At 32.8% G+C, this 60948-nt stretch overlaps 1 protein-coding gene, 1 long non-coding RNA gene and 1 pseudogene across 7 annotated transcripts; 2 read left to right on the top strand and 1 right to left on the bottom strand.

Annotated features, from left to right (window-relative positions):
* Positions 1-16136: 16136 nt before the first annotated feature.
* LOC146907982 (uncharacterized) lies at positions 16137-25292 on the top strand. 3 transcript variants are annotated; one of them, XM_085723071.1, is made up of 6 exons: positions 16137-16381; positions 16574-16706; positions 16795-16906; positions 18002-18116; positions 18438-19382; positions 24791-25292. In XM_085723071.1, exons 2-6 carry the CDS (start codon positions 16586-16588, stop codon positions 25004-25006), a joined length of 1509 nt encoding a protein of 502 aa, XP_085579197.1. In that variant the 5' UTR covers positions 16137-16381; positions 16574-16585; the 3' UTR covers positions 25007-25292. The 3 variants fall into 3 exon arrangements, with proteins under 3 accessions (XP_085579197.1, XP_085579194.1, XP_085579196.1); XM_085723068.1 differs by having other exon boundaries at positions 16567-16706; XM_085723070.1 differs by having other exon boundaries at positions 16521-16706.
* Positions 25293-26635: 1343 nt separating this feature from the next.
* LOC146907981 (serine carboxypeptidase-like 42) lies at positions 26636-30987 on the bottom strand (annotated as a pseudogene). Its single transcript, XR_015018196.1, has 8 exons — positions 30928-30987; positions 30455-30568; positions 30214-30270; positions 29559-29652; positions 29384-29455; positions 27781-27873; positions 27379-27496; positions 26636-27078 (listed from the first exon to the last, which is right to left on the bottom strand). The product of XR_015018196.1 is annotated as a serine carboxypeptidase-like 42 (transcript).
* A 3104-nt stretch (positions 30988-34091) lies between these two features.
* On the top strand, positions 34092-39843 carry LOC146907980 (uncharacterized). Of its 3 annotated transcripts, XR_015019551.1 has the most exons (7): positions 34092-34535; positions 35858-36135; positions 36865-37073; positions 37460-37512; positions 38084-38176; positions 38461-38759; positions 39602-39843. It is a non-coding gene; the product is annotated as an uncharacterized LOC146907980 (long non-coding RNA). The 3 variants fall into 3 exon arrangements; XR_015019550.1 differs by lacking the exon at positions 39602-39843 and having other exon boundaries at positions 38461-39451; XR_015019552.1 differs by lacking the exons at positions 37460-37512; positions 39602-39843 and having other exon boundaries at positions 38461-39451.
* The last annotated feature ends 21105 nt before the right edge of the window (positions 39844-60948 follow it).

Genomic DNA, 60948 nt, shown 5'->3' with positions numbered 1-60948 from the left:
TCCCCTAGCTTTCTTCAATTTTTGTAAAGGAATAAAATCAAACTATGATGTAAAATTGACTTTGTCAACGTAAAAGAAAAATGTTACTCCCTCCGTCCCTCAATAGATGACCTAATTGACACCGATACACGTACCAATGCATATGTTTTATCTTTGATATCTTCAATTATCTACTAAAAAAAATTATGAAAATTTAATATTTTAAAAATATTCATCGAGACAAATCCAACAACATCTTACATGATATTATTTATCTTTGTGAATTAGTAGAAAAATATGGTCAAAGTATATCAAGTCAATAATGCATATTATCAACTAGGTCATTTATTGAGGGACGGAGGGAGTATCAAGCATTTACCGCACTCCATCCGTTTTGACATACTCCCTCCGGTTACATTTATAAGTAAAAAGTACTCCCTCTGTTTCAAAATACATGTCCAATTTTTGCAATGTGCACTATACACTTGACTTACTTTGACCATACTTTTTAACTAATGCATAAATACAAATATTAGCATGTAAGATGTTGTCTGATTTGTCTCGACAAATATTTTCAAAATATTAAATTTTTATAATTTTTTACTTTAGATAATTAAATATATTAACGGTCAAAATTGTGCATTGGCATATGTGAAGTGGTTGACTTAGACATGTATTTTGAAACGGAGAGAGTAACTTTTTAGGTTCATTCAATAACTAATGTATCTGGTCTATATATAGGTCAGATACATTAGTTATTGAATGAACCTAAAAAATTACATTTTACTTATAAATATGACCGAATTGAGTAATATTTTAGTGCGAATCTATGAGATATAAAGTTGGATTGGTGGTTGGGATGGGATGTTTAAAGACCAGGGTGATAAAGAGGTCGATGGTTCACTCCATATTCTTTACAAAAATACTAACGTAGAAAATGGATTCTATAGAAGACCACAACTTGTGAGAGTAATGAGTATAATCTAATTTTTTTTACTATAAGAAATGATATGCATATAAAAAAGGAACGCAAAATCAATATCACTAAAATTGAAAAAGATGAATATACGAACAAGTTCACAATATCAAATATAATAGTATGAAACGGAAAAATGACTACAAATAAGTGTGACCAAAATACACATGTATCTAGATCTGCGACAATCTAGCCATTGACTGAGCATGTAATTGATTGAAGCTAATATGTCAGTGTGAGTCAAAGAACACCGCAACAAGATAAAAAATCAAACAAAACTGCACCAAGACGATGAACAAAACATCGTCATCCTGAGATCACAAAATCACGAAGTAGAAAGAAAAAAAAATATCTAATCGTGGTAGAAACCACTTAGTTAAATTAAAAGATGAAAAGGAGAAGCAAAAAGTGATTCCAAGTAAAAATGACCTAAAACCAGCCTATTTCCGGTAAATAAAGAAGAAGGAAGAAAAACTTAGACAAAAGGTGAAACATATCTCTCTAAAAAATTAGTCTATATTCATGATAAGTTGATTTAAATTTATAAACAATTGATATATTTTATACCCCGTAACATATTTTCTCAATCAACATATATTTAATTTTTTAAACATTGTTGTTCTACAAAATACATTAAACTTTGTCCCCTAAGGTAAAAATCATATAAGAGACCCCAAAGAAAATCATATAAACATATACAAATAATGTAAAATCATATAACATTCATAAATGAATAGAAATTGATACCAATTCTCTCACCCATAAATCATGTCGATTTAATCGTTGTGATATGATTCATTCAGCTAATGATCTTAATCTTAACATTATCCAACACTTCTTTTGACACAAATATAGAAGATGGTAACATTGTCTTGTTTAACACCCTTCAAAAAAAAAAAAATTGTCTTGTTTAACACTCTACCCATTGATCGATCGTCTCTCCCCCGAAGGTGTTGTAATGAACAACAAAATGTTCACATTGCACAAGTTTGTCATTGCAAGGTCACTTTCAATTTGACCTATAATAAACCCGAGACCTCCATTGTGTGTCCCTCCATACCTTTCTAGCTATTTAGAACGAAAGTAATTTAGACAGGAAGTTTATTGAGAGTAAACTAGTGCACTGAATCAATATTTATAGCCTTAAATATGTTTGAGGTCCATATAAATATGCGACCTTTTAACATTAGTCTCTATTTAAATTTTATTATATTTGGATTTGAGCCACCCAAAAAGCGGAAACTTAATTTTGTCAAGTAAATTTTAACCGTGATTGCTCATTTTGTTAAAAAAAAAAAGTCAATTGTTTCTTTCCTTCCCAATTATCCAAACACAAGAAAGCCATAAGAGATTAAAAAAAACTAATTGAAAATTCTTTGAAGCTCCACAAAGATGACCAAATTAAAGAAAATGGTCCAAAAGACACACCGAATAAACTCTGTCAAAACCTATCCATTGTGAAACCAAAATCCAAATTGTACAAAAAAAATCACAACGTAGAAACAATTGATCCACATCCTCGTACCTCCCACACAAAGTTAAGCATTATTTTGAAGCACACCTTGTATGATTAAGTTATATGTTGTATGAAGATGATTCCGAAGCAAATGATGACAAGCAAAGAGATTTATTTTCAAAGGAACCATCTTATATCAAATCATGTTAGTAGTCGCATAAGTAATTTTGTTATCCAATAAGGACAAGTAATTATAAACGTCGCTTAATGTATATTTTTGTGACAGATGAAGATGCCATAACTACATGTCTTCCTACCGTCCATCAAAACAAAAACAAAAATCAACAAAGCACAACACTCCCCCACCTGCTCTTCCTTCCAGACTAATAGCGTCATACGTCAATGGCGCTCCCTCTCCCCATCCTAACAACACACATCTCAACCACCATCAACATTTTATTCTCAGTCAACTCAAACAACCGTTTATAACTTGTCCTTCAAAGGGTCTCCTTCCAACCATTGATCCCACCAAAATAAAGAGGTTAACCCGTCACCTACATCACATCCTATGTCATCCTTAAACCAACATCCGACCCCTAAACCGATACTCTCACCAATATTAGTATGATTTTCCACCATCACCAATCCAACTCCCTAACGAACCTTCAACACCCTATACCATAACCTACCTCGTTCATTCTTCAACCTCCAACACCATTTACCAAGTAAAGCTACATTAAACTCCCTTATTCTCCTTAAAAACGAATTGTCGTTCACCTAGTTTAAACAAATAGTATCCCATTTTATCCCCAACCCACACACACACACACACACACACACACACACACAAAAAAAAAATTAAAAATAGATTCAATAAAGGAAATGATGCATGTAGGAGTCTTGAAGAAGGAAAAAAGTAGAGCGGTAAAGAGGACTAAGCGACCCTCTTTTTTTAATGTAGTCAATCAATAGGTACAAAAAATTCAATTTTTAAGAGTCTCCTCCAATAAGCAACCTCATATATATATATATATATATGACTTAAAAAGGATAAGCACTGCTTTCAACACCCGCACATTTGCTCAACTCCTCTCACCCAACAACAATGTATCATTCGTAAATTGTAAATGAGTAAATGAAATGGTGTCAGACCGGCCAACCTTATATCTTGGAAATAGCCATGCCTCTATTGTAGCATTCATCATTACGTTCAACCCTTCTGATGCTATTAAAAATAGAAACGAATAAAGTGGGCCTCCTGGTTACAATCCTCTTTCAAAGTTAAACTCTCCAGTCAAACTTCCATTGAAAGGATAGATATCGTAGTTGTACTTACACATTCCATAATCCATTTTCTCCATAATGTTGGAAAATTCATTCTACCCATAATTGCGTCAAGATACTTCCGATCCATCGAATCGTAAGCCTTCTCAAAATCAACTTTAAATAATTATTATTATTTAAGTATATGTGTCTCATCAACCACCTCATTAGCAATAACATTCCTTAAACGATTTGCTAATACTTTTGCCAAAACCTTATAGAAACATCCAACCAATGAAATAGGTATGAAATCCGCCAAACATTGAGAACTCTCCACACCTTAAGGATAATAGCTACGAAAGTACAATTAATTCATTTCATCAACATATTGTTTTGGAAAAATTCTGCCAAAAAGTGTAACATGTCATCCTTTAATCCTTCTAAAAGTCTCTGATGAAATCAAAATTTATGCCATAAGGTCATGGAGTCTTGAAACTTGTAGAAGTTATTCAGAGGTGGAGTCCACAATTGTTAATCCGAGTTATTTCTCCTGTTCTGATTTTCTCGGTTCAAATTTATGTGAACTTGTTCCTATTTTATATTTGCTTTGTTGTAGTTGTTTACCGATTCACATTTTGGTAGTTGGAAGTGTGTAACTCGTTGTCACATATTGGTTCATAAATGTATTAAAATTGCAAAAACATTATCTTTTTTATTAATCATTTTAATCATCATATTTGTTTTTAGATAATTAATTCAATCCTCAAATGTACTTTTCGTTGATCAATTCAATCCATAAAATTATTAAAAAAGAAACATAGAAATGTGTTTGCAATTTTAAAATATTTAGGAACTGAAGTGGTTGTTGCATGAAAATGATGCATTGTTCATAACAAAATATTAAAACGACATCAATTACTATGCGAACCTATCTAAAATTTTGCATATTGATATAGTAGTAAGTATTGATTAGAAAAGTTTTAATTCAAAAATATATTTAGAACTCAAACTTTTTTTTTATAAGAAATTTAGAATTTAATTGAAAAAACATTTTCAACAGGACACTTGGAATCAAAACATATAAATTTTGTCTTAAAATGTAATTTAATTTTTTTATGGGAAAGTAATTTGATTTTTTTAATACATATTTTTCAATACAATAATTCATTATTTTTTTTACTTAGAAAATAAAAATTAACAATTTTTTCTATAGGAATATATATATATATATATATATATATATATATATATATATATATATATATATATATTAGATAGATATATTTTCGACAAATTTTCTATAGGAATATTATTTGCAACTAAATGTTGATGATGGTGGAGCAACCTGGCAGGTTTGGGGGGACAGTGATTCAATGATGGAGCAGCAGTTCAGAACCAATCATAAATTACCATTCGAATAACTAAATGGGGCCCTCTCACAATCAGAGAGGAGCGTGTTTCCTCAATCCAAATTTTGAACCGCACGATTTACGAGGTTCCATCTTCTTTCTTAAATCACAACCATTGGATCATACTCCCTCCGTCTCGGAATAACTGACCCATTTTCTAAAAAAAAGTGTCCCAAAGTAACTGACCCATTTCAATTTTCAATACAACTTTCATCATTCCCAATATAATATAACACTAAATAATACTACTTTTATCATTCCCAATACAATATATTCCACTTTCCCCTTTATTTATACATTTTTCTTAATCTGTGTGAAATGAGCCAAGGGGTCAAATAAATTGGGACGGAGGGAGTAGTACTTTCCTACATCTCGAGGGAATCTAATCTTAACTCCCATGTTTCATGTTTGACCCATATTACAGCTTTTGAATTGTGCCATTCCGATCAAGTGATTATGTTGTCTAAGATTGATTTTGAATGATTTACTTACTTTCATAAAAGTGATTACGTCTAAGGGCCTGTTTGGTTTGGCTTCTGAGAAGCAATTCTAGCCCAAAATCAATTCTCTACAGTGCCAAAAGCAATTCTAGCAAAAAACAACGTGTTTGGTTCAGCTTTTCAGAATTGCTTTTGTCCTCCAAAAGCAATTCTCCATGAAGCTACAAATCCTAGCTTCTAGCTTTTCTAGAATCAATTCTCCTTGAACAACGTGTATAGGTTTGTATATTTTATTATTACAACACGTTATTTTACTTTATTGCCCTTTATCAATTCTCATTCTTTATCAATTCTCCTTTAGCTATGTCTATTTTAGTAATTATACATTCAAAAGCAATTCTACATAATTGCATCCAAACATAAATCATTTTGTTTAATCAATTCTACATAATTGTATTCAAACATAAATCAATTCTCTCAGAATCAATTCTGTCAGAATCAATTCTATCAGAATCAATTCTCTCAGAATCAATTCTATCAGAATCAATTCTCTCAGAATCAATTATATTCAAAGCTGAACCAAACGGGCACTAATATTGACTTTGCTAACAAGTGTTTCTAACCACATTATTTAATTGAAAATGTATAATACTTCAATTCTCAATGCGTTGAATGTATAAATTTTTATAAAATCTTACTCGTTGAATTAAAACTTTTCTAATCAATGCGTTGAATGTATAAATTTTTATAAAATCTTACTTGTTGAATTAAAATCTTAAACAATTTGTCAAAAAAAAAAAGTTCTTAAAGAGTGTCATTAGACACTCGTTGGCATTTTCTTTGACTTAAATGCAAACTCTATGTTCTTAAATACATATTGTAATTTGACAATGTACACTACACATACAAATTCTAAGATTTTTTTTTTTTTTTTTACTTTAAACTTCTTATCAAATATCTTAAGAGCACTTGTTAATATTTTCCATATATTTTTACTCATATATAAAAACAAATTTGGAATATCATGTTATACGATTGGTTTTCAATGAATGTTTTTAAAATAAATATTTTTATAATTTTTTATTATAGATAATTAAAGATATTAAAGATCAATTTTTTTATAAGAGATAAAATATGTGTATTAACATGTATGAAGTGGTCAACTGTGACATATATTTAAGAATGAATGAAGTAGTTTATGTTTGAATAATACATTCACATAAAAGCAAGTTGAAAAAAATAAATTTCAAGGTTAAAATCATGTTTAGAATTAATTCTTCGGACAAAATTAATTTTACTCGAAATTATCTAAACATACCAAAATCAATTCTAGACGTTCATAGTCAATTTTACATCCTTCAAAAGTGGAACCAACCATACTTATTTTATTTATAGAGATTCTCTATTAAAGCTAGAATTTAGAACTTTTGCTTCTATAAATGATTTTTAGCTTTACCTTCTTCTTCAACTCACTTTTACATCAATGATTTCTTTTTGTAACAAAAAAAAATTCAAACATAAATCACCATTTATTTAAAGGAATGCTAGCAACACATATTTTAACACACATTATTCAACTCTCTCTTTGATTGATTATAACTCACATGGATCCCACTAAATTATTTGGGACCCATTTAAATTTGGTGGGACCCATGTGAATTTTAACCAATCAAAGAGAATGTGTTGAAAAGTACACCCTCCGGTCACTATTATAAGCAAAAATTCACATTTTACATTCATTCATTAAATGATGTATATGGTCTACAATAAAGACCGTATACATCATTTAATGAATGAATCTAAAATGTTGATTTTTGCTTATAATAGTGACCGGAGGGTGTATGTATTAAAATATGTGTTGCTAGCATTTCTCTTTATTCAACTCAATTTTACTCTTAATCATTTTTCTAAAATCAATTCATTCAAAAATTAGTTTTTTCATAATAGAACCTACACAAAGTTTAAACAAAAACAAACTTAATTATTGATGCGATATTTGTTTATATCAAATGTGTAGTCTTATCATAGGTTCGTGCTATACATGTTGTTATTATGATGTATTGAAGGGAATGTCATGGTCCATTTTATATGCCATATTGTATACAAGGCTGTTATTATCATATTCTAACAATATGATTGACTTTGTTATTTTTTTTATTGTAGGAGTTGGAGACCTCTCCCATCCAACTTTCTTGTTCTTGCTGCATTGACAAAGCTCATTACAAACACAAAAAATGGAACTACTATGTATTCTTTTTTACATAAGGACCTAAAAATATGGACCTATCATACTATTAACCTTGTGTGCATTTGATTTGAACTTTGAAGTGGTACATGTTTTTATATTAAGCAACATGAGGCGTGTTTTGTGTGACCCGTGAACACATTTATAGCCATGTACATCATCAACCGATTGTCTAATGCATGCCTAGTGAAGAAATGGCAATTTATACGTCCAAAATTAATTGTGATTGAGACTTTTTTATACTGATACTAACAAGACAATGCATATCGAGTCATTGATTTTTTTCTTGTATTTCTCAGGTACAGTATATGTCCCAAAATTAAAAGGTTCACCACTATAAAAAAAAAATTAAAATAAAATGAAAGGTTCACGAGTTTACTGTGGTTTGGAAGGTTCTGCCAATAACTAGAAAACACACACAAAAAGGAATAAGAGTAAGACACTTAAACTAATTAATCTGACACATACTAATAAGGGTTAATTATGTTTCTAGTCCCTATAAAATAGCGACCTTGTAAGTATAGTCCTTACTTAATTTTAATAACATTTTTAGTCCCTAATTTTGTTTTTCTGCACTGAGTATTAGTCCCTACTCAATTCAAATTTGTTTAATTTATGCTTAAACTCTTAAATTTTTGAACAATTTTTTGCAGACATGTTTAGAACATTACTAAAAGTTCGTCCGCAAAAAATTATCGCAAAATTTGATTTCTACATCCAGATTTTATTACTTTTTATCTTTAACTTTTGTCGTTTTAAAAAATTCATATTTAATTCATTTCATGTCAGAAAATTCTAAATTTTGGTAAACGAACATTTCATAGTGTTCTAATCTTGTCTCAAAAAAATCGTTCAAAAATTTAAGAGTTTAAGGATAATTAATCAAACTTTGTTTTAGCAGGGACTAAAATTATAAGTAATTTTTTTTTATAGGGACTAAAAATGCTATTAAAATTAAGTAGGGACTAAACTTACAAGGTCGCTATTTTATAGGGACTAGAAACATAATTAACCCTACTATTAAATATCAATTTTGAAATAATTTGAAATTGTACTTCATTATTATTAAATTTTGTAACTTCTAGAATTGAAGAACATTAATGCATGTCAGTGGTACTTTTTTTTTTTTCTTTTCTGAATAAATATATGTCTGTACTTAGAGATATACTATTAAATGTTGTTATTTACTGTCATTTTCTATAAGAAAAAAATACTATTTTTTATATATATAAAAAAATATATATGTTGTTTTACCACTCCTTCCAAACCATATCTTAGTGGTTTAAGTTTTCTGTATATATATCAAAAAATATATATTCACTTGATACATATATTTGTACTAAATTGTATTTATATTATCATTAATTGTTATACAAATTTTTAATTTTGAAAATAAAGAATATGATTTTTAATGAATAATAATTTTTTTAAGAAAAATGAATAATATTTTACTACAAAGAATCTTGTAATAACAAATCATTTTAATTTAATGGTATTATTGGAAAACAAAGTTAAATCTTGAAATTTAATGCATTCATTGTGTTGAAACGAATTATTTTTTTTTTGTTGCTAAAACTACCAAAGTTTTCTTTCCAAAAAAACTACCAAAGTTTGTACCAGAGAGAGGTCCCCCTCTGTCTCATTAGACTATTGTTTGATTGAGTATTCCTTAACAAAATGAAAGTCGTTGAGTATATTAATTTTTAAAATAAAATGATCTTCATTAATAAAATATTCCCTTTTTTGTCAAATTCATTTAATAAAATATTCTTAATTAATAAAATAATTAGTAATGAAAAAAGTTTATGCTTAATTCTTACGACATATGGTAATAATAATCTTATAACTTCTAATCTAACTCTATGAACAAAAATTTCAGTGAAATCAATACATTCTTGCTCGCTATAGCCTTGAGTTACAAATCTAGTCTTATTTCTTACCACTTCTCTTCAACTTGTTTATGAAAACCTATTTGGTTCCATTGATGTGATCTTCTTATATGGTTTAGGCACTAGGTCTCATACATCATTTCTTTGAAATTGATTTATCTTATCTTACATTGCAACAATTCATCCATCGTTTGATAGAGCTTCATCAACTGATGTTGGGTCGATCGACGATCGTTGATAGAGGTCCCAACATGGAGTGTTCATTTCTGAAAGCTGATCTTGTCTTTAGAGGACTATTCTTGTTTCCAATGTTAGATCTTTTGGATGTGAGGATTTGTACTTGAAAGTTTTCCTAGATTGTGCAACATCTTCTGAGGTATCAGAGGGTGCTACAAGGTCAGAAGCAATAGAGGATTCAACTGGCACAAAAGAAGCTTATGTTTTTGCATATATCTTAATATCTGCAAAACTACCCACTAGCTTTGATATTTGATTGTCAAGCTTTTTGTCATCAAATTTATTGTGTATTGATTTTTCAACTATATTAGTTTCAGAAATATACACTATGTATGTCTTTGAGCGTTAATAGTATCCAAATATGGTACATTTTTTAGCTTTGGTATCAAGTTTTTTTTTAGATGAACTTTGTTTATTAAGATATAACATGTACATCTAGACTCGTGAAAATATGATATTTTTGGTCTTCTTTCTATGAAGAATTCATATGGTGTTTTGTTCAAGATATGTCTGATATAGATTCTATTTTGAACACAACATGATGTGTTTACAACTTCTACCCCATAAGTACTTAGCCATATTAGTTTCATGAATCATGTTGCGTGCCATTTCTTGTGAAGATACGTTCTTTCGTTCTACAACCCGATTTTGTTGTGGAGTTTTAGGACAATAGAAAGCATGGGGGAATTCCATGGTTTTCATAAAAAATTCAAATGTCTTAATTACAAATTCACAATGATCACTTCTGATTTTCAAAATTCTTAAATCCTTTCCATTTTGTACTTGGGCACAGAAGATGCTAAGCATATGATATTTTTTGTCTTTAGACTTGAGGAATTTTACCCAAGTCCATCTGCAGTAATCATCCACTATGACTAATCCATATTTCTTCCCACTAATAAAGGTAGTAGTGACTGGCCCAAACAAATCAATGTGAAGAATTTCCAAAGGTCTAGAGGTTGAGACATTGTTTTAAGGTTTAAAAGAGGTTTTAAATATCAATTTTTGACATGCTTTACAAAGAGTATCTAAATGATACTTCAAATCTAATAGGCCTTTGACAAGTTATAACTTGTTGAGTTTAGATATTAATCTCCAACTAATATGTTCTAATCGTCTGTGTCGTAACCATTTTTTATCATTCATTGACAAGAGACATAAAACATCTTGTTTAGCCAAATATTTTTTTCTTCTTATAAACATTGCATTTCCTCTTGCATGTGAAGAATATGGATCCTTCAAAAGGATTGACAACTCTGCAGTTGGTCTTGTCAAACACTACCTCATAAACACTATCACATGATTAACTTATGCTAAACAGGTTATGTTGAAGTCCATCAACTAACCAAACATTATGAATAGAGGAAAAAGAAGAGTTATCAATAATACACATACCAACAATCTTCCCTATCGAGTTTCCTCCAAATCCCACATTTCCTCCCTTTTTAGAGTTAAGGTTTGGAACATATGTTTTTGTCCCATCATGTGTCATGAGCAACCACTATTCAAGTACCATGACCGATGTTTTAATTCTGTTATGAAGTATATATGAAAGATAAATAATTTGAGACTTAGGTACCCATATTTTCATGGATCATTTAGGGTTAGTTATGGATGACTTAGTCTTCATCATTGTTTTAAGTTTAGAGGTTTTTAACATTGAACAAGTTCTTTTTATCATGTCGCCTCTTTATACATTGTGGGCAAACTACACACTTTGGCTTATCCAGAGTAGGAGCCTTTGGTTTGGATTCATCTTCTATCCCAACGCCTCTTTGTTTGTTCCTACTTACACCATCAATCATTGAGGCTATCTTGTTTCTATCAATGTCATTAGAGAAAAACTCTTGAAAAGAAATTTACCAGAAGTCTCTTAGATAGAAATGCCAATAATGTCAAAGTTTACCAGAAGAAACAATAATGTCAAAGTTTCCAAATTGTTCAAGAAAACTTAAGATGGACAAGAAAATTTATATAAGAAAACTTGCTTAGCTTCCTATTGAATAGTTCATATTGTTGGACAAGAAAATCAACTACTCAATATCTTCATCATCCTTCATTTTGAATAGTTCATATTGTTGGACAAGAGAATTTGCTTAGCTTCCTTTACGTGTTGATTTCCCTCATATATAAGTGGCACAAAGGGAATCAAATATACTATTAGTAGTTGATTTGTCAACAATCTTGGTAAACTCAAGGAAAGGAAGAGTGTTCACCATAACACTTTTATCTTTAAGATGTTTCTTGTAAAGCTTTTTCTGCTTTCCTATGTGACCTTTTCTATTTATAGAAACTTCATCTGCATTAACTTGAATGGTGATGCCATCTATACTGAGGAGGAGGAACATTTCTCATTGTTTTTCTCAGGATATTTGTGTTACACGATTAAGGGTTAAATCAAAAAGACCAGGCGCTCTCGTACCAACTGAATGTGAGAAAAGCACAAGAAGGAGGGGTTGAATTGTGTTGAATTTTTCGAAAAATATTTTTCAAGTTTGAAAACAAAGCAGAGTAATGAAAAGATAAATTGACAAGAGAGAAGAGAGCAACACAGAGAGTTATCATGGTTCACCCCATAATTTGAAGCTAGTCCAATCCCCATGCACTTTCAAGAGATTTTTCACTATAGTCACACAAGATTACAACTTACTTAAAGACACAAGTCTATATTTTATGGCTCTTCTTGAGATCTTCTACAATCAGAGTTTACAAATAAATTTGATCTGTGTTTATATTTCAGACTCAAAGAGTGGTAAACAAAGTTAAGCTTAGAGTGGTTTCTAAACACTTCAGAAATTATAAGATTGAAAGTTTGTAAGAATTTTTCTAAGTGATTATGGGTGCTTGAAATTTAAAGAGAGTTTTTGCATAGTTTATAAGCGTGCAATCTCTTAATTCTTCAAATGAACAAATGTCATTTTATAGGAGAAGTGGATAAAACCGTTGTTGAAGAGTTTATACATGCGCATCGATAGCTAGCTATCAACATATTTGAAATCTTTGTCTTCAATGGATAATTCCGTTGTGTAGTACTTCGGAGACAAAAAGTATTACATAACTTATAAGCGACGTTCCATTAGAAAAAGACAATCTGGTCAGATAATCATCAGCGTTGACTGTCGACGTCGTCCATTAGAGCTTGTCTTCATGACATGGTGCATTCTGATCGGAGTTTTGACTTATAGTTGACCATTAGAGTCTTTTCATCATAACTTATCTTCTATATTGAGAGCATGTTCCATCAAAGTCAGAATATATTCTATAAACCTTCACACTTAAACAAACATTAGAGTAACCAATTGTTCTTTTATACATAGTTATCATCATTGTTCTAAAACTCACTCCGGTTCAACACAAACCCCTATCCCTACAAATAATATCCGGATAGCTATCAACTAACTATTCTTATGGGATTAGAGACAAGAGTTAATGTTAACAACACTTTCTCTAACACTCACTCTCTTATTGGTTTACATAATTGTGAGTCTACACTTTAAAAATTGAACCTACGCAAAGTGGTAAGACATCCATTGATTTCATCTAATAAAAGAGTGAATACTAAAGAGAGCGTTGCTATCATTCTTCTTATAGGCTTAGAGACAGAGAATATGGATCCTTCAAAAGGATTGACAACTCTGCAGTTGGTCTTGTCAAACACTACCTCAAAAACACTATCACATGATTAACTTATGCTAAACAGGTTATGTTGAAGTCCATCAACTAACCAAACATTATGAATAGAGGAAAAAGAAGAGTTATCAATAATACACATACCAACAATCTTCCCTATCGAGTTTCCTCCAAATCCCACATTTCCTCCCTTTTTAGAGTTAAGGTTTGGAACATATGTTTATGTCCCATCATGTGTCATGAGCAACCACTATCCAAGTACCATGACCGATGTTTTAATTCTGTTATGAAGTATATATGAAAGATAAATAATTTGAGACTTAGGTACCCATATTTTCATGGATCATTTAGGGTTAGTTATGGATGACTTAGTCTTCATCATTGTTTTAAGTTTAGAGGTTTTTAACATTGAACAAGTTTTTTATCATGTCGCCTCTTTATACATTGTGGGCAAACTACACACTTTGGCTTATCCAGAGTAGGAGCCTTTGGTTTGGATTCATCTTCTATCCCAACGCCTCTTTGTTTGTTCCTACTTACACCATCAATCATTGAGGCTATCTTGCTTCTATCAATGTCATTAGAGAAAAACTCTTGAAAAGAAATTTACCAGAAGTCTCTTAGATAGAAATGCCAATAATGTCAAAGTTTACCAGAAGATTACCAGAAGAAACAATAATGTCAAAGTTTCCAAATTGTTTAAGAAAATTTAAGATGGACAAGAAAATTTATATAAGAAAACTTGCTTAGCTTCCTATTGAATAGTTCATATTGTTGGACAAGAAAATCAACTACTCAATATCTTCATCATCCTTCATTTTAAATAGTTCATATTGTTGGACAAGAAAATTTGCTTAGCTTCCTTTACGTGTTGATTTCCCTCATATATAAGTGGCACAAAGGGAATCAAATATACTATTAGTAGTTGATTTGTCAACAATCTTGGTAAACTCAAGGAAAGGAAGAGTGTTCACCATAACACTTTTATCTTTAAGATGTTTCTTGTAAAGCTTTTTCTGCTCTCCTATGTGACCTTTTCTATTTATAGAAACTTCATCTGCATTAACTTGAATGGTGATGCCATCTATACTGAGGAGGAGGAACAATTCTCATTGTTTTTCTCAGGATATTTGTGTTACACGATTAAGGGTTAAATCAAACAGACCAGGCGCTCTCGTACCAACTGAATGTGAGAAAAGCACAAGAAGGAGGGGTTGAATTGTGTTGAATTTTTCGAAAAATATTTTTCAAGTTTGAAAACAAAACAGAGTAATGAAAAGATAAATTGACAAGAGAGAAGAGAGCAACACAGAGAGTTATCATGGTTCACCCCATAATTTGAAGCTAGTCCAATCCCCATGCACTTTCAAGAGATTTTTCACTATAGTCACACAAGATTACAACTTACTTAAAGACACAAGTCTATATTTTATGGCTCTTCTTGAGATCTTCTACAATCAGAGTTTACAAATAAATTTGATCTGTGTTTATATTTCAGACTCAAAGAGTGGTAAACAAAGTTAAGCTTAGAGTGGTTTCTAAACACTTCAGAAATTCTAAGATTGAAAGTTTGTAAGAATTTTTCTAAGTGATTATGGGTGCTTGAAATTTAAAGAGAGTTTTTGCATAGTTTATAAGCGTGCAATCTCTTAATTCTTCAAATGAACAAATGTCCTTTTATAGGAGAAGTGGATAAAACCGTTGTTGAAGAGTTTATACATGCACATCGATAGCTAGCTATCAACATATTTGAAATCTTTGTCTTCAATGGATAATTCTGTTGTGTAGTACTTCAGAGACAAAAAGTATTACATAGCATATAAGCGACGTTCCATTAGAAAAAGACAATCTGGTCAGATAATCATCAGCGTTGACTGTCGACGTCGTCCATTAGAGCTTGTCTTCATGACATGGTGCATTCTGATCGGAGTTTTGACTTTTAGTTGACCATTAGAGTCTTTTCATCATAACTTATCTTCTATATTGAGAGCATGTTCCATCAAAGTCAAAATTTATTCTAAAAACCTTCACACTTAAACAAACATTAGAGTAACCAATTGTTCTTTTATACATAGTTATCATCAAAACCTTAAAAATATTGTTCTAAAACTCACTCTGGTTCAACACAGACCCCTATCCCTACAAATAATATCCGGATTGCTATCAACTAACTATTCTTATGGGATTAGAGACAAGAGTTAATGTTAACAACACTTTCTTTAACACTCACTCTCTTATTGGTTTAAATAATTGTGAGTCTACACTTTAAAAATTGAACCTACGCAAAGTGGTGAGACATCCATTAATTTCATCTAACAAAAGAGTGAATACTAAAGAGAGCGTTGCTATCATTCTTCTTATAAGCTTAGAGACAGAGATTTGGGCCAGAAAAATTTCTACCATTCAAATAATTTTCTATAGAATGGCAACATTGTTAATAAGCTGAAACACATGGACAAACTTCACAAACAAATTTTAAAAGTAAAATAAAATATTTTAAGAAAAGTCATAAATTGTGTCAGCAAAACAAATAAATAAACCGCAAGAATTGAATTCAAATCTCTTGTTTTTTAGTACTATAAATATTTTATTATTTTTTTTAATGTGTTACTATGTCTTCCGTTTCAAACATTTGAATGCCAACAAGACAAAGTTTCACATATCGTATGAAACTGCAGCTTCTACCTTGTCAAACCAATATTCATCAATCATCATTCCTCAAAATTATCGAACAAAAACACCACTCAGCTACCTTGTTATTCACCTCTCTATCCAACACTAGCATAGTTCTTCATTCATTAGAGACAATTTTTCATTGACCCCATCATTTATTTCATCACATTTCAACTCATTGAAGGTAATTAGATCATTTTTGAGTGTTTTTCTACATACCCTTTTGAACTATCTTGCTTCATGTTATTTTTCATGATTCAAAAATTAGTTTTTTGATTGAAAAATTGTGTCTTTAGTAATTGGTTCTTTGTTTTTGCTTAAAGGGTTGTTCAAAGTGTTGATTTTTATTTGTTTTCTTGGTCATATAAGCTACTAGAGAGAGAAGGTGATGAAGGAAAGAGATGAAGAGCTTGCTTTGTTCCTTGAGATGAGGAGGAGAGAGAAAGAGAATGAAAAGAACGACCTTTTACTTCTTCAAAACTCTGAGGGACTTGATTTGTACAACTTGGGTAATTTTTTATTTTTTTTGAGTTGTTTTTGTTCTTATTATGTTCTAATTAATGATGATGTTATGGTCTGTTACATTTTTCATCACAGAATCCAATCATGAAAACACTATGATTTCCAAGATGGTATCTTCAGTTCTACCAAAGAAGACTGTGGTTGAAGAGTTCTTGAATTCAGAGAATGATAAGTCTGATTATGAATGGTAATTTTGGATTAATTGCAACTTTTAATTGCTGAAAAGAATATAGATCTTGTAAATCAATTGGATTCAAAAGATTATTCTAATTAATTAGTCTGTTTGATTTCAGAAAAGAATTCCTATTTTGATTTTCTGTTTTCAACTATTTGTAAATGAAAAGATTAAATTTTCTAACACATTCTTCTATTGATTGAAATTAATTCAAAATTTCCACTAAATCATGTAGGCCCCACATGAAATTTATGCTAGCCTAGTTTTTTTTTTAGTGATGGCCGGGGTTCGAACCCTGGACCTTGCATATTTTTATGCATCGTCCATACCAACTGAGCTAAGCTCACAAGGACACTAGCCTAGTTTGTGAAAACAAAATGTGAGTTTTATAAATAAAAGTGAAAACAATAGTAAAAAGGGAATTTTTTTCTGATACCATACATGCTCTTAAGCTTTGGAATGTGGTTGTTTCTATGTATAATTTGGTGTGGTCGAAATTCTTACTATCACAACAGTACAGTTAAATGTCATTCAAATTGCAAAAGGATTGATGAACTTTTAGAATGATTGAAGTGTTTGATTGTTGTATTTGTGCGGTCCCAAATTCGAAATAGCTGAAAAGTATTTTGCAGTTTTGATAATGACAATTTGAGGCTGCATATTCTCACATCCAGCTTTTATGTTCCTGATCTTGTCTTCATTCATTGTTTGTGATAAATAATTGATATTAAATAGTTTTTCAAATGTTTATATCTTTATCATCGTTTCCTTGATATCAATGGAACTTGGTGATTTCTCTTTTTAATGTGAAAGTTGATTATGAATTTATGGTGCTGAGTGCTTTGTCAAAGGAAACATGTTAACATCTAGCTTTTTACTCTTTATGTATTCTCTTCTGAGACTGATATAATACTTGAAAATGAGAATCATTGAACACCTTAATATTAATTTATATTGATCTGGTTTGATTAAATGCAAACTTTCAGCGGACGAATCAGAAACAAGTTCAATTTTTATGGAATTATATATGGACTTGTCTACATTGTATTACAATTTTTGTCCATCAAAACTTTTTCCTTCACGCTGACAAGAGTTTTCTGTTATCAGGCTTCTTACTCCACCTGATACACCGCTTTTTCCTACTTTAGACAAGGAAACACTAATGCCATTGAAGAATGAAACGGAGACTCGCAGTTCTCGTCCAACTGCTTTAAAGCTAAGGGTAAGAACTATTTAATACTTCCTCTGTCTCATATTACATGTCTCTTAAGGTGACACACACATAGGAAAATTATCGAGTTTACTAATTTCTATGATAAAATCTGTTTGTTTTATTTACTAAAGTACCCTATCAATAGCAGTTAGGTGAATTAAGATTCAGTTAATAAGGGTATATGCAGCTTATCACTTTTCCTCTTTGATTCTTCTACCTTACTCAAAACCTTCTACATTCATTTCTTTTATATTCCAACTAGTAGTAATGCATTATGTGTTTTTTAGTTGATTTAATTCATTCGACACATAAACCTTTCTTGTGTTGCAGGTAGATAATATCCAAATAGAACCTAGTTCAAGAAGCAATGTAGTTTCTAAGCATCATGCATCAATGTCAAGTTTTGGTTCTTCCACTAATGGCAGTAAGAGAATTTCTTCGTCAAGGGGTCCATCTCCAGCTACTTCAAGATCTTCAACTCCATCTGGAAGGCCAACATTACCTTCAACAACGAAATCCTCGAGGCCCTCTACACCTACCTCGCGGGCCACGTTAACTTCTACGAAGTCAACAGCTCCACCAGTGAGATCATCAACTCCCACTAGACCCGCTTCGAGGGCCTCAACACCTACTTCAAGGCCTTCCTTGACAGCTCCTAAGACATCTCAAAGATCAGCAACTCCTAATATTCGATCATCAACACCATCGAGGACATTTGGAGTATCTGCTCCTCCTACTCGACCTTCATCAGCATCAAAAGCACGCCCTGTTGTTGCTAAGAATCCGGTGCAGTCACGTGGCATCTCTCCATCAGTAAAATCTAGACCTTGGGAACCCTCACAAATGCCTGGATTTTCTCATGACGCTCCTCCAAATTTGAAGAAATCATTGCCAGAAAGACCGGCTTCAGTCACTAGAAATAGGCCTGGAGTTCCGAGTTCAAGATCAGCTTCTGTTGAGGCGACTAGCAATACTAAATCTAGAAGACAGTCAAACACACCTTCGAAAGGACGTGCTTCAACCGGGTTTACTCACAACAATCATAGCTCATTGCATGCTTTGAGTAGAGCTCGTTTCACCGACGGTGATGAAGAAAGCCCTGTTGTAATCGGGACAAAAATGGTCGAAAGAGTAGTAAACATGAGAAAACTTGCACCACCAAAGCATAATGACCCTTCTGCCAACAACAATTCTTATGGAAAATCTGCATCTGGTAGCTCTGGATTCGGAAGTACGCTTTCAAAGAAGTCTTTAGATATGGCAATGAGGCATATGGTATGTTCATAACTCCATTGCTTATATGTTATTACCTACAACACTACTGATTTTGTAGTTTTAATTAACGAGTATAATCTATTTAGGGAGACAAATATTATTTTTTTCATATGCTTAAACTCGGTATACTTCCTTGACGTAAAAGGCTAATAATTTCATGAGTTATTTCTATTCTGTATATGGCAGTAACAGATGGAAATGGAATGTCTGTTCATATTTGTTCTCTAAATTACTAGAATGATGGAGAATATTCATCTAGTCATGAACTATAATGAGTAACAGATAGAATAGAAAGGTATACAAATAAAAATATAAATTTGCAGTACATTTGTGATATATCTGAATTAAGTTCAAAATAAATATTCAGTACATTTGTGATTGATAGAATATGACTTTATGTAATTATGTTAGTAATTATTGCTTGACTTTATGTAATTATGTTAGTCATTATGTTAGTTATTATTAGGTAATTACTCTCCATTATTTTGTAATTACTTTCCTAGGTTTGACTCTACCTATTGTAACTATATGTACTCTTGATCATTATCAATGAAAGGCACGGAATTGATTTCCTTCATGGTATCACGAGTCTAAATTCCAGTAACCTATCTCTTTCTTCCTTACAGCCGCCGCCACTTTCTTCAACCAAGGCCGCCGCTTCCTACTCCCTTGAGCCGCCCACTGCCGCTCAAGCGTCTTCCTTAGCCAAACCAACTAGCAGCTTTCTCTTGTGTCGCGCCTCTCTCTTGCGCAACCCATTGCTGCCACACCATGTCTTCCTCTCCTGCCATGTCGTCGTCCGCCGCCGTGTCCTCCACCACTGCCGCGACCTCCAATTCGGCAAAACCTGATTTTCATCCGGCCCTTGCCGTGACCAATATAAAAAATAGCATTCCCTTTGTGCTAGAAATGGAGAAGGATCACTACGCCATGTGGGTTGAATTGTTTGAGATTCATGCTCGTGCCCACAAGGTTGTCGATCACATTATTCCTCAACCTGGAAAAGAGAAGCCTGCTTCCACTGATGCTAGTTTTGAAATGTGGACAATTCTCGATTCAACGGTTCTTCAATGGATTTATTCCACCATCTCTTTTGATCTCCTTACCACCATTATGGAAAAAGGATCCACTGCCATGGCTGCCTGGAAACGTTTGGCTGACATCTTTGAGGATAATCAAAACTCACGTGCAGTTGCTCTTGAGCAAGATTTCTCATCCACTCGCATGGAGGATTTTCCAAATGTTTCTGCCTATTGTCAACGTCTCAAGCAACTTTCTGATCAGTTGAAAAATGTTGGAGCACCTGTCAGCAGTCACCGTCTGGTCCTTCAGCTGGTGTCTGGTCTTTCTGAGCCGTACCGCGGGGTTGCCACCTTAATCCGCCAAAGTAATCCATTGCCATCATTCTTTCAGGCGCGATCCATGCTTACCTTGGAGGAATCCGGCTTGGCAAAAATGCACAACACTAGTTCTCATACTGCCTTGCACACTGCAGCTCCAAAGGACTCTGATGACTCCCCTCAGCAGCACTCAAATCGTCGTCAGAACAACCGCTCTAGATCTGGACACAACCGCAACAATCAGAATCGCCCAAGAGGGCGTGGACAGCGTGGTGGTTCACGCTCCGATGGCCCCTTTGGACCTGCGGCAGCAGCTTCTTCCTGGCCTTCTCAGCCCTGGCAGCAGCAGTATCCACCCTGGTCTCCTTGGGGTTGGACCCCACCTCCTTGGGGTGTGCCTCCTTGCCCTTATCCTACATCTCAGTGGACTCGTCCCACCGGTCCTTCAAGTCAGCCGGGCATTCTAGGTCAGCGCCCTCAGGCTCACACTGCTACGGTTTCACCAGCACCCACTGACATTGCAGCTGCTATGCATACCATGTCTCTCACTCCTCCGGATAGCACATGGTACATGGACACTGGAGCTTCGTCCCATACAGCCGCATCGCAAGGTAATCTCTCGTCTTATTCTAATTTGAGTCATTTAAATCAGAAACTGATTGTTGGTAGTGGACAAGGTATCCCAATTCAAGGGTCTGGTCACACAACTTTACCTACATCTCACAAACAGAAACCCTTAAACCTTAACAATGTTTTACACACACCACAAATTATTAAAAATTTGATTTCTGTGCGACAACTCACAACTGACAATAATGTTTCTGTGTCATTTGACCCATTTGGTTTCTCGATATTTGACTTTCAGACGGGGATTTCTCTCATGAGATGTAATAGCCTCGGAGATCTCTATCCAGTCACCTCTCCCTCTCACTTTGCTGGTCTTGCTTCCAGTATCTGGCACAGACGCCTTGGTCATCCTAGTTCTTCTATTTTGCAGTCTCTTCATAAAAATAAGTTCATTAGTAGTGAACAATTGAGTACTAAGACTATTTGTAATTCTTGTGTGTTTGGCAAACATGTTAAGTTGCCTTTTAATTCATCCAAAAATGTTACTTTAATTCCATTTGATATTTTACACAGTGATTTATGGACATCACCAATTTTAAGTTCCTCTGGTCATCGGTATTATGTTTTATTCTTGGATGATTATTCTGATTTTTTGTGGACATTTCCTATAAGCAACAAGTCTCAAGTTTTTGAAATGTTCATTTCACTTTCCAATCAAATTCGCACACAATTTTCTCAAACTGTCAAATGTTTTCAATGTGATAATGGGCGTGAATATAATAATTCACTATTTCATAAATATTGTGTTGATAATGGTCTTATTTTTCGTTTCTCTTGCCCTCACACATCATCTCAAAATGGCAAGGCGGAACGTAAGATACGCACTATTAACAACATGATTCGCACTCTTCTCGCTCATTCGTCTGTTCCTCCCTCATTTTGGCATCATGCACTTCAAATGGCCACATATCTTCTTAATATACTTCCTCAAAAGAATCTAGCCAATTACTCTCCAACCCAACTCTTGTATCACCGTGACCCCTCCTACACACATCTTCGTGTCTTTGGTTGTCTTTGTTATCCTTTGTTTCCATCAACTACCATTAACAAACTACAACCACGCTCGACCCCGTGTGTCTTCTTAGGGTATCCCATTAACCACAGAGGTTATAAATGTTTTGATTTGTCGCACAGAAAGATCATTATTTCCCGCCATGTAATTTTTGATGAGACCCAATTCCCCTTTTCCCAACTATCTTCACCACCTCTCCCTGACTATAAATGTTTTACTGATGACTTACACCCACATATTGTCCACCAGTGGAATAATCCTACCTTACAACCTCTTCCTGCTAACCCTCCTAGTCCGCCACCTGACCATCTGTCTCCCTCTATGGCCGGAACCCCTAATACTTCTCCTACCATGACATCTTCTTCCACCTCTATAGATTCACCTAATACCTCTCCATCACCTACACCACCGGCCCCGCCCGCACGTCCTACTAGGACCATGGCCACCCGTAGCATGCGAGGTATCCACAAACCCAGAAAACTCTTTAACCTTTCTGTCACCATTGATGATCCGACCATCTCACCACTTCCCAAAAACCCTAAACTAGCCTTATCTGACCCTAATTGGAAATCCGCAATGCAGTCTGAATTTAATGCTCTTATTAGAAATAATACGTGGGATTTGGTTCCACGACCTTGTGATGTTAATATTATTCGTTGTATGTGGATTTTTCGTCATAAAAAGAAATCTAATGGTGTTTTTGAGCGTTACAAGGCTCGTCTTGTAGGTGATGGCAGGTCACAGATTGCAGGTGTAGATTGTGATGAGACATTCAGTCCTGTAGTAAAACCGGCGACGATTCGCACCGTTCTCACCATTGCACTGTCCAAATCCTGGCCTATTCATCAGCTAGATGTTCAAAATGCATTTCTACATGGTGACCTTCATGAAACAGTATACATGCATCAGCCACTAGGTTTTCGTGATCCTCATCGCCCAGATTATGTGTGTCGATTGCGAAAATCACTTTATGGTCTTAAGCAAGCGCCTCGTGCCTGGTACCAGCGCTTTGCTGACTTTGTCTCCACCATTGGATTTCAGCATAGCACTTCAGATAACTCACTCTTCATCTACCGACGTGGCTCTGATATGGCTTACATCTTGCTTTATGTTGATGACATCATCCTCATCACCTCCTCCCATGATCTTCGAAAATCTATCATGGCACTCCTTGCATCTGAGTTTGCCATGAAGGATTTGGGTCCACTGAGTTACTTCTTGGGCATTTCTGTGACTAGACATGATGGTGGACTCTTCCTCAGCCAGAGTACTTATGCTAGTGATATTATTGCTCGAGCAGGCATGGCCTCGTGCAAACCTTCTGCTACTCCAGTTGACACCAAACAGAAGCTCAGTACCACCGCCGGCACTTCATATGACGATCCTACTCTATATCGAAGTCTTGCAGGAGCCTTGCAGTATCTTACTTTCACCCGACCTGACATCTCTTATGCTGTCCAACAGGTGTGTTTTCACATGCATGCCCCTTGCACCGACCACATGCTTGCCCTCAAACGCATCTTGCGTTATGTTCAGGGCACCCTACACTATGGTTTGCATCTTTATTCATCCCCTATTGAGAAACTTATCTCCTACACTGATGCTGATTGGGGTGGATGTCCTGACACCCGTCGTTCGACCTCTGGCTATTGTGTGTTTCTTGGTGAAAACCTCATTTCCTGGTCTTCCAAACGACAACCCACACTTTCTCGCTCCAGTGCAGAAGCTGAGTACAGGGGTGTTGCTAATGTGGTTTCTGAATCGTGTTGGCTTCGCAATCTTCTCTTAGAGCTTCACTACCCACTTTCCCAAGCTACTTTGGTGTACTGTGATAATGTTAGTGCCATATACCTTTCTGGTAATCCAGTGCAGCATCAACGTACTAAACATATTGAGATGGACATTCACTTTGTTCGGGAAAAGGTCGCGCGTGGCCAGGCACGCGTCCTTCATGTTCCTTCTCGTCATCAGATTGCTGACATTTTCACCAAAGGCCTACCTCGAGTTCTTTTTGATGATTTTCGGACCAGTCTAAGCGTCCGTGAACCTCCCGCTTCGACTGCGGGGGTGTGATAGAATATGACTTTATGTAATTATGTTAGTAATTATTGCTTGACTTTATGTAATTATGTTAGTCATTATGTTAGTTATTATTAGGTAATTACTCTCCATTATTTTGTAATTACTTTCCTAGGTTTGACTCTACCTATTGTAACTATATGTACTCTTGATCATTATCAATGAAAGGCACGGAATTGATTTCCTTCAGTGATGTATCTGAATATGCAGTATTAAACTAAAAATGAAAACTGTATTTGAATTAAATGTAATATATTAACTATGACTATGCTACAATAAAATGATGCCTAAAGTTTGAAATTAGTTTATTGCTTTTTTATAGTAAAATGTCAATGATTTCTCTTATGCAGGACATAAGGCGAAGCGTTCAGGGTAATATGCGGCCACATGTGACAAGCATTCCAGCTTCGTCTATGTACAGTGTGAGATCAGGTAGTTCATCTAAGAGCAGGACAATGAGTTTTTCCGATTCGCCACATGCCACAAGCAGCACTGCTAGCTCTGAACTAAGTGTAAATAACAACTCCATATCTTATGGAAGTGAGATTGAAGAAAATGATTTTTAGAAGATGGTTTATTAATCATCAGGACTCATATGATGGTCAAGGCATGATTATTACTGCTTTTGCTATTTTATTTGTATGTGGTGGCACAAATAGCACAGATATTGGTGTGATACCAAGTAAATGTGCTAATGGTAGAAAGTTTGTAGCATAGCAGTTACCTTGAGACATTTTATGATGTTTGTTGTAGGAAACCATATAGCTATAAGCTTGTTTGTGGTACATCAATCACTGTGTTGAACATTTTGAACTATCAATTGATGAGCTTGTTCAATTGTTACTTACTAAATTTGCTTTTTCAATAATCTTGACTCTGATTGTGTTAAAAAAAGTAAAATAAAAATAGAAAGAAAGATTAAAACAAACTTTTTGAATGTTGATTTCAAGCTATTGTTTTGTCTTTGTATTTATTTTTTATGTAAACAGGATCTGACCCCTTTTGAATAACTTCTTTCATTCGAACCAAAGTTATTTACTTAGGCTTTGTTTGCGAGTTTTGAATATTTGAATGGAGGGGAGGGATTTGGAAAAAAAAAAAAGGAAGAAGCAAGTGGTAAAAATAGATGACATTGAGAGGTGAAGACTTTTGGGGTTCATTTTTCTTCATAATACAAAACCCTCCTCATTTGGGGAACTCGAAAATTGTATTATAGGAGGGTTTTGAAGGTTTATATGAATTCTTCAAATTTAATCTATGTAGTTACTAGATAGGATATATTGGTGAAGAAATAATTAATGTACTTCGAAATTTGAAAACGGTCTTATAAAAAAGGACAAAGGAAAAACTCAAAAGGATTATAATTAGGGGCGGAGGTAGTATAATATTCTTAATACTAAAAAAGCTTATATTATGAATTTAGTTAAGTTTAAAACAAATTGTTGCACTCATTAGGTTTTTTTTGGTATTAATTTAGGTTCTGATTTGTCCTCGTGAACTTAACTCAGTTGTTAAGAATATTACGTAATATATGTACGAGTTGGGGTTCGAATCCCGAACATTACACTTCTCCACATTTAATGTTTGAGTTCCAGTTACTAGGAAACTTGATAAAAAAAAATTAGGTTCGAATTTTTATTTAATTTAGGTTCCAATTTTTGTTTCATTTGATTTAAATGTACTAGACTTTTCACCCGTGCTGTCGCACGGGTCATATACAATGTAAATGTAGTAGGGAAAAGCAAAAATACATCGTATATTTTCAAATGTCATAACTTTAAATTCAATAATAATGGAAGTTTTTTGTGTCTACACATTTCGAAAAATTTCTTTAAACATTGTCTTCATCTATTAGCAAATTTTTTAGACCGTTTCTTGAGGTGACCGTTGAAAATTGTGCCCGTGAACTCAGATTCATATCTATATCAATCCCAGTTAGGCTTCTTTCTGAACTTTTTTCTGTATTAATTGTACTTTAAAAGAGGTTGGTTTTCAAAACCTAAGTAAACAATGAATTTAAAAACATTAATTGGCTTCTGCTTGTACATAAATGCGTTTATCATTTAAAAGACTATATTTTAAGAGTGTAAGTGGACCGGGTAAATCCAACGAATTCAACAGGCCGAACCAAACCAACCCGTATACACCCGTGCTGTTGATTGGTTCAAGTCAAAAAATGATCCGAACTGAAGGCATTTCAGAACAAATTGTGTAAAGAACAATATGGTGAATAAATATCATAAAAAACAAAAAGAATGGAATAACGTATTTTCCCAATTCCCCTTGTAAATTTATTTTCCAAATGCAGTTTGCTAAGGTCCTACAAAGAAACACTCTTTAACAATTTTCGTTTTCATTGCTACATCTTTTAAGCAATGAATTCTTCAAATCTAATAATAATCAACTGGAATATACAATCTTCTATTTCCACATGTTATATAGAGTTGGCAGACTCATCATCCCATTTTTTTTCATCCTTCAATTGAAGGTCTTGTGTTGGGCAATCTCCTACCATTCACAAAGGAACTGAATAAAGGCAGTGCTCTAGAAGGTTGTACATAGGGTACCATGTGAGCACCTCCCCGTACGGTGGCGAAAATTAACAAATTTCCATACTCAAAGTTGCCCAACCTCCAACCTACACATAGATATGCAATGCAATTAATCAATTATTACCCGTCCAAATAATGGTTCGCTTAAATTTTACAAAGCTACAATGCTATAGCACTGCTAAATAGCGTATCTCATAACAATAATGATTTGTTTAAATTCCACTACGCAATAGCGCCACTATAGCCTTTATTTGACAACAGTGACAAAAACCACTGTTGCTTTGGAAAACTGGAGCGAAAAAATTGAATAACCATACTATAGAGTACTGAACTTATTTTTCGAAATACAGAAAATGGTTAAACTGTTAAAATAAAATAAAAATTGCCTGGCCTTTGCGGAACCAAGCTCCATATGGGACTGTAATCTTGAACTTCAGGTCATTAGCCAGTTCACGAATGAGTGTTCGAGAACCTAGCAATGGCACAACGGAATCTTGGTCTCCGCTGTCATAATAATTTAACAAATGATTAGCTTCTTAGTAATCAGAGGATTTCAAGAGAAATGATCAATAGAGATTTGGAAGCCTGAGAGTGAGTAAGACTTGTAAGGAGTCGTTCTGATAAAAGATGTAAAATGAATAATAAAGTATAGTATCTATAGGGACAGATCACCTAATTAATTTATAACTAACTTATTGATATTAACATAATTAGTATTCTGTAACATAGCTTACTATCAAAAGGCAAAATTAAATAGCCAATTGGTCTCTTTTGTTGAAATTAGTTACCTGAAAACCCATACTGGAATATGGTTTTGAACAATCCGTTTGAGAATTGGAAGCATATTAATGTTAGGATCTGTATCACTGTAATTTAAAACACTGCAATAAAGAAAAAGTGCAGATCAGACATCAGATCACTAATGAAATGAATAAGAAAAAAAAAGACATATCTATTATGATTATAGCAGCCAAGATTTCAAGTAAGTTTAAAAATCTCAATTATCAAAATTCCAAAAATAAAATAAAATAAATCAACATGAGAGGCAATGATTGTTTATATTTTATAAGCTATATTAAGACGATATATCCAGTAGATTGTAATAGTGAAAAAACACAGTAAAGAATAGTTGTGCCAAAAGCCTTATTGACAAAGAACAGTAAAAAACAAAATCTCAAGACGGGATAGAGACTTAATTTAATAAAGTAAAGTAAAACATTAACAAACCATACACTTGCTTAATTTAGTAAACCATTTTGTGTTCACTTATCATTTCTCTTTGGATAGAGACTTAATTTATGTTACTAACACACCATATACTTGCTTAATTTGTGGATAGAGACTTAATTGGGTACAAGTAAACAATCTAGCAAAGTAGTACATGTAACATCATAAAAGGAGGGAAAAATTATATTTGGACATCATAATAGATTATAGAAGATTAACCAAACAAAGAACTATTAATTAGACAAAGAGCGCTATTAAGCACAAACAGAGGGAAAAATCAACGTGCATAATTATTATGTAGCATGAAATTGAAATCGTATGAGAAAGAACTATGAATACACATAACAGCTTGTTCCTCAACAGCTAGATTCCACCATGGGGTCCTATTCACATTGACAAACTATCTATATTAAAATTACTTCAAAAAAAAAAACCTCCCTAATATCAATAATAATGCCACATCTGTTAGGTTGGTTATTCATTAACATATTCTGCTGCAACTTGGCTTGTTAAAAAAAAAACATATTCTGCTGCAACTTTCCGAATCCTTAATACTCCTATTTCTGATTCATTGCAACTAACTATAAATTGCATAGATTAAGTTTCCTAATCTATAAAAAATATACTAAAACAACTAACTATTTGGAATACCAAAACTGTAAATTTATATAGAAATCAGTAAAAGTATTGTGGATATAATAACTTAAATTTACATTGTTACATTAATTTATCGCCCAGCTTCAAATTAATCAAAGATCCTTGTTTAGATTTCAGTTTTTTTAGGCAGTGTTTCTATCAAGTATCAACTGAAACCTTGTTAGAAAACCTCAAAAGAATCCTATTAAAAATAAGATTAGGATCCATGTATTTACTTTATTATATATATAGGATCAGCATATCGTATCCTATCATATCATGTAAATAAGAACCGTATCCTATCATATCGTGTAAATAAGAACAGAATATCCTGTATATATTATTGTATTAATTGATTTGACGTCTATATAAAGAGAGCTCATTGTGTAGTTGAAACACATGGTCTCGCCATAAGTCCTAGTTTTTCTCATTCAACAAACTCAAATACTTCATTTGCCCTATGTTAGAAAAGCTGAAGCTAGACAAATACAAATGAGTTTAAGCAACACCAAACTGATATGCACCTACCATGTCAAAATCATTGGAAGCTGCTGTTAGATTTATACCAACTCCACCAGCTTTAAGTGACATCAACAACACCTGGTGCAAGAGATAACTGGTGATGGTTATTATTAGTCAAAGCATTGAAACAGTTCACTACACTGATTAGGTAACAGATAAACATGATGAAATATGTTAAGACCTGTATGTCGCTGTCTTCTGAGAATTGTTTGATTACTTTTTCCCGTTGCTGCAGATTCAATGTCCCATCAAGACGTACAGATGAAATTTTATTCCTGAACATAGATGATAACACAAATATAATGATTAATTAACCTCTGCTATCATTGTTCTTGGAAATTGGGTTAAGACAAATTCAACCTTACAAAACCGGCTTGAAAGGTGAGGCCTGTCCAAGATTTATAAACACTACACGGGTCATATGCTATCTACTTGGTGTTTCAAAATACATTAATATAACAAACACTAATTTCAGAAAGTACATTGCAATTTGCAAGTGATATATTTAAGTCCATGTTTTTTACTTTTGTTCCAAGCAGCTATACAATTATTACTGGTTCTGCCATACATACTCTTATGTAAGAATGCAATTTTTATCACATATAGTTAGGATGCTATTTCTTGTCATGATAGGCTTTAACATAATTCATGAACTTGTCTTAATCAGGGAGGAGTTTTTATTTAAATGGAACAACATGTACACTGCAAACATAATGAAGAATTTTTTAACATGTTTATGTTTCAACTGCACAAATACGGGACCAACCAAATGAATCATCACAGCACAGTTCGTCTATACTACATAAAATTCTGTTGAATTTGAGCAGAGCATTTACCTATGTCCATTTACCGTTATTTCAATTTCCAGAATTGTATACAAACTGAATTCACACCTGCACAAATACAGGGAACAACGAAATGAATCATTCACATCACAGTACGACTATACTATTTAAAATTCTGTTTGAAATATTCAAGTTACGTTTTTTACTATATACTATATCCCAATGCTACTACAAAGACAATTAAGATACGAAAGTTAATATTATGGTAAAGTTAAAACAATAATGAACCAACCTTTTAAGCTAAGTAAATCACATGCAACCTTCCAATTGTTTCCTGCCATGATGAAAGAATTCATGTGCGACATTTCCAACCTTGCAGAACGCTATCTATTACCTTCAATCAAAGCTGCAAATCAAGAATAATGAAACACAGCAACAATTAAATTTCAATCAAATTTTCATAATATATTAATTTCCAATGTCAAAACCAAATAAAATTAACAGTTGAATTAAGATCAGTGAACAATCAGATATCATTACAGCTCAAAATTGTTTCTTAAAAAATTCAACAAAATCAAATAAAAACTAAGATCAGTGAACAATCAGATATCATTACAGCTCAAAATTGTTTCTTAAAAAATTCAACAAAATCAAATAAAAACTAAAACTGAGAAGGGGGTGTTGGTTTATGACATAATGTTAAAGAAAGAACAAAACAAACCTGTCAAAATTACCAATAGGAGAAAGTAGGTATAAATGTTAAACCTGTAGGTGACACCGTTGAAGAGGCATTCGATTTCGCATGGGAAAGGAGATAGTGGGAAGGGTGCAGTTGATTTTTGATTCACAACGGGAGATTCTGATTCGGAATTTGGATCAGCGTGACGATGATCGGCAACATTGGACTCATCAGAGTGTTCGTCGTACTGGCATGGCGTTGGTGTTGAATGAATGGGAAGCGGGAGAGACAACGGGACGGAGAGACCTAAAGAGTAGGCCGGAGGAGAAAATTAACGGCTGAGTCCGCCGGCCCAGAAGCTTTCGAATCAACGATTCGTGAGAGAGAGGGTGAAGAGAGAAAGCGATTAAAGGGAAAAACTGTTGCAGAGAACGAAAGAGCGATATAGATTCCGGTGAACCGTTAGATTCCGGTGGCAGAGGTCCATGGTGGTATTCAAAAAATGGGTGTGAGAGAGAAGGGAGGGAGAGAGGGGTGTGTTAGGTCAGAGGAGTGATGGTTTTCAGGGAAGAGAAAGAGGTTCGTAGAGAGAAGTATTTAGGAGTGATGTGTTGCTTTAGGGGTAATACAGTAATATTAAGCATTAGGGTTAGGTTGAAATTAGGGCAACAAAGTTTGCTTGGGGCAACTTTTATATATAGATTGAAGATTGATTTGTCATGAAATTCATGTAAATTTATAGTGGTGATGATGGTCAAATTTTTAAAACATTGATACAATCAAATCATACGATCATTATCATAGTTCCATCTTTATAGGTTAGTTCCTATAGCATCTCCATAAATATATCTATATGACATGATTTGATTGGATTACATGCACATGTATAAAATTCTACACTATCAACGTATACAAAATTAATCCAATAAATAGTAAATTTAAAAATTTCCATTAAACATTTTAAAGATTTAATTTGTATACACATATTTTTGTTCATGCACTCAATCGAATCAGTATACCACATTTTTTGTTTTTTAGGTTAGATTTTAAAATATCTTTACAAATACATGATTTATTTGTTAGATTCATATAAAAAAGTTTTAAAACATTTCTTCAGAGGAAAACAATTTAAGCATAAACATTATTCTCATATTTAAAATATGGTGTAAACTCAAGGTACATGATTCATGTTTTTGTCGTTAATAATGCTGCTTCTGCTTTCGTGAAATCAGCCGGTGAAAATGTTCGGTTTCAACACAACCGGGTTCAAGAAAAAGAGTAAAGAGAAAAGGAGCAAGTTGTGGTTTTGGAATGGGAGGTCAGAAATCTCGATATCTTGAGATTTTGAAAGTGGTCATATGCTTCTTTATCGACGATTGCCCAAACTTAGAGAAATGACAAGAGGTATGCATGCGAGATTGTCGAAATATATATCTGATAGACATAGAAAATGCTGGATTTTAAGTAAGGGAAGAGGTGTATCTATCAGGAAAGACTTTCTGTCAAGGTTTTGGGTTAAGGAGAACAGAGAACTAAGCATGTTTTTCCACATTAGCAAAAGAGAAACTTGAGTCTGCTGGTTGTTTGATCACTGTGCTTTGTAATTTTATGTTGTTGGCTAAAGAACTTTTCTTTATTCTTCTTCTCACACTCAATAATATTGTTAAGTTAGAGTTGAACGTATCTACTTGATAAGTAGTCTCTGATGTTGGACTGTTTGGCTCGAAAGAGACGCTTTGCTTGTTGCTGTCGCAAGGAGCTGTTGGTTCTTGGTTCAATTTCGTGTTGACGGTTGATCCATACACCGTATATTAGGCATCCACCAGTGTTGTTTTTATTTCTTTGTATCAAGTTGGCATACATTTTCTGTGGATTGACTAGGTTAGATTAATGTCCCCCCAGTTTTTTTTTGTATTTCTTTTTTCCATTTTTTAATAATATATATGTGAGCACCTGACATAGATTGGAATCTGTAAGACACTCCAACTCTTTTGGACTGTCTTCTATTCCTTTTTTATGTCGCTGGACTCTTGGCTTATCAAAAAATCTACTTGATAAACAATTTTTCTAACTTGTTACATAATTTTTATAAAAGACTAACACATATATTGTTTAAAAGTTTGGTTGACTTAAAAACATATTATATAATGAAATATTTAACATAGTAGTTAGACTATTATATAACAACTCACACGCATATATATATATATATATATATATATATATATATATATATATATATATATATATATATATATAAATACTATTTAAACAAGCTAATACATATATTATGAATAAAAACACTCTTTTTATATTACTTACATTTACTTAATTATGTTAGTTTGTTATATCATAGAGGTTTTTAATTTTGGTCAAAAAACTTTTTGAATAACCATAAATTTATTTGATATAGGTAACACATGTAGTTGAAATATTCTTGATATAGTTTTTTAATCTCACTTTTAAAAATTGTTGACTACCTGTCCCCGTGAGCTTAACTCAATTGGTACGGACATTACATAATTTATGTAGGGGCCGGGGTTCCAAAACTTGTTAACTACCTCGAATGGATTTCAACCCGTCAATTAAAAATATAATTTTTGATTGATTTCCTTTCTCGATGCATTTTTTAGTCATATATTAGCAAAGATCTTATACAATGATTTGCAAGGAATATGAGAAAATTAAGGAAATATTTTTTTTTTTAGGGAAAAACTAAGGAAATATTAAAAATTAATTTGGGATTCTGAACTTCTCTTTAAATATGAGAACTTCGATTGTCATTAAATTTTTTAAACAATTTTTAAGTAACATATTGATTGGACTTGGGATCTGGGAGTCTACTCCTCCTTGAGGTCTCAGGTTGATTCTCTCCGGTGCTAATTTGGGTCGGATAATTTAAGTTCTTAAAAAAAAAAGTAACTTAGTTTTCAATTAAAAACCCAAAAAGTATATTTTGAATAAAATTTGATTAATCAAATTACTTTCCCAACCTTAAAGATAATGACGACCGTAAATTTATACTCAAGTAAGAAATCGTTGACTGTCGTCCAAATTTGATCAACTTTTAAACTTTATCATAGACCACAAGAAACATTTACGAAACCCTATCAATCCTTATTATCTAATCCTAAACTACAATGCACACAACTATTGCAAAACCCTAATCCTTGGTTTAGAGCGGGAAAATTAAGCTTTAACCACATTTAATGGCATATTTGAATTTCAAATTCACCTTACTGTAAGCTAGCGCGCTAAACCATGCTTCTATCTCATTGTAAATTGTAAATGCCAACAATTAATGTCATCTATTTTCAATACTGGGTATAGCAAGCATTCATTGGGAACCATGACTGACCTAACCCTCCTCTCTCTCTACCTACGGTTCGTCATCTACCCCCCCTTTTCTCTCCCAATTGCCACCGTTCACTCCCGCCGCCAGAACCATAGCGTAATTCCGTCGTATCACCACCATCACCTATGGCAGTACCAACTTTGGCCATTTCCTCACCCTTCTATTTCATTCAACACCAAATTCCAACCCTCTCTGCAATTGATTTCAAACCCCAACTCACCTTGCACCTCACCATCGTTGGAGACCCAAGTTCATGGATGCTTCTTCTCTCTCTTTCTCCACTAAAGCCTCCCTCATGAGTCACGATCTCCGATCTCTTTCTTCGATCTACCAAACTCGGTTAGCTCTCTCTCTCACTCTCCCTGTTATGTCTATTTGATTTTTGATTTATCCTCTGTCTTCACTCTTATGCAATTAATCTTTGTTATTCAAGAACACTGATATGAACATTGAAACCCCAATTAGTCCCTTTTGGTTTAACCTACTTTTGTCTAACTATAATTGATTGGAATTGTATATAGTGTGCATCTCTCATTTCTTGAAGATAATTTAGTTCATTTCACTCTTTTTTTTCTCTTCTTTTCATTGGCCCCCTCCTTTTTACTTCTGGCCACTTTTTGCCTTTGGACTGTTTTTTAACTTCAGGTAGTTTTCTTTTTAATTTTTTGTATCATTTGGTTTCTGGAATTTGTTTATCCAACAATGTTGTTTTATAAAGTTTGTTCCTTTAATTTTATATAATACTTTAGGGTGCTGAAAAATGTGTCATTTGTTTAATAATATGAGGTCAGTTTTATGATCATTATTACTGGATATGATAAGAAAACGATATTAAGTATATGTTTGGTTCCACATTTGGAGAAAGCAAAATTGATATTGATTTCGACAAGTAGAATCGGTTTTGCATCCGGAATAGATTCTAACTTTTTTAACAATAGAATTGATTCTAACATGAAGCTATAATTTTGAGTTTTGCTTCTACAGTTGATTTTTAGCCTCGAATTTATTGTTCAAGCCACTATTACATGAATATATTCAAGCATACTCTTTACATTTAACTCTTTTTTGGCCGAAATCAATTTATTCAAAATTAATTTTAGACATTTAAGTATTGATTTGCTGAATTTCTTATGATGGAGCTTTTGCTAAAGGTGCCTTTTTTTCTTCTGATGGAAGCTAACAGAAGTTCATGAATAAATTTAACTTTTCAATCCACAACCAGCTTATCATGGATTTCATTTGATTTTTGTTTGATTCTTATACATACGTACACTATGCTGAAAATTTCTGCATTTTATAACATAATCATGTAGAATATCTAAACTGCAAGTCTCTATTTAAGCAGTACATTTAAGTGTCTAAATTCTAAATCAATGCAAAACACATTTCTTTGAAATTATTAAAAGGGAAAACAATTAGAACCATTAGACTTGACTGTCATGCCTTTTTCATAAATATTAAACACTTCATTTCTTCCATGCCTCGATATAGTATTTCGGCGACGATTCGCTTTTCAAATGTTAAGGTGATGCTTAGATCTGCATTTTGGCGACGATTCGAATTCAATTGTTAATTTATCTTTGGTTTTGACATTGGAAAGTTATCTGATATAAATGTTGATTTCGTAGTTTGATTGTTTGTTTTGGTGTTGTTTTCTGAAGTGAAAGAGAGTATCGATGAGGGGATGGGATTGCACCGTATGCTGTTGGTACATTTTGAAACCAACCTGCCATTACTTTCACCCGCTTTGCCTCCACTTCAATCCACCGTCCACTGAAGATCATTGCCAACCCAGGATGAGAGAAGACCAAATCTGTCAATATCCCGGCCCAAAATTTCAAAAAATTGCTATGGATGAAGGAGATTCATCATGTCTGTTAACACTATTTCAATCCTTGACCGCAACTCCAACCCGATACGTTTTCTCTTTGGTAAAATGGTATGAATCAATTTTTTATTATTTATTGCTTTTGAGTTTTTGAAAAACTTAATATATCATGAAAATTTGATTGAAATTTTAATTGTTGCGTTGTTTCATTATTCTTGATTCGCAGCTTAGATTAGAGGTAATTCATCATGCTCCTCATTCTCTGACTAATTCCAGGATGTTGCTCATTCTTTCACTAATTCCTTCATATCTCCCTCAATTTTTACAACATTACAATTGGAGCATATTAGTGTCAGTAAAGCTCTTACAACAGAGTTTGAGAGGTTTTTCTGTGTAATATGTTGTTATTTGATATGTTATGCCCTCCAACCTTTGACAATTTTAGGCTGAATCTACATAATCTTTGATTTATTGCACTTCTATCCTTTTTTCTTTATGTTTTATTTATTCTGTTGTTCCTGTATTTGTAAGGCTCCAACAATATTTCATGTGTTGTTAATTTAACAATAATTTATTCTGAAAAAGTTCTTATTTGATGTTTAAGTTTTTAGAGTCATAGAATAAAATAAGGTGAGGTTTTCGCGATGGTGATGATCTCTTTGACATCCTTTCTATGAATTGAATTGAATTTTGAGTCTCATCATTTTCCACCTCATTTTCTACTCCAATTAAATTCGTAGGTTGCATTTTCGTTTTCTTTATATGTTTTCACCAATGGTGGCTATTGTTTACGTTTTCTTCATTTTCCACTCATAACATCTATTTTTCCAAATCTGTAAGGGCACAAGAGTTTCTATTGCACCGAATCATCGATGTCTGACGACGACATTGCTCTAAACTAGATTTGTGATGGTTCGTGTTGGAGACTCACGCTGGCATGAAGTGGATAAAGTTGATATTGCCATGCACTTTTGTTGTAGAAGATGCAGAAGGGAATACAGCAATCAAGAAAGGCTTGGTGATTATGTTATAGGATGGAGAGGCCTAAGGTGAACAATGGTTGCTTAATTTGTTGCACTATAGCATTTTCCTCCTTTATCCTAAAATGACTAAAAATACATGTTTGTAACTTTCGCCAATTCAAGGCTCACTGCATTTTACAGTGCACTACATTTTTACAATTTATTCTTTTTTGTTTCTAAAATAAACTTATTCAGGTTGCTTCAAGTTGAGCCCTAAAACTTATAGTCAATAAAGGTCCACTTGGCATAGATTACTCAAAATATAAAAGAAAATCTTCATCAGTCAGGATAATTGTTTTTGTTTTTAGTTATATCCATGCTTATTACTGGCAGGCAGTTGTTTACTAAATACTTATATGAGGCAGAACTTGAATCATCACTAAGTTCATATTTTGCTGGTGAAATTGTTGCAGATTTTAGTTTGGTGTGTGATGAAAAGGAGCTTAATTTGAAAGGAAGCGATGAGGTAAAATCAGAAAAAGCTCTTCCTCACATTCTTTCATCACTCTCAACTCTCTATTTTATTCATGGTTGAACATGGATTCATCCCTAAAGCAATCAGAAGTGACTTCCTTATAACAATTGGATCTCAACTTGCTCATCCTCCTAATCAACGATGTCGAAATTGATCACAGACATTGATGATCTCAAATTGCTCATCCCTTCTCACTCATTGGACTCTTCTCTCTTTAACCACCTCAATTAGACTCTTATCTCATACTTATTACTTTTGTTCTTTATTGTTAACTTTTCTTTCTCTATTTTTTTCTCTTCCCATGCGTGCAAATTGCAAAGAGTCTACAACTCATTTTGTTCATAATTTTTATGTCTTTTATGTTTATTCTGTTATGTTGGTATTTTGATTAGGACAATGTCATGTTTGGAAAGCTAACATGCTTTATAATGTGTTTTGTTATGTTTGTATTTTGATTAGGACAACTCAACTTGACTGCTATAATCATAAAATATATGTCATTTTTTTTCTCTTAATTTCATTAGTATTCTGATGTCTGGTCTGCACTTTTTTTTTATTGCAGTGTTTTAAATTACAGTGATACATATCCTAACATTAATATGCTTCCAATTCTCAAACGGATTGTTCAAAATCATATTCCAGTATGGGTTTTCGGGTAATTAATTTCAACAAAAGAGACCAATTGGCTATTTAATTTTACATTTTGATAGTAAGCTATGTTACAGAATGCTAATTATGTTAATATCAATAAGTTAGTTATAAATTAATTAGGTGATTTGTCCCTATAGATACTATACTTTATTATTCATTTTACATCTTTTATCAGAACGACTTCTTACAAGTTTTACTCACTATCAGGCTTCCAAATCTCTATTGATCATTTCTCTTGAAATCCTCTGATTACCAAGAAGCTAATCATGTGTTAAATTATTATGACAGCGGAGACCAAGATTTTGTTGTGCCATTAGGAGCAAGATGCGATACATTTCGGAGCTAGAACACAAGGTTCAGACTCTGCAGACTAAAGCCACTACACTTTCTGCACAACTTACTTTGTTGCAGGTGTGAACATTTATTTATGTTTGTGAAACCGTGTTTTAGTTTGGTAATTTGAGCTTAGTTTCTTTTTTTATGGATTTTCATTTGCGAGAATTTAAGCCCCTGGTTTGGGTTGCTTGCTGACTATTTTCCTGGATTATGTGATTAATGGAGGTTAAACCTGAAAGGAGAATGGCAAGGTCCTGATACATTACTTTCCTTCTCTTCATTGACTTTATACGTTCGTGAATGTGATTGTTACTTGATTATATTTCTATAAATCTTAGGTATTTAAAATTGAAATTATGTAGGTTATATAGAATCATCCGCAAAGTTAGTCTAACACAATGTTTTGTCAATTTTGTGTATGTTTTGTTGTTTTTGGGTTGGCTATGTTTTCTATTTAGGATTTTTCCGAAATACTTGAGTTTACTAACAATCAATGATTTCTTTCTGTTGCTATCTAGGACTAGAAAGAACTTTTACTCATATATCCATTTATATCCAATTGTATTGAACAATAGCAAACCATGACACAAGGTCTGTAACATTATTTTGTCCATATGAATTTGAGTTTTTATGTATCCAATTGATGCTTAGATCTGCTTCTATTATGATATCAGATATTCACTATGAAAATCAGAACAATTCACTATCAGATTGATGCTTAGACTTGCTTCTTCCATAGGCTTTATAGTTCTAGGACAATTTATCAGATTAACATTAGACTTTCATAGATACAAAAGGAATTGACAAATTATTGTAGACTCTGAGACTTCCCTCCTTTCTTCCATAGGCTTTATAGTTCTAGGACATTTTTGTTGTACTGCATGAGAAATTGACCAGAAGGATATGGAGTTTCTGAATTCGCTTCATTTTCTTATTATGAAAATATGCTACTCTATTTTGAATTATATACAATGTAGCGTAAAATCATTTTATAATTGTTGATTTACAGTGACTTCAAAATGTGACAGTGTTGATTTCAACCGTAATTATAATATGATATACTCACTAATAGATGATTTTACAAATTGTACAGGTTATGATCAATTGTAGAAACACTGCGATTACGAAGCTGCTTTTTACTGTGCTATTATTCAATCTAGAATCACCTCTATTTAGAACGATATTTTTACGGTGTCATTGTTCGATGTATAGTCACCGCTATTTAGAATCACAGCTATTTAGGACGAGATTTTTATTGTTTTGTTCTTCACTATAAAATCACCGCTTTTTAGAACCATATGTTAATTGTGTTGTTATTCTTCACTTTCAGATCAACACTAAATTCCTCAATTTTTCGACTGTGTTATTATTAAGTGTAAAATCACCGCTATTTAGAAACATATTTTCACTGTGTTACCGTATAGTTCAAATTTGTTACCAAGATTATAATCATCAAACTTATCATAAAGGTGTGAAGAATTCGTTTTACATAGGCACATTTAAAATGGCAATGTTCAAATGCATCAATTAGATCAAGAATGTTCAGGGAAAGCATAAAAAAATGCACCAACACAACTACTCATTTTATGGCACGCTCAAGCATAAAAAAAAATGCACCAGCACAACTATCATATTAAATGCACCTCAAGGAGTGTGGTCTGAAGATTCTAATCACCGATGAGAATGGTGTTAGCATGGATAGCACTTCGAATGTTGTATACAAGGAAATTTTTTGCATTGTACCAACATGAACTCCTTTTTTATTGTATTTTTACTATTAACTTTGTATTTGCAGCAAAAGCACATTATTTTCTATTTATTTGAATGTTCTATTTGCCGTCAATATGACCCGTGCGGCAGCACGGGTGGATGGTCTAGTTATCTATAATAATACTAACATATTGATTTGTCAAAAAAAAAAAATACTAACATATTGATTAATATTTTATAATTAAAAACTTTAAAGTACATTTTAAAATAAATACTTTAGTTTAATATAACAAGAAATAAGATAGTTTTTTTTTATTTGTTGATGATATAAGATATATAAGAATAATAATAAAATATAGTTTTAGTCTCCTTATTTTTACTCATTTACGAAATTGTAGTCTCCTTATTTTTACTCATTTACGAAATTGTTCATTTTATTATAAAATCACCTAATTTTGATTCCTCTGTTGAGGGTTTTTACTTTGAAAGATGGTGAAACTAAAGTTGAATTAAGTGAAGTTTTTAACGAGTTTTCTTGTAATTTTACAAGTGTTGATCACTTAATATCATAAATTTAGGTTTAAATGTGTCATTGGTCCCTGCACTGTCATCAGATTTTGGCATTGATCCCTGCACTTTTTTTTGTTTGGCATTGGTCCCTGCACTTTGTAAAAATAATGGTATTGGTCCCTCTGTTAACTTTCTGTTAAAAAAAAACACAAAACTAACGGAGTGCCACGTGACCCAATCATTTCACGCCACGTGTCACCAATACCAATATTTTTACAAAGTGCAGGGACCAATACCAATATTTTTACAAAGTGCATGGACCAATACCAATAGTTTTGTGTTTTTTTTTACCAAAAAATTAACAGAGGGACCAATACCAATATTTTTACAAAGTGCAGGGACCAATTCCAAACAAAAAAAAGTGCAAGGACCAATGCCAAAATCTGATCAAAGTGCAGGGACTAAAGACATATTTAAGCCATAAATTTATATGTCATGTTATTTAAAAAAAAGTCAAATAACGGTTTTTTAATTAAAAAATTTGATGAAAAATCAAAACTAAATTTAAAATGAGAAATGAATCCGATGAAAGAGTGAAATCAGAGATAAAAAACTTCAATAAAAAAACATTTACCATTACAAAAATCTAAGATAACAAAACAAATATCTATCTCTCTGGCGTGTCATGAAGACCATATAAAAACACATTTTTGCAGTGTTTTTCTAAGTCTTGGAAATGGGTTAAGCCATCAGTTGGCAAAAAGATTATGTGGTGAATAATACTTGGCCAAGAAGCAACTGCTTCTGAACCAACTTCTGTTTAAACATGAAACACTTGCTTGTCATCATCACCAACAAAGTGGTTTCTTCTTTGGGAAGACTTCATTTAGTTGTTATGTTAATTGATAGATAAACTCCCTTCTTTTTGTATTGAAGTCTTCTTTGATTCTGGTTTTAAAAAAATGGTGTAAATTTAAAGAATAAAATAAGTGTCGTTAAAATTTAAATAAAACTAGTTTATTTACCCGGCGTTGTCCGGGTTAAACATATAATTAAGGATGAGTGAAATCCGTTATGTATGGTATCCGAATTTTTTGTTACAAAATTACTTTCATCTTTTGATACTTATTTTCTCCCCCGTCCCATAAAAAACATAATCTTAATATCTTTTAATTTGAAATTGTTTTTAGATCTTGGTTTAAAAAAAAAAAAAACAATAACAAAGAGAAATAATGTTCTTAAAAGTGATCTTTTTTAAAAGTTATAACGAACAACCCCATAGACCCTGTTTGTAACAAATTTAAATAAAAATAATTTTGACATTCAATAATTTAAAGATGTTTTTTTACTATTAACTAACATTAAAAAATAATCAGAGCATGTTTGACATTCAAAAATCATACTGGTCATTAACTTTCAAAAATAGTGTTTGGTAGTATGAATTTTTTAGTGGATATGATAAAAATTCGAGAAAAAAAAATTAGTTTTAAAAAAAATTGCAAATTTTCCTTCAATTTTTTCTTAACAAATTTGTAAATTCAAAAACAAATAATAAACTACATTTATTGAAACAAATAATGCTGAAATTGAAGTAGCCATTAATTCATTAAACAAAAAATTATTTAACAAATGAAAATTTACCACGCTTTAGGTTTTTTTTTAGAGAAACACGGTTTAGGGTTTGCTATATATAGCCGGGTTTACATGGAAATTAGGGTAGCCGAGTTTGCATGGAAATTAGGGTATTCTGTTTGTAAACGTATTAAATAAGTATACAACAACTTGTCAAAAAAAAAAGTCTACAGAAACAATAGATATATACAAACTATGACACAACAGGATAGGAATGAAAAGCTCATCAGTGAGGAGAAATATTAGGGATTGCTCCATTTTAGAGGAAATTTGTTAGGTTAAATTGGTGTGCTGCATTTTAGATAGAATTTGTTAGGTTAAATTGCTGCTAACCTAATGCAGCATTTTAGAGGGAAATTATTAGGTTAAGTTGCTGCAGACCTAATAAAATTAATAAATAAGGATTAGGGTAGCCTATTTTGCATGGAAATTAGGGTATTCTGTTTGTAAACGTATTAAATAAGTGTACAAAATATTGTCAAAAAAAGGCAACAGGATAGGAATGAAATTGGTGTGCATTTTTTTAGGATTAAATAAGTGTACAAAATATTGTCAAAAAAAGGAATGAAATTGGTGCGATGAATTTTTTTAGTATTAAATAAGAGTACAAAATATTGTAAAAAAAAAGGCATGAAATTGTGCGATGCATTTTTTAGTATTAAATAAGTGTACAAAATATTGACAAAAAAAAGGCAAGAGGATATGATTGAAATTGGTGCGATGCATTTTTTAGATGAGATTTGTATGGAGGGAAAATATTAGGTTAAGTTGTTGTAGACTTAATAAAATTAATAAACAAGGATTATATTTTACAGGAATGATTAGATTGTTGAAGCGTTGAAGTCGCAAAGATTTACGGTTTGCCTCAAATTTCGCCTACCCAATTTTGTTTTTCTATAAAATAACAACTTGTTAAACTATCTTTGTTATATCTTTTTGTGTGTCTACAAAACATTAAGTTGGGTCTTATAATCAATGCCCTCGGGGCAAATGGTTAAGGAAACTATAAATAAAAAATTTATCTTGAAAATATAAGTTTTGACTTTTGATTAAACAATAATTACACTATTTTTTTTTTATATAAAAAGTTACTTATTTTACTTGCTTAACCAATGCCATGACTTAAATTGGAAAATTGAAAACAACTTTGCTCTTTAAGAATGACTCATTATGTAAATTAATATTCTCTCTTACCTAATCTTCATTTGTTTATTGTTGAAGAGATATAGTTTGAGTTATTATCACGAATAAATATATAGACGATAATAACTGAAAATGTGAGAAGCACAATGAATTGAGTTGAGAAAGAAAGATCATCTGAGATATTTTGAGAAATTAAAGAGGAGAAAAAAATATATGTTGAATTAATTTAGGGCTTAAGATAAGATGACACAATGTATTTTCAATTTTTTTTTTCAACTTTTGCTTGTAAATTTTTTGGTACTCCATGCGTTCGCAAAAGTGTATTTTATCATAAGCATTTGTGGGAAAAGAAAAAAAAAATTACAAAAGAGTAAATGAAAACAAATGAGATACCAAATGAAAATTAATGTTGTTGATATTTCTCGTATAATTTTAAAGTGGTAAATGATATAATTCATAATTTGTCCATAAAATAATTAAAAATTACAAAATTTTATGCTACTTCTATAAAAAAATAGTTATTTCATAGATAATAAATACATAATACATAAATATAACAAAGATTAAAATTTACACCACTTTGTATTTTTGACATATATAATATTTATGCTCGTATGATATGTATAACACATGAACAACAAGTGAGACACACATTCTTTGCAAGATGTATTGGTTGTTTGTTTGTTGGTGTTGATTTAAATACATGATGAATCCAATATTCATATTTAATACATGAATAATGAAGGAGATATGTATTAGTATTTGCAAGGTATATTGATGATTTGTGCAAGCAGTTTGTAGTGTTGAGTGTGATTGAAATTCATGACTCAAAGAGTAATGTTTAATTTATAAGAATAAAAAAAGGGAAATGCTAACTTATGCTTTAAGGTACAAGTTAATGAGCAAAAAGTGGAAATCCAAAAGTGGAAATATTTTGTTGTAATAAATGCATTTGAATTTAATTTTTTTTACTTTTGATTAATTGATAGCACAAAATTCAAGATAATATTTCTACTTTTAAGTTGTTTAACATGTGCCCATAAGATATAAGTTAGCATGACCTATAAAAAAAAATATCAATTGTATGAGATCTATTAATTCAGAATCGAATTTTGACCATTTTAAAATTTAATTTATACTTAGTAAAGTAATATTCAGTTAGAACAAATAGCGAGTGTGTGGTGATTCATGTATACTTTAATGTAAAAAGTATAAGTTAGAGAAGTTACACAATATTTATCCTAGTTCACCAAAATCTTAGGCTACGTCCAGTGCCCACAACCTTGTAAGATTATCCACTATGAACTTTAAAATCCAAACGGTCTCAATACAATTTCTTTTCTTTGATCATTCTGAGATCATGTAACACCCATACTAGACGTATCTAGAAAGTCTAGCCTGTGTATTAGTTTAGTACTGGATACATTAAAAATTTACAACATAAAAACTTCGAATGAATATTATATGCAACAAATGCGTTCGTACCATAAATTACAACTCAATTTTCTAAAATATGTCATATGCATCCTTGAACATCCATGCCATGCTGCAGCTGGTACGAACGATCACTTGCTGAAACATCCATCCGGCTACTAGCTTGCTAAACCATCCTGATATCTGAAACAAATAAGGATTGGGATGAGACATAATGTCTCAGTGAGTTCCACCTAACCCTAGGCTATAGGCAACCACGGGGGAAACCTACGGTCACCACGTGTCTACAATACAACCTGCCGGTTGATTATATGTGTGTGGGGACTTGCTTTCTTAGACGGCGGTGCTTGCTAGGGCCGTCTTAATATTCTTAACTTGTTATAGGATTCTCTGCTATACGTGTCATGGCGGTGAAGGGGGAACTAAAACCGCATTGCCAAGAGTACACTCTAAGCATCAAGGCTCTCTTATATCTCTATCATGACACGATTCTAAACCGGACGATTAGGGGTAACCTAAGATCGGCGTCAGCATATCTTTCTTTAATTGCTTCTACTTGCTTAATATGTTGTATCTACAACATATCATCTCTTATCACCTAAGTGATTCTTGCTATTTTACTACTTCTTGACGAACTACGCTAAGTCTCTACTTGTTCTTGACGATCTACGTCAAGGCTCTATGACATAACATAAACATTTATAATAGATATGCATAGTTAGCTTCATTGGTTATGTTAGCGTGTAACAAACGACTTATCTGAGTTCATTTTACGGATTAGTCCCGAGTGGAGTAACCCCGGAAGATAATCCCTTACTACCGGTGATATGCTTAGCAAGAGCGCACCGGACTCCCTTAGCGAACGTGCGGGTCCCTTACGGCTTACCCCATTCCCCTTGGAGAACCTTTTGTACCCAACCTTGGAAGGAATAGAAAAGACACGACACCTTAACTTAGTGAAATGCGGCTCCCTTGCGGCTTAACCATTCCCCTTGGGGAACCCCTTGAATCCAATTTGGATAACAAGAGACATGACACTCTTTCTTTCTTAAAAGTCTTAGTCTTATGCATGAAAATAACTTAAACATGCTAACTCTTTACCTCGGATCCCTAGACGATCCCACTAGAGGTAACTATATGCTTGCTCAACTTACTTTGTGAATGGATATAAAATCAATTCACGTCTTGCCATACTCGTATGGCACTTGCTTCTATGCAAAGATAATACTCTCATTACCTCGCGTCTATCTAGCATATTACTAATGCAAAGCATTCTATTCTTTCTAACTATTCTAGTTCTCGATAACTATACCGAGGCTCTAGTTCTTCCCTTTCCTTAAAGATTATCTTGCTACCCGAATCAACCTTCATACTCTCACTTACCATGCTTTACCATACTTGCCAAACACTTGGTTCATTTAAAAGAAAGTCTCCTTTCAAAGCTTAACAATTAGGACCTTGGTTTGAGGGGTTTATTTCTCTTAAAAAGACTGCACAAGAAAAAACCGCTTGCGAAACGCCGAAACGACCTGAGGCGAACAAACAATGGGTTTCCCCACTGTGTAGCTCGCCTAGGCGAGCAAATTGGTGTGGGAGGCGAGCTCCTACTCGCCATGGCGAGTTGGGGGCGAGCAGGACCCCCTGTTCGGCCTCCTAGCTCGCCTCGCGAGCCATTTGCTCGCCGTGGCGAGCTGTGACAGTCCTGCAACTTCAAAATTGATATTTTTGACTTAAAAATCTCAAACCAAGCATCTCCAAGTGCTATGTGACTCTTAGGATCATTAGAAACCTATAAAAACAGTCATGGAGCAAGTGTATACAAGTATGACAAGCATGGTAAGAAAAGGGGCAACTAACTTATACTTTAAACCCTAGAATTCATATAGTTTCCTTACATGAATGAAACACATAAACCAAGGGTGGTAATCTATCTAAGGAACTCACCTAATGAAGTTCTTGAAGCATCATCAAATCACAAGCTCAACCAAGCCCAAAACCCTAGCTTTAACCCACTTGATTCCTTTGCTCAAACCACTCAAACTTGTTGTTCTTCCTTGAAACCTAATCATCTTGATCCTTGACCATTAAGAAGCCATACTTGAATCATCTTTTACCTCACCAAGAACCAAACCTTAACTCTAGCTTCCAAGTCAACTCAAACTTCCATTCCAATCCATTCTTGTTCTTGCTTAGTTCACCAATTCCATGAAACATATTCAGCATAAGTTCCATCCAACAATCTAAAACCATAATTTCTTAATAATAACCAAACCCTAGATTGAATCTTTTCTTGAGAGGGGAAATAAAGAGAGAGATCAAACAAAATCCAAGTCTTCTTAAGCTCAAAAGATCATGAGGGAACCTAACTTAGAAACTTGCCATGAAAGGAAGAAGCTTTGGAAAGATTTATGGTAGAAAAGAGAGAAGGATGGCGTGAGAAAGAAGAGAGAAGGAAGAGAGAGTTGTTTCCCAAACCTAGAGAGAGAAAAGGATAAGAATTATGAAAATATCTTGCCCAAAAACACTTAAATATCCTTTCTCGAGAAATTACCATTATGCCCTTGCCTTTAAACGTGTTAAATCCGACACGGATACTTAATCCATAATAAGCTGACATCTCATAATAAATATTTCCCATTACACTTAATTTCCTTAAACTTTAATCCTCTGGCACGATCGTCTGGTTAAAATATCGATACTGACAGGCGGGATATTACAGATCAATACAACCTATATATACTATCAAGCCTTATAATAGGCTTACACTTTGTATTCTTCTTGTTTCAATGAATGCTTGTTTCAAACGGTCTCAATACAACCTATACTTTTGGTGATCGCCTGCTTGGGAAGCTTCCTCAAAATGCCCTAATGGGAATATTTGACAGGAAACTTGATGGCAGACATACAAGTGATCATGAAAAACATTTATCGATATCATGCATATTCTCAAACTTGAATTAAACCGATTATATAACAAGGCAAAATTCTTCCAAAAAATAAATAAAAATAACAAGGATCACTATTAAAACGCATAAACACAATCGCATTCATCGTAATTAGTGCTATAAATGTGGAAACAAGTTCACCTACCACATTTAAACTGTGAAAGATACATAATGATAACTCCTGATTATTTAGTGGATTACAATGAATTTTAACAAGTATCATAGACATATACTCCCTCCGGTCACATTTATAAGCAAAAATCTACTTTTTAGGTTCATTGAATAACTAATGTATTTGGTCTATAAATGTGACTAGATACATTAATTATTCCATGAGCCTAAAAAATAGATTTTTGATAAATGTGACCGGAGGGAGTACGAGCCAACATGGATTTAATATGATGAAATTGGCTTTATTGGTATTATCTATTGTACCTCAAAAAAGGTATAAAACTATTCTGTTGATATGATTTTAATTTTAAGGAGCCTGTACAAAAAGGAAATCGTCGATTTTGCGTTTTGTATATGCTTCGATTCAATTCCGTGAGAGAATAACAAAGGAGTGCAATACCTGATTTGTTAACTCATCGGAGGTGATTGGTTTTGTGATGTCCAGCGAGAAACTTGATTTTCCGATGTACTTTGTTTTTACGACCGCCATGCTTATGAATTCCTATTGATGTTTTAAAAACTTTTATATAAATTGGAAATCTAGAACCTGATATTGCTTTGAAAGAGAATGACTCCAGGGTGGGAGAATCGCTTCGAGAGAGTATGTCGTCTAGATCTTGGACCTGATGTTGGTTTAGTCTTCGCCGGCCATTGTTTTTCGAGATCATCGGGAGGTTTTAGGTTTATAAGTGCGACCTAGTTAGTTTTATCGATGCCCCATGGTGGGTGTCAAATGTACTTGCAGGGAGTAGTACAATTTAGAAAACTAAGGTTTAGGGCCTGTTTGATTCCCTTCTTAAAAACAGTTTTTTAGTTTTTTAAAATTAAAAATTTAAAAACTTGTTTGGCAATCCAATTTTACAAGAGTGTTTTTGGAAACTGTTTTTTATTTATTGGTTTTTAAAACTGAAAAAGCAAAACAGGTTAAAGGTGTTTTGGTTCTCAATTTTCCAGTTTTTGAAAAGCAAAAACACGGAGAAGAATGCAATTTTCATTAATGGCATTTCTGTAATATTGTATAACCTGAAAATATAAGATGAAAATGCTGATTTTGCTCTATGATTGCCATTAATGGCAAACAAGTTTTATCATTCTCTCGTAATTAAAACTGTTTTCAAAACTATGATTGCCAAACAACTTTTATTTTTCATTTTCTTCTTAAAAACAGTTTTTAAAATTGTTTTGTAAAATAGATTTCAAAAACTAAAAATCAAAACACATTTAAACAGGCCCTTAGTCTTTTTTGGTCATTCCTTGAGAATGATCTCAAGATGAGTATTTATAGCCTTCTTTGGGCTCATGTTTTCCTGGGACATAAGTAACTTAAGCCTTAAGTCAAAGAAGTGCATGTGCTAGATACTTCTAGATGGTTCTGCCGTATCTTTGGGCCCAAGATATGAGAGAGGTGGTTTATGGGCATAAGGCGAAGGGCAGGGTCGACAGACCCTTGTAGAGGGCTAGTGAGCCCTTAATAGAATATTGGCGGTCCACAACCCCCAAGTACGAGTCTTGGGACAAGACGAAGTGATTTATGTCTAGGTCAACGGTCCACAACCCCAAGCATGAGGCTTGTAAGGGTGAAGTGATTATAATTATGACGAGCCTCATCTGACTTGATCGCCCTTAGGGTTTGTTTGGTTCAACAGAGGGGAGGGGAGAGGATGGATTTTAATGGAGGGGAGGGAACGAGTGGGGAGGGGAGGGGAGGGGATTGAAGATATTTTCATTAAAATGTGTTTGGTTCACAAGGGTAGGGGAAGGATTTTTAAATTAATTTACAAATTTACCCTTAAACTTAATTTAATTAAATAAGGATAATAAAGTAACGAAACAATAACAATGTAATCGATAACAACACACTGTAGACGATGAAATAATGGATTACTCACAGTTCACGTTAGTGAAGGTCTGAAATAATGGTTGGTGACAAAAAAGTAGAGTAGGGTTGGAAGAGTGGTTTTTACGGATAACAAATAAGAGTGATAGATAACGTAATAATAAAAGTTGTTACAAGAATAATATAACCTAATAATAATAATAAAAGTTGTTACAAGATGATATAACCTAATAATAATAAAAGTTCTTACAAGGATAATATTGAGATTTTAAATTAATTTAAGGATAGTTTTGACAGTGCAATAAAATTTGAAAGAGATAATCTTCCTCCCTCTGAAAAACTCCAATTTGGGGGGAAGCAAAAAGGGGGTCTTGACGAGTTTTGGCTCCTCTCCTCCCCCTCCCATCCCTTTCTAAAAATTGAACCAAACATGTCAAATTAAAAATATTCCCCCCTCTTCAAAACTCTCGAACCAAATGAACCATTAGGGTTATACTTCTATGAAGGTTCAGTAATTTTTAATGAAATTGTGCAGAAAATTGTAAAAATATCTTTTTTAACAAACCATGGATTAAATATAAATTTTTAACCAGCAGAAATATAAAAATTCATATTTAATTCATGATTTGTTAAAAAATTCTAATTTTTATTTTGGGATAGATTCTTATGATATTATAAACTTTTCTGCAAAATTTTATTCAAAAAATATGAATTTTACATATGAGTTTACTTAAAAGGACAGACCAAAAGTGAAGATGAAAAACATTTTGGGACTTAAAGTCGATGAAATTTTTTAGAGGGATTAAAACAAAAAGCTGATATATTTTATAGGAACAAAAAACATGTTTAACCAAATTATAGTTTATTGATGTATGAAATAATGTTACACATAGGATTTAAAATCCCTTACCCAATTTTTTTTTCTATAAAAGCTATCAACTTTCGTTTTGCATTGTTTCTCATTGCTATAAACCCTTGCGTGCTCATCGTTTTAAACCATTGTTTATTGTTTACATTGTTGAAGGCATCAAACAACTAAATGACTAACATCGATTTGGAATGGAGACGTCACCCACCACACACTCACACCACCACCATCCCGCTTGCGTTGAAATACAACACTTTTATTTCATTATACTGAAACCTTGAAGAACAACTCACTCTTCAACAAGGACTCGCTATGTAAGTTAATTTTCTCTCTAACCGCCCACCCCAAAACAGTTGTTCCACCACATAACAAAATAAAAAAAAAAAAGACACATTTCATATTTAGTTAGAGTAATGAAGATGGTGGATTGGAAATTTGAGATATATTTATTGTTTTTGCTTGTAGGTTTGCATCATATTCTAGACTAAAACTCTATGTAAAGATAGTAACAAATATACCGACTAAGACAATATGCGATATAGCATTTCGAGCCAAGCTGATGAAAGTAAGCTACATGGTTGTTTTTGTTTTTGTATATATTTTTTCTCTCTTAAGATATTTATGTCATTTACAATTTAAACAAGATTGAGAAATGATAATCTATTATGAATATTAATTTCATATATTAATATCTTAACTCAATTGGTATGGACAATGCATAAAATATGTAAGGTCCGGGGTTCGAACTCCGGCCACCACAAAAAAAAAATATTAATTTCATATATTTTGAAAAGGAATTATTAGATGACTCCGTGGTTTGCATTTTTTCCATAGAGTATAAAAGATGGCACGAGGAAGAAGGATGATCACAATTTGAAAAGTAAAAGTAAAAACCTAAAGGCACTACTTTTGTTCTTTTCATATTCATACAACTCTTCGTAATGATATTACTCTCTCTATATACTGTTAACAAATCTGAAAGAAAATTGTGACTTATGCTTGTCTATGCAAAATATTATATAACATTGGTGTAATTATCCAATGTTCTAACCAAGAAAAAGCTAGAATTGATTTTTCTTTTTCCTCATTTTTATAACTTTAAATATGAAACAATTTTTTTTGAAGAAATATGAAACAATTTTAAAAAGTGGTTTTAAAAATAAATACTAAGATATTATATTTTAAAATGAATACGGAATGTGCGGACCATTTGGCGTAAAACATTTTATAATATGATGATATACTGTTGTTCATGGCAAAATTCATTCAAAACTATATCTAATCTCGTTTTATACAATAATTGGGACTAGTTTTAATTTATTATATTTACTTGTTATAAATTCTAAAAGGAGAATGCTAACGAGTGTCCCAAGGGCATTGGTTAAGCATCCAAAACAATCAAGTTTTCTTTAAAAAGTTGTGTAATCATTACTTGGTCAAAAATAACATTATTTTTAAGACAAAATTTCTATTTGCAGAATCTTTAACCAATGCTCTGAGGGCACCGGTTATCAAGATCCATTTTAAAAATATTTATAAGATAAATATGTTCGAAATTTCGATACATTTTTCGATATATTTCCAAATTCAAAGAACTATTCAATGAATATATTTCAATTCAATGCATATATTTCAAAACTCAAAGAACTTTTGAATGAATATATTTACAAATTCAAAGAAATATTTTGAAATTGCTACTTGGAAAGCTTATAACAGCTTATTATTTTGAGCAACATCTTATTATTATATTGTAACAAAAATATATATTTAAGTTCATCCATGATCAACTATAAAAAATACTTATAACAAATTCTTGTTATGTTTTCATGAATTATATCTGATCAATACATATGATACGAATTGTGTAGTCATATATTTGTTAAATACATAAATACTGTATGAATCAAATTGTATTAAAATTGTATGATTATTATAAATAAAATGCATGAATATTGTAGGATCATAAACATGAAACTATTGTATTCTCATTATGTAATCGACTCATGCGAAACAACTGTGGTTTTTATTTTCATAAATATTGTAAGAGTTAAATGAATTTTTATCAACCCAAGAACGTTTAGATGACATGACATGAGTCTCTTCTAATTTAACTAAGATTTTGGGTTTGAATCCATCATTGATCATGCAACAACGTTAAAACTAGTAGAAAAAATTTACTGTCTATTTATGCACAGAGGATACCGATGAAGGTGAGAAAAACACAAGAAGGGAGGTTGAATTGTGTTTTGAAAAATTCTTCGTTTCTCCTAAACTGAACACACTGGACAGAAGCTAAGTGAGACAGCTTCTGAAGTGATAATCAGAATCTGAACGCAGCGGATAAAGAACAGAGAGAGAAGAAGAAGGACACAAAGCAATTATACTGGTTCCTTCCACAATCCGGAAGTAGTCCAGTCCCCCTTGCACTTTCAAGGAGATTTCACTAGAATGTAATATCTGATTACAATTGCTCAAGCACACAACAAGAGACTTCCTTTGCTCAAGCACACTTTGCAAGAGTCTTCCTATGCTCAAGAACACAATCAAGAGACTTCTATGCTCAAGCACAACTACAAGAGACTTCTAGACAAACAAAATTACACAGAAAATGTTTGAAGTTGAACACTTGATATACAATCAGATACATACTCTAAGACTTAAGAATTTCTAAGATGAGACTTGAAAAACAGAAATTCTAAGTGAATGCAGAACAATTTCAGCAGAGGCTTGGCACTAGTAAAAATGTTGAGAGTCTTTCGTTCAGCATTACCAAATCTCTAAGTCTTCACTCCTTTATATAGAGGTGTGAAATTGCCAGCACATCAAAAGAGTCGTTGTTGAAGCTTGATCTTTCACCAATGATCTTTTGCCTGATTTGGTTGTTGTCCTATGAAGAACCAATTTGAAATCCATTTCCATTGTGAAGGAACATCTTTGCAGGCGTAGCCGTATTCTGGAGCTGTTTTCTTGTCTTGTAGCGTGGATACAAAACAGAGTAGTGGAGAAGGTGGTTGTACAGTTCGTACATAGTACAATGTCAACGCTTTTTGAAGATAAGCTTCCAATGCCTTCAAATCTTCATCAAAATGACCGTTGCAAAATTCCACTAGTCTTCTGCAGTGTTTTCGAATCCAATAGACAGCTTTTGGAGTGTTGATCCTTGAATCTTCAGCTTGTGGTGATAATCAGCTTCTGATGAGCTTCAGCTTCTGATTAAGTCGCTTCTGAACTACCCGCTTCTGATGAACTTCAGCTTCTGATGACGTCATCATTCTTCAGGAGCACTTTGTCTTCAGAAGCACTTCTCTTTAGACGCTTTAAAGCTTCCTTTTCTTGATTCCTTAGCTCTCTTTTTGTTCTTCAGAACCTTCATATCATGTAAATTTTTAACTATGGTCCTGTACACTTGGACAAATATTAGCTAGTCCAATTTACAATTTTTAATACCTTGTTATCATTAAAACTCTTTAAGGTTCATTGTTAAACACATTTTGTTCCAACAACCGATTCACACAATTTTTTCCCGTATGTTTATTGGATTAAATAAAAACAATGATTTTATTTTGTTTATTATAAAATATGCGAGATACAATAGTAAAAATAATAATAATAGTTTGATTGGTATGATAAGTTAGTCTAAAAGAGTCTTGCGCATGTCATTCTACCACGTCTCTCCACATAGATATTATAAATGTTAAGGAGAAACTCATTTTAGATTTTTTGTCGATTTTTGACTTTACTATAACTAATACGTGTTTTAGGAAAAAATTGGAGCATCTTATCACTTACAAAAGTGGGGTGACACCTTCTCTGATAGATTTCTTTCTTGTTAGGAAATCAACTAAAAAGATTTGTTTGGACGGTACAATCATCCATGGAGAGAACTACCCAACATAAAGTATTAGTCATGGACTCGAGGGTTAAGAGGAGTGTGAAGAGAAGAAGAATCCACAACGGGGCTCTATGAATCAAGTGGTGATATTTAAAGGGTGAAAAACAAAAGATATTCCAAAACAATATCTTAGATGGAGGTTTTAGACAACCACAGGGAAGCGTGAATGATGTTGGGAGAATCAAGAGGTTTAAGACCTAGAGGTAAAGAATCTTGGTTGTGCAATGACGGTGCATTTATCCAAATGTTCTAACCAAGGAAAAGGTAGAATTGCATTTTCTTTTCCCTCATTTTTCTGACTCTAAATATGGATAAACAGTGGTTTTAAAAATAAATACCAAGAAATAAACATGTCATAAAAAAAAAAAAATAGCATATTTGGATTTATGACTCCCTTTAAGGAAAGAGTCGACTGATTCTGGTGCTCAAGCAAACTTTCTCCCATATCCTCGAGAAGAGCTAAGGATGGACAATGCTGATGGAATCTCTTTGGAAGGTTGGTTTTTTAATAGTTTTAAATCACTTGATGTTTGAATACATGATTTGTCTCTTGTATTGGACATCTCATGTCTTTGCATGTCCTTTTTAATTTTTAAAGCATCTCCTTTGAACTTTGCATTTTGCTTTGGCAGCAATTTTAGGGGCCGCAAAGGCACTATTGGAGCAACACAAACAGCTTTATGTTTCATCGATGGAAATCTTGCTTCTATTGAGACTTAGAATTCAACGAAGGTAAAACTTGCTGTTTTTGATACGAACTGATTTTTTTAAACCTATTGTACATGAAAATAATCTCCTTTGTTATGTCATATCATGTGCAAATTTTGTCAGCACTCAGCATCCTTGATCTTAGGATGTCAAAACCTGATAACAACGAAAATACATTATAATTTCTCTTATACCTGTAATGTTTTTTAATCGATGTTCTATACTGGTTTTCAATCTTATATCTATATTGTTTGCATCCTTAACCCATGGATGTTATGCTGACCTATAACATTTTCTTCGTTTCTTTTGTAGTTCACGGAGGAGGAGATCATTTTTTTCGGCCAATTTTTGCATGAGTAAGTTGTAAACTATTTTTTTAGTTTGTTTATTTATATTAATGCGACCAAGCATTTACCACTGCACAAAAAAAGAAGAAAGATTGGAATAAGTTGTGTTGCTTCTGGTGGACCTTCTTTTTTTGTTTAAAAAAGTTGGTGTGTTTTGCTTGTAACTAACTTTGTAACTGCATTTTGTAATGAATAATATATAAGTTGATATATCCTTGTAAATGGATAAAAGCGATACATTCCACAGAATCATTGATCAAGATATATAGAATAGTGTGTTCAACTGAGGGGGGTTGTAATTTTCCTTTGCTAAATAGTCTTGTACACATTAATGTGATTCAGTTTGATCATAGTGATCGGATCGACTTCAGTGATTGTTATATTTAGTTGCAACTATGAAGATCTATGGCAGATGATAAAACTGATGAAGAAAAGGGGCAAAAATGTGAGTGGTATCTTGTGTTTTGTTAATTCTCCGCCATGCCTTTCTCTTATAATGCTTACACTTTTACATCATGTTGCAAAAAACCAAAGCATATAATGCTTCAATTGGTTGCAAAACTGCAATGAGGGATAAGCGAACGATCCTTTTCTAAAAACTAGGAACCAAAATTGTGTTCAAGCCTCTCCTTCAAAAAGTGATGGCCTGCAACTGCCGCGCTTCCGATGGATATCTAACATTATTGCATTACATTAGTTGCAAGGTGCTTGTGATTTGCAAAATTGACATTTGAATTGAGCACTTGAATGGTTATCTGGTACAATTGTGATAGGTATTTATAGAGATTAAAGACCTCTTGATCCCTCGATTAGTTAGAGATCTCTTCAAAACATATGCTCTGATAGGTATTTTTGCAACTTGTTTAGTTGACAATGCAATTTCCATTTTATGTGTTTAATTCTTTAATTGCATTCACTTCTTTCGTGTATTATTACTAATTTATATCTTCGACATGAATGTACATCAGAAATGTTTTTTTTTTTTTGACAAAGTACATCAGAAATGTTATTTACATTTTAAGTTTTTTTTTTGAAAAAATTTACATTTTAAGTTGAATATAATTAGTATATATGTTGGTTCACAACAAGTGCAACTTATAGATTAAATTTGTTTTTAACTCTATTGAGTTTTTGTCTATGACATTGGTTTCTTTCTTTTTGTCTTGTTTGTTTCTCAGTTTTTAACTATCAAGTCCAGATACTTTAAAAGTGAAAAATTATTGGTGTTGTGTTTGATACGTAGCTATACCGATACTCGTCCGATACGTCTTAAAAGAATTATTTGGTTGTGTTATAAAGTATCCAATGTAACATCCATACTTTAAATTGAAGACATGTTTGATGTTGGACACTAGCATATATAATTATACTCAATTAATTCTATTTTTTAAATTATTATTAGAGTGAAGACCCATTTGTTCGGTAGTCATTCATACATACAAATTAACACAGTCCTCGTAGATACGAAATTATTTTTCAAATTATTATTTTTCAAAGCTTTGGTCGGTAGTCATTCACACATACAAATTCATGTTACATATGGTTAGTATATAAAAAAACATTAAAAACAATTGGATTGAATACAACTAGATTAATATTCACATCCAACATCCACATATTTCAAACAAGTCTACATACGAATCATCTCCAGAACTAATCTATGGTGATTTAGCTACTCGTAATGAAAATTACAAATAACATAATCATCTGAAGCATTAAAACATACAAAGATTGACTATAAGTTGGATGGAATGGCACCTCTTTAGTCTTCTACTCTCAAAATCGTGATTCAAATCTCCAAAATTCAAAACCCTTACTTAAATATGCAAAACGACGCCTAAAACCGTGACACGATTTTCCTTAAAACCCTAAGGATCCTTGTAGATTCATCTTCACAATCGTGTCACGATTATGTCATCGTGACATATTTTTATAGGCAAAGAATGTTCTTAATATTTTCTACTTTTTGCACCTCCAGGCTGTCTTAAATTGCCACAGACTCAATATAAACATCAAAATAAGTCTACAAAATAACTTAATGACAACATGTCATTAGACCCATTTTGGTCCTTGACAAATTATGTAGGGGGATAATCATTCCTCAACAAATAAAACGACCCTGTTTAGTCCTTTACAAAATTAAACCGAGACAATTTCTTCATTACAAAAGAAATATAAAATGTAGTTTCCCCTTAAAGAAAAATAAAATGAAGTTTGTAATATTTTAAGAGACCAAATTGGTGATTTAAAAATGTTGTAAATTGTTAAGGGAGTGATATTCGCTTCAACCGTAAAAATCACAAGTTTGTTATAAAGGCCTCAGGGCCGCCCAAGGGGTAGACACCCAAAGAAAGGATTTTAGGCCCTGGCAATGTTCTTTTTTATCTAAGGGAAAATGGCATCCGGTTAATGATAGGTGTAATAGTTCATAGTGAGATGATCTCTGGAAAAAGCCTGGGAGAAAGACATAAATGCCTCCAAGAAAAGAAAAGAAACGTGTCTTACATCCCATCGTGTCAAAAGTATTGTAAAATACTAATTTGTTTTCTTTCAATGAAAAAAAAACTTTTTGTATTCTGTGTTTTTTTTTTTTTTACACTTTGACTTTCTCTTTGATACATGAGTAACTTAGCAACATCTCCTTCATCATTCATCATTCATCCCTGTGTTTACTTCAATTTTTTTTCTTTAGACTTTTGGTTTTTCCAATTTCACATGAGCAATGCTAGCGTCAGTTGTTGTACCACTCGCTTTTAACCACACGCTGTTATATGGTGCCACGTTACCCATTTACTCTAATGACTAACCTGCTAACCGGTTCAGCATTTGTACCTATATTTAATTTTTATTTCTACTTTCAGAAGAAAAAAAACTGCAGCATCAGATGACACTCAAGCCATCTAACAATTTCTATCATCTTTCTACTCTTTCTTTTTTTCAACAACACACTCCAAAATCTGATCTAAGTTTCGACTACTACTGATCTCTTTTTCTCCCAGCTTACATCAGCCATGATTTATGAGAATAGTCTTTCTCTCTAGATTTTCTACCGCCACAACTAGTTTTACAATCGAAGAGAAGATCCGAATCCTTTACTGCAAGCTTTTTCAATTTTCATTCTTCTTTTATGTTTTATGTTATGTTAGGACCAACAACAAATATTATCACATTGAACATCTCTTGCAAGCTGTTCTCACAATTGAAAACCACAATCCAGATTAACATCAAAAGTAAATCATCCCAGAAAGAGTAAGGCTAACGACGAAGCGATTGCTGGCAAGGTGGGAGAGATGAGGGATGCGGCGGTGGTTTGAAAGATTGGAGATTTGGCCATTTTTTTCCAAACCGGTTGTGCCGGTAGCCTTTCACAATGTTTAATTGAAAAAGTGACGTGGCAGTTTAGCATAGGGTGTGTTGAAACGCGTCTGTTAAAACGACTGACGTTAGCATCCCTCATTTCACATTTACAATGTCTCAACAAAGAATAAATAAATTGTCTTTATTGTCGATTGAAAAATAAATGTTAAATGAAATTGACTTTAATAATTTAATAAATGATTTTGTATCTAAAAATTTTTGTAAAATAAATTTTAAATAAAAATAAAATATTAATATTTTTTGGCTTAATCGCAGTTTTAACCCCCTAACTTTCCCAAAGTTGCGATTTTAGCCCCCTAAGAAAAAAACTACAAACCGCCTCCAAAGTTTTGCAACTGTAGCAGTTTTGGCCTCCCAAGGCAAAAAAAATAAATAAAAAAATGACACATGGCACCTCACTTAGGGTGCCACGTCAGCGTAGACCGAGTCAAAATTGGCATTGGGGGCCAAAACTGCCACAGTTGCAAAACATAGGGGGCGGTTTTGTAGTTTTTTTTTCTTCTTAGGGAGCCAAAATCGCAACTTTGAAAAAGTTAGGGGGCTAAAACTGCAATTAAGCCTATTTTTTTTTTTTAACTAAAAAAACTTTACTTTAGAGCTCACTTTAGGCCTCATCAAATGTTGGGTCGGCCCTAAAAGGCCTAGTTTAAAAGGTTAAATTGGACTATCTCTCTGACTTCTATTTCACCACCCAAACTAATTTCTATAAAAGCCTAGTTTGCAAAGTTAAACTATATATATCATTTGTTTTTGCGTGAATTAACCTATCTCTCTCTGACTTCTGCTACAACAAGTTAAGGGAATAATGGTTAACCTTTCTCAAAGCGATTTGGAACCGAGGCATAACCCATCGCCGCACACCAACGCACGTACATTGAAATACAACTCTGGAATCTCCTTTGATTGGTCCGTGGAAGAACAATTTGCTCTTCAAGAAGTACTTGCTACGTAAGTTATCATTCTCTTTTACCTGTTCTTTATTAGTTAACTAACAATAATTTGAGTTATAAAGAAATAATAAGTGAAAAGCACACTGAATTATCTTCAACGTAAGTTAAATCCTAGAATTAATAATTTTGCGACTTTTCTCACCTTCAACGTCTCAAATTCATAGCAGAATCCTAAAATAAGCAAAAATCCTAGTAAAATTACATCAAAATCGCACAAAATTGTGAAATCGAAACAAAATCGCAAGATTTTATAAGGTTTTGAAGGATTTTATCTATTTTTTAGTCATTTATATATAAGTATTCTGTAGACTTTAAACTGTGTCATTTATGACTATATATACAATTTATAAATTACAACATATATTTTTCATTATTTTTGATTTGGTAAAATCCATCGATTTTGATTGCGATTTTAAGATTTCTTATATCGATTCTACAAATGTAGTTAAGTAAAATCCTTCGATTTTGATTGTGATTTTAGGATTTTCGATTTTGCTCTTTCCATTCGACCTGAAGCAAAAACCTCATTTTGACAACCTTAGTATTAATGAAGATTCTTTAAAAAAAAGTACTCCCTTCGTTTCTAAATATAAGCAAAATTGACTTTTTATGTTCATTCAATTAATGATGTATGTCACATACATCATTAATTAAATGAACTTAAAAATTTAATTTTGCATATATTTAAAAACGGAGGGAGTATTAATAAAGATACGAATTGGAAATTTCAGATATATATTAATTGTTTCCGCAAGTAATAAATCATTTGGATGAAAGTTCAACTTTCTTTTTTTGACAATTTTTTTTCCTTCAATTTTTGCTTATAGGTTTGCATCATATTCCGGTAGGCATGGCAATGGGGCGGGGTGGGGACGGGTTTTACCTTCCCCGTCCCCATACCCGATTCTCATATAC

This window comes from Medicago sativa, chromosome 7, assembly GCF_051527215.1.
Source record: "Medicago sativa cultivar Bolivia chromosome 7, Bolivia_mono, whole genome shotgun sequence".
NCBI lineage: Eukaryota > Viridiplantae > Streptophyta > Magnoliopsida > Fabales > Fabaceae > Medicago > Medicago sativa.
Note: the sequence above shows the minus strand (reverse complement) of the source record. Positions and strands in the feature narration are given on the sequence as shown.

Coding starts and splice junctions, on each gene's coding strand:
- LOC146907982 (XM_085723071.1), top strand. CDS start 16,586: ATGAAGGAAAGAGATGAAGAGCTTGCTTTGTTCCTTGAGATGAGGAGG. Junction 16,707..16,794: donor ACTTGATTTGTACAACTTGG/GTAATTTTTTAT, acceptor TTTTCATCACAG/AATCCAATCATGAAAACACT. Junction 19,383..24,790: donor ATATGGCAATGAGGCATATG/GTATGTTCATAA, acceptor TCTCTTATGCAG/GACATAAGGCGAAGCGTTCA.